Source organism: Oncorhynchus gorbuscha, unplaced genomic scaffold (genome assembly GCF_021184085.1).
Source record: "Oncorhynchus gorbuscha isolate QuinsamMale2020 ecotype Even-year unplaced genomic scaffold, OgorEven_v1.0 Un_scaffold_2816, whole genome shotgun sequence".
Taxonomy (NCBI): Eukaryota; Metazoa; Chordata; class Actinopteri; order Salmoniformes; family Salmonidae; genus Oncorhynchus; species Oncorhynchus gorbuscha.
The window spans coordinates 1-60000 of record NW_025747222.1 but is presented as its reverse complement, the minus strand read 5'-3'; the positions used below and the strand labels follow the sequence as shown (position 1 = coordinate 60000).

Here is a 60000-nt window from a genome sequence, read left to right as displayed (position 1 = left end):
TAACCAGGCAAGTCAGTTAAGAACACATTCTTATTTTCAATGACCCTGGGAACAGTGTTAACTGCCTGTTCAGGGGCAGAACGACAGATCCCTGTAGTGTCCTTGTACCTTGTCAGCTCTCCTGGGGTTTGAACTCACAACCTTCTCCTGGTTACTAGTCCAAACATTCTCTAACCACTAGGCTACGCTGCCGCCCCACAACATTCTGTTATTCTGATACAGACTGTCTCCTGTAGCTGTATACATCTCCTGTAGACAGACTGTCTCTGTATGTCTCTCTACACAGACTGAGCTGTATATCTCTCAACACAGACTCCTGAGCTGTATATCTGTCTCCTGTAGACAGACTGAGCTGTAGTGTCTCTCTACACAGACTGAGCTGTATATCTCTCTGGACAGACTGAGCTGTATATCCTCTCTACAACAGACTCCTGTAGCTGTATATCTCTCTTTTGTCTCCTGTAGCTGTCCTCTCTCTGGACAGACTGTCTCTGTATATCTCTCTCTTTAGACAGACTGAGCTGTATATCTGTCTCTGTAGACAGACTGTCTGTATATCTCTCTCTACTTTAACAGACTGAGCTGTATATGTCCTCTCTACACAGACTGAGCTGTATATCTCTCTCTAGACAGACTGAGCTGTATATCTCTCTAGACAGACTGAGCTGTATATCTCTCTACAACATTCTGTCTCCTGTAGACAGACTGAGCTGTATATCCTCTCTGGACAGACTGAGCTGTATATCTCTCTCTAGACAGACTGAGCTGTATATCCTCTCTGGACAGACTGAGCTGTATATTCTGTCTCTGGACAGACTGAGCTGTATATCTCTCTCTGTCTCCTGACAGAACATGAGTCTCCTGTATGTCCTCTCTATTCTGTCTCCTGGACAGACTGAGCTGTATATCCTCTCTACACAGACTCCTGAGTGTCTGTATATCTCTCTACACAGACTGAGCTGTATATCTCTCCTGTAGACAGACTGAGCTGTATATCTCTCTGGACAGACTGAGCTGTATGTCCTCTCTGGACAACATTCTGTCCTCTCTGGACAGACTGAGCTGTATATCTCTCTCTACACAGACTGAGCTGTATATCCTCTCTGGACAGACTGAGCTGTATATCTCTCTTAGACAGACTGAGCTGTATATCTGTCTCAGACTGAGCTGTATATCTCTTCTCTAGACAGACTGAGCTGTATTCTGTCTCCTGTATATGTCCTCTCTAGACAGACTGAGCTGTATATCTCTCTAGACAGACTGAGCTGTATATCTCTCTCTAGACAGACTGAGCTGTATATCTCTCTAGACAGACTGAGCTGTAGTCTCTCTAGACAGACTGAGCTGTATATCTCTCTGACAGACTGAGCTGTATATCTCTCTGGACAGACTGAGCTGTATATCTCTCTGGACAGACTGAGCTGTATATCTCTCTCTACAGACTGAGCTGTATATCTCTCTCTGGACAGACTGAGCTGTATATCTCTCTGGACAGACTGAGCTGTATATCTCTCTCTGGACAGACTGAGCTGTATATCTCTCTCTCTAGACAGACTGAGCTGTATATCTCTCTCTGGACTGAGACTGACAGACTGTGTATATCTCTCTGAACAGACTGGACAGACTGAGCTGTATATCTCTCTGGACAGACTGAGCTGTATATCTCTCTGGACAGACTGAGCTGTATATCTCTCTGGACAGACTGAGCTGTATATCTCTCTGGACAGACTGAGCTGTATATCTCTCTGGACAGACTGAGCTGTATATCTCTCTGGACAGACTGAGCTGTATATCTCTCTGGACAGACTGTGTATATCTCTCTGGACAGACTGAGCTGTATATCTCTCTGGACAGACTGAGCTGTATATCTCTCTGGACAGACTGAGCTGTATATCTCTCTCTGGACAGACTGAGCTGTATATCTCTCTGGACAGACTGAGCTGTATATCTCTCTGGACAGACTGAGCTGTATATCTCTCTGGACAGACTGAGCTGTATATCTCTCTAGACAGACTGAGCTGTATATCTCTCTCTAGACAGACTGAGCTGTATATCTCTCTGGACAGACTGAGCTGTATATCTCTCTGGACAGACTGAGCTGTATATCTCTCTGGACAGACTGAGCTGTATATCTCTCTGGACAGACTGAGCTGTATATCTCTCTGGACAGACTGAGCTGTATATCTCTCTAGACAGACTGAGCTGTATATCTCTCTGGACAGACTGAGCTGTATATCTCTCTAGACAGACTGAGCTGTATATCTCTCTCTGGACAGACTGAGCTGTATATCTCTCTGGACAGACTGAGCTGTATATCTCTCTCTAGACAGACTGAGCTGTATATCTCTCTGGACAGACTGAGCTGTATATCTCTTTCTGGACAGACTGAGCTGTATATCTCTCTAGACAGACTGAGCTGTATATCTCTCTAGACAGACTGAGCAGTATATATATATATACACATATATATATCTCCCTCAGACTGATTCCTTTTCAATCCTTCAAATACAGGCAATAACATTGTGATTCATTTGGCCCTTTTGTATGAGTCACATGGTAAATCTTACAATAGGTCCACATTGTCACTAGTAATGCTGCATTGTGGGTACACATCTGATGCTTTATTCATTAGGTATTCCTCAGTAGAAAGCAATGAGTATTTAAATCACAGTACAGACAGTAGTTTCACACGCTAACAGAGACTAACAGAGTGTCTGGCAGGTTAGAGGCTGGGTTTAGTGTCAGGGGTTAGAGGTCAGAGGTTAGGGGTCAGAGGTTAGGAGTCAGAGGTTAGGGGTCAGAGGTTAGGAGTCAGAGGTTAGGAGTCAGAGGTTAGGGGTCAGAGGTTAGGGGTCAGAGGTTAGGGTCAGAGACTGAGGTTAGGGGACAGAGGTTAGGGGTCAGAGGTTAGGAGTCAGAGGTTAGGAGTCAGAGGTTAGGAGTCAGAGGTTAGGAGTCAGAGGTTAGGGGTCAGAGGTTAGGGGTCAGAGGTTAGGAGTCAGAGATTAGGGGTCAGAGGTTAGGAGTCAGAGGTTAGGAGTCAGAGGTTAGGAGTCAGAGGTTAGGGGTCAGAGGTTAGGGGTCAGAGGGTAGGAGTCAGAGGTTAGGGGTCAGAGGTTAGGGGTCAGGGTCTGGCAGTAACAGGTGAGAGCAGTCAAGGCCAGTTATGGTGCAGAGCGTTTCAATGAGACTTCTTCATCGCCAGAGGTTAGGTGTCAGAGGTTAGGGGGTGAGAGTCCATCGCCAACCAATCAGGTCCTCGGTCTGTTGCGTCCATCTGCGTGTGGCTCAGGGGAGCCACCAAAGACTGTCCAGTTCAAGGCCGTCTGTCAGACCAAACACCTCAAGGCTTCAGCCTCCATGAAAACCACAGGGATCACAACAGCAATAACAACATCACGTGTTATAACAGATGGTACAATGTGTTATAACAGATGGTACATGTTATAACAGATGGTACATGTTATAACAGATGGTACATGTTATAACAGATGGTACATGTTATAACAGATGGTACAATGTGTTATAACAGATGGTACAAGGTGTTATAACAGATGGTACATGTTATAACAGATGGTACATGTTATAACAGATGGTACATGTTATAACAGATGGTACATGTTATAACAGATGGTACATGTTATAACAGATGGTACATGTTATAACAGATGGTACATGTTATAACAGATGGTACATGTTATAACAGATGGTACATGTTATAACAGATGGTACATGTTATAACAGATGGTACATGTTATAACAGATGGTACATGTTATAACAGATGGTACATGTTATAACAGATGGTACAAGGTGTTATAACAGATGGTACATGTTATAACAGATGGTACATGTTATAACAGATGGTACAATGTGTTATAACAGATGGTACATGTTATAACAGATGGTACATGTTATAACAGATGGTACATGTTATAACAGATGGTACAATGTGTTATAACAGATGGTACGTGTTATAACAGATGGTACATGTTATAACAGATGGTACAATGTGTTATAACAGATGGTACATGTTATAACAGATGGTACATGTTATAACAGATGGTACATGTTATAACAGATGGTACAATGTGACAGACAGACAGGGGATTCAGAACCATAGACATGATAACAGACTGTAGCAGACAGACAGGGGATTCAGAACTATAGACATGTTAACAGACTGTAGCAGACAGACAGGGGATTCAGAACTATAGACATGTTAACAGACTGTAGCAGACAGACAGGGGATTCAGAACTATAGACATGTTAGCAGACAGACAGGGGATTCAGAACTATAGACATGTTAACAGACTGTAGCAGACAGACAGGGGATTCAGAACCATAGACATGTTAGCAGACAGACAGGGGATTCAGAATCAGAGACATGATAACAGACAGACAGGGGATTCAGAACCAGAGACATGTTAACAGACTGTAGCAGACAGACAGGGGATTCAGAACTATAGACATGTTAACAGACTGTAGCAGACAGACAGGGGATTCAGAACTATAGACATGTTAGCAGACAGACAGGGGTTCAGAACTATAGACATGTTAACAGACAGACAGGGGATTCAGAACTATAGACATGTTAACAGACAGACAGATGGATTCAGAACTATAGACATGTTAACAGACTGTAGCAGACAGACAGGGGATTCAGAACTATAGACATGTTAACAGACAGACAGGGGATTCAGAACCATAGACATGATAACAGACTGTAGCAGACAGACAGGGGATTCAGAACTATAGACATGTTAACAGACTGTAGCAGACAGACAGGGGATTCAGAACTATAGACATGTTAACAGACTGTAGCAGACAGACAGGGGATTCAGAACTATAGACATGTTAGCAGACAGACAGGGGATTCAGAACTATAGACATGTTAACAGACTGTAGCAGACAGACAGGGGATTCAGAACCATAGACATGTTAGCAGACAGACAGGGGATTCAGAATCAGAGACATGATAACAGACAGACAGGGGATTCAGAACCAGAGACATGTTAACAGACTGTAGCAGACAGACAGGGGATTCAGAACTATAGACATGTTAACAGACTGTAGCAGACAGACAGGGGATTCAGAACTATAGACATGTTAGCAGACAGACAGGGGATTCAGAACTATAGACATGTTAACAGACAGACAGGGGATTCAGAACTATAGACATGTTAACAGACAGACAGGGGATTCAGAACTATAGACATGTTAACAGACTGTAGCAGACAGACAGGGGATTCAGAACTATAGACATGTTAACAGACAGACAGGGGATTCAGAACCATAGACATGATAACAGACTGTAGCAGACAGACAGGGGATTCAGAACTATAGACATGTTAACAGACTGTAGCAGACAGACAGGGGATTCAGAACTATAGACATGTTAACAGACTGTAGCAGACAGACAGGGGATTCAGAACTATAGACATGTTAGCAGACAGACAGGGGATTCAGAACTATAGACATGTTAACAGACTGTAGCAGACAGACAGGGGATTCAGAACCATAGACATGTTAGCAGACAGACAGGGGATTCAGAATCAGAGACATGATAACAGACAGACAGGGGATTCAGAACCAGAGACATGTTAACAGACTGTAGCAGACAGACAGGGGATTCAGAACTATAGACATGTTAACAGACTGTAGCAGACAGACAGGGGATTCAGAACTATAGACATGTTAGCAGACAGACAGGGGATTCAGAACTATAGACATGTTAACAGACAGACAGGGGATTCAGAACTATAGACATGTTAACAGACAGACAGGGGATTCAGAACTATAGACATGTTAACAGACTGTAGCAGACAGACAGGGGATTCAGAACTATAGACATGTTAACAGACTGTAGCAGACAGACAGGGGATTCAGAACTATAGACATGTTAACAGACAGACAGGGGATTCAGAACTATAGACATGATAACAGACAGGGGATTCAGAACTATAGACATGTTAACAGACAGGGGATTCAGAACTATAGACATGTTAGCAGACTGTAGCAGACAGACGTAGGATCTAGCTGCTGATTCAACACAATGTGAACACCTTCCCTCTCTCTGCAAGTCAGGGCCAGGTCTCATCTGTTCCACTAAAGACAGTGTTTCAGCACCCCGGATACTGTCCTCTACAACAATACACATCATCCTCAGAAATGAAGCATCGATACTTAAACCCTGTCTCCCTCCCCTCTCGTCAGACGAAGGTTGTTGGGAGGGTTGGTTCTGATTGATAGTTAAACCCTGTCTCCCTCCCCTCTCGTCAGACGAAGGTTGTTGGGAGGGTCGGCTCTGATTGATAGTTAAACCCCGTCTCCCTCCCCTCCCGTCAAACGAAGGTGTTGGGAGGGTTGGCTCTGATTGATAGTTAAACCCTGTCTCCCTCCCCTCCCGTCAGACAAAGGTGTTGGGAGGGTTGGCTCTGATTGGCCAGGCCAACTTCTTCTCCTTGGCCTCGCGGTCAAACGTGTCGTAGACGGAATCTTTGGTGAGCGTCGTCTTGGTCGCCACGGGGATATCCACCACGCCCACGTAGTTACTCTTGGCCATGCGGGAGCTGGCGGTGATGGTGTAGGCGTTGCTACGGTAACACTTCATAGAGGACGTGCAGAAGGTCTCCCTCATGCCGCGTCTGAAGTTAGCGTTGTAGACGGAATAGAGCGAGGGTTTCGAGGCGGCGGAGCTGAACGACACCCAGACCACACAGCAGAACACCAGAGCCCCCTGTCTGCTGGGGCCCGGGGCCTCACTAGGGTGCCACACCTGGACCACGTAGAAGGGAGTCCAGGTGAGGAGGAACACCGCGTTCAGCATGAGAAACATCTTGATGGTCTTCACTTTAGTCCTGGGGACGATGTTCATGGTTCTCCTGACCGTGTGTCCGTCGGCGCCGAGCCTCCAGATGTACTGGACCACGCGCTGGTAGAACCACACGATGAGGACAGCCGGGACCAGGAACCCCAGGAGCAGGTGGACGGAACCGTACAGAACGCCGTCCCAGCTTCCCGCCGGCAGGAAGAAGTCACAGTGCCCTCCCCCGTCCGCCGCCGCCGCCGTCGTCTCCGAGCCGTAGAAGAAAAGACAGGGAGAGACAAAAGCGGCGTCCAACATCCAGGAGGCCAGGATCATCCTCTTCGCTTTCTCCCTGGACACCTTGAAGCTCAGTGGGTACACAATGGTGTAGAACCGGTCCACACAGATGGACAGCAGAACATACACCTGGACACCAGGACACAGGTGCTGCAGGTAACGAACAGTCTTACAGGCGGCAGCGCTGAGAGGCCAGCCCCCGCAGGTCACCTGGAGGAGGATGAAGGGGGCACAGCCCAGGGACAGCAACAGGTCGGCACAGGCCATGGACACCACAAAGTAGTTGGTAGTGGACTGACTCCTTCTGCTACGGTGGATCACTACACACACTAGAACATTACCCAGGATGGACACCAACCACAGGAGGCTGAACACCAGCCCCAGAACAGCCACCTCCGCTGGGGTGAGTTCATACCACACCTGGGTGGTGTTCTGGAGGCCGGAGGAGGAAGAGGAGGAGGAGGAGGAAGAGGAGAGGGCGTCGTGGTTCCAGATGGAGGGTGTCGCTGAACTGTTGTTGCCCCAGTCTGAGAGGTTAAAGGTCATGGGGAGGGTAAAGGAGGGGGAGAGGAGGGAGGGCTTGATGCTGTCTGTTGATTGGGCGTAGACCATGCCGCTACCGGATACAGCACCACAGGAGAGCTGAGGAGACAGCACCCACAGGAGAGCTGAGGAGACAGCACCCACAGGAGAGCTGAGGAGACAGCACCCACAGGAGAGCTGAGGAGACAGCACCCACAGGAGAGCTGAGGAGACAGCACCCGCAGAGAGCTGAGGAGACAGCACCCACAGGTGAGCTGAGGAGACAGCACCCACAGGAGAGCTGAGGAGACAGCACCCACAGGAGAGCTGAGGAGACAGCACCCACAGGAGAGCTGAGGAGACAGCACCCACAGGAGAGCTGAGGAGACAGCACCCACAGGAGAGCTGAGGAGACAGCACCCACAGGAGAGCTGAGGAGACAGCACCCACAGGAGAGCTGAGGAGACAGCACCCACAGGAGAGCTGAGGAGACAGCACCCACAGGAGAGCTGAGGAGACAAACACACAAACAAGATGTTGTGAGATGGAGGAGACATACTAAACGGTAGGTAATAAATAATAGCATCTGCATTGTATATGATATATATATATATATATACACCTGTATGGAAGAGGACGGTCATGGAAAGTAGATGCCCTCAGAAAGGAGGGACTTTTTACATTTTGTTGTGAATTAAAAAATGGATTAAAATGGATCAAATCCAGATTTGTGTCACTGGCCTACACACAATACCCCATAATGTCAATGACAAACGAAAAGCTGAGTCAATAAGTATTCAACCTCAGTCAAAATGTGCTCAACAGGGCACACAATAAATTGCATGGACTCACTCTGTGTTCAATGATAGTGTTCAACATGATTTATAAATTATATTATTTAACCAGGCAAGTCCGTTAAGAACACATTCTTATTTTCAATGATGGCCTGGGATATCAGCTGATGTACGAAGGGCTATATAAATACATTTGATTTGATTTGAACAGTGGGTTAACTGCAGGAAGCAGAACGACAACGCTCTAACCACTAGGCTACCTGCTGGTTACTGGTCCAACGCTCTAACCACTAGGCTACCTGCTGGTTACTAGTCCAACGCTCTAACCACTAGGCTACCTGCTGGTTACTAGTCCAACGCTCTAACCACTAGGCTACCTGCTCTAACCACTAGGCTACCTACTGGTCCAACGCTCTAACCACTAGGCTACCTGCTGGTTACTGGTCCAACGCTCTAACCACTAGGCTACCTGCTGGTTACTGGTCCAACGCTCTAACCACTAGGCTACCTGCTGGTTACTGGTCCAACGCTCTAACCACTAGGCTACCTGCTGGTTACTAGTCCAACGCTCTAACCACTAGGCTACCTGCTGGTTACTAGTCCAACGCTCTAACCACTAGGCTACCTGCTCTAACCACTAGGCTACCTGCTGGTTACTGGTCCAACGCTCTAACCACTAGGCTACCTGCTCTAACCACTAGGCTACCTGCTCTAACCACTAGGCTACCTGCTGGTTACTGGTCCAACGCTCTAACCACTAGGCTACCTGCTGGTTACTAGTCCAACGCTCTAACCACTAGGCTACCTGCTGGTTACTAGTCCAACGCTCTAACCACTAGGCTACCTGCTGGTTACTAGTCCAACGCTCTAACCACTAGGCTACATGCTGGTTACTAGTCCAACGCTCTAACCACTAGGCTACCTGCTGGTTACTAGTCCAACGCTCTAACCACTAGGCTACCTGCTGGTTACTAGTCCAACGCTCTAACCACTAGGCTACCTGCTGGTTACTAGTCCAACGCTCTAACCACTAGGCTACCTGCTGGTTACTAGTCCAACGCTCTAACCACTAGGCTGCTCTAACCACTGCTGGTTACTAGTCCAACGCTCTAACCACTAGGCTACCTGCTGGTTACCACTAGTCCAACCTGCTCTAACCACTAGGCTACCTGCTGGTTACTAGTCCAACGCTCTAACCACTAGGCTACCTGCTGGTTACTAGTCCAACGCTCTAACCACTAGGCTACCTGCTGGTTACTGGTCCAACGCTCTAACCACTAGGCTACCTGCTGGTTACTAGTCCAACGCTCTAACCACTAGGCTACCTGCTGGTTACTAGTCCAACACTCTAACCACTAGGCTACCTGCTGGTTACTAGTCCAACGCTCTAACCACTAGGCTACCTGCTGGTTACTAGTCCAACGCTCTAACCACTAGGCTACCTGCTGGTTACTAGTCCAACGCTCTAACCACTAGGCTACCTGCTGGTTACTAGTCCAACGCTCTAACCACTAGGCTACCTGCTGGTTACTAGTCCAACGCTCTTACCACTAGGCTACCTGCTGGTTACTGTCCAACGCTCTAACCACTAGGCTACCTGCTGGTTACTAGTCCAACGCTCTAACCACAGGCTACCTGCTGGTTACTAGTCCAACGCTCAACCACTAGGCTACCAGGCTGGTCTGTCCAACCCTAACCACTAGGCTACCTGCTGGTTACTAGTCCAACGCTCTAACCACTGACTACCTGCTGGTTAAGTCCAACGCTCTAACCACTAGGCTACCTATAAATATTACAAAATATTCTTCCTGTTGCAATAAGGAACTAACCACTAAAACTACCTGTTTGTTGAAGAAATCAAATGTGGAATGAGTCAACTGAATACTTTCTGAAAGCTCTGTAACTCATCTTCTACCTGCTGGTTATTCCAACGCTAACCAGTCCTGAGGCTAGATCAGTCCTGAGGAGAGGTTACAGTCCAACGCTCTAACCACTAGGCTACCTGCTGGGAGAGATCAGTCCAATTCTAACCACTGAGGCTACCTGCTGGTTATTCTAACCTGAAGAGAGATCAACCACTAGGCTAACCTGCTGGTTACTAGTCCAACGCTCTAACCACTAGGAGCTACCTCCTGGGAGACTCAGTCCAACGCTCTAACCACTAGGCTCAGTCCTGGTTACTAGTCCAACGTCTAACCACTAGGCTACCTGCTGGTTACTAGTCCAACGCTCTAACCACTGAGGCTACCTGAGATACAGTCCAACGCTCTAACCACTAGGCTCAGTCCTGCTGAGACTAGTCCAACACTAACCACTAGGCTACCTCTGGTTACTGGTCCAACGCTCTAACCACTAGGCTATTCCAACTGGTTACTAGTCCAACGCTATTCTAACCACTGGCTACCTGCTCTAACCACTGAGGCTACCTGCCTATTCTAACCTGAGGAGAGATCAACGTCCTAACCACTAGGCTACCTGCTGAAGACTAGTCCTACCTGCTCTAACCACTAGGCTACCTGCTGGTTACTAGATCAGTCCTATTCCAACCTGAGGACAGGCTCCTGCTGGTTATCAGTCCAACGCTCTAACCACTAGGCTACCTGCTGGTTCAGTCCAACGAGATCTAACCACTGAGGCTACCTGCTGGTTACTATTCCAACGCTGAACCACAGGCTACCTGCTGGTTACAGTCCAACGCTCTAACCACTGAGGCTACCTGCTGGTTACTAGTCCAACGCTCTAACCACTAGGCTACCTGCTGGTTACTAGTCAGTCCTATTCCACTAGGCTACCTGCTGGTTACTAGTCAGACCTGAGGAGAGATCAGTCCTGAGGACCAGATCAGTCCTGACCTGCTGGTTATTCAAACGCTGAGGAACCACAGGCTACCTGCTGGTTACTAGTCCAACGCTCTAACCAGGAGAGGCTACCTGCTGGAGAGTCAGACCTGAGGAGAGATTACTAGTCCAACGCTCTAACCACTAGGCTACCTGCTGGTTACAGTCCAACGCTCTAACCTGAGGAGAGATCACCTGAGGCTATCAGTCCTGAGGAGAGATCAGTCCTGAGGACGATCAGTCCTATTCTACCTGAGGAGTTATCAGTCCAACGCTCTAACCACTAGGCTACAGTGCTGGTTACTAGTCCAACGCTCTAACCACTAGGCTCACCTGCTGGTTACTCAGTCCTATTCTAACCACTAGAGCTCAGTCCTATTCTAACCTGAGGAGAGACAGTTCTATTCTAACCACTAGGCTACCTGCTGGTTACTCAGTCCTATTCTAACCTGACTAGGCTACCTGTCCTATTCTAACCTGAGGAGGCTCAGTCCTGCTGAGGGATCAGTCTGAGGAAGATCAGTCCTATTCTAACCTGAGGAGTTACTCAGTCCTGAGGACGATCAACCACTATTCTACCTGAGGAGTTATCAGTCCAACGATCAACCACTGATTCTAACCTGAGGAGAGATCAGTCCAATTCTAACCACTAGGCTCAGTCCTGAGGAGAGATCAGTCCAACGCTCTAACCTGAGGATAGATCAGTCCTGAGGAGAGATCAGTCACTATTCTAACCTGGCTAGGACTAGTCCAACGCAATCAGTCCTGAGCTGAGATCAGTCCATTCTAACCACTAGGAGAGATCAGTCCTATTCTAACCTGAGGAGAGATCCCCTGAGGAGAGATCACTCCTATTCTAACCCCCAGGAGAGATCAGTCCTGAGGAGAGATCAGTCCTATTCTAACCAGAGGAATTTATAACACAGATTCTACCCTGACCTGAGGAAGATCAGTCCTATTCTAACCTGAGGAGATCGGTCCTGAGGAGAGATCAGTCCTATTCTAACCTGAGGAGAGATCAGTCCTATTCTACCCTGAGGAGAGATCAGTCCTGAGGAGAGATCAGTCATATTCCAACCTGAGGAGAGATCAGTCCTGAGCAGATATCAGTCCTATTCTAACCTGAGGAGAGATCAGTCCTATTCTAACCTGAGGAGAGATCAGTCCTGAGGAGAGATCAGTCCTATTCTAACCTGAGGAGAGATCAGTCCTGAGGAGAGATCAGTCCTATTATAACCTGAGGAGAGTTCTTCCTGTGGAGAGATCAGTCCTATTCTAACCTGAGGAGATGATCAGTCCTGAGGAGAGATCAGTCCTGAGGAGAGATCAGTCCTGAGGAGAGATCAGTCCTATTCTAACCTGAGGAGAGATCAGACCTGAGGAGAGATCAGTCCTATTCCAACCTGAGGAGAGATCAGTCCTATTCTAACCTGAGGAGAGATCAGTCCTGAGGAGAGATCAGTCCTGAGGAGAGATCAGTCCTATTCTAACCTGAGGAGAGATCAGTCCTGAGGAGAGATCAGTCCTGAGGAGAGATCAGTCCTATTCTACCCTGAGGAGAGATCAGTCCTATTCTAACCTGAGGAGAGATCAGTCCTGAGGAGAGATCAGTCCTGAGGAGAGATCAGTCCTATTCTAACCTGAGGAGAGATCAGTCCTATTCTAACCTGAGGAGAGATCAGTTCTATTCTAACCTGAGGAGAGATCAGTCCTGAGGAGAGATCAGTCCTATTCTAACCTGAGGAGAGATCAGTCCTGAGGAGAGATCAGTCCTATTCTAACCTGAGGAGAGATCAGTCCTGAGGAGAGATCAGTCCTGAGGAGAGATCAGTCCTATTCTAACCTGAGGAGAGATCAGTCCTGAGGAGAGATCAGTCCGATTCTAACCTGAGGAGAGATCAGTCCTGAGGAGAGATCAGTCCTATTCTAACCTGATGAGAGATCAGTCCTGAGGAGAGATCAGTTCTATTCTAACCTGAGGAGAGATCACTCCTATCCCAACCCGAGGAGAGATCAGTCCTGAGGAGAGATCAGTCCTATTCAGTCCTGAGGAGAGATCAGTCCTATTCTACCCTGAGGAGAGATCAGTCCTGAGGAGAGATCAGTCCTATTCTAACCTGAGGAGAGATCAGTCCTGAGGAGAGATCAGTCCTATTCTAACCTGAGGAGAGATCAGTCCTGAGGAGAGATCAGTCCTATTCTAACCTGAGGAGAGATCAGTCCTGAGGAGAGATCAGTCCTATTCTAACCTGAGGAGAGATCAGTCCTGAGGAGAGATCAGTCCTATTCTAACCTGAGGAGAGATCAGTCATATTCCAACCTGAGGAGAGATCAGTCCTGAGCAGATATCAGTCCTATTCTAACCTGAGGAGAGATCAGTCCTATTCTAACCTGAGGAGAGATCAGTCCTGAGGAGAGATCAGTCCTATTCTAACCTGAGGAGAGATCAGTCCTGAGGAGAGATCAGTCCTATTCTAACCTGAGGAGAGATCAGTCCAGTGAGGAGATCAGTCCTATTCTAACCTGAGGAGAGATCAGTCCTGAGGAGAGATCAGTCCTGAGGAGAGATCAGTCCTGAGGAGAGATCAGTCCTATTCTAACCTGAGGAGAGATCAGACCTGAGGAGAGATCAGTCCTATTCCAACCTGAGGAGAGATCAGTCCTATTCTAACCTGAGGAGAGATCAGTTCTATTCTAACCTGAGGAGAGATCAGTCCTGAGGAGAGATCAGTCCTATTCTAACCTGAGGAGAGATCAGTCCTGAGGAGAGATCAGTCCTATTCCAACCTGAGGAGAGATCAGTCCTATTCTAACCTGAGGAGAGATCAGACCTGAGGAGAGATCAGTCCGATTCTAACCTGAGGAGAGATCAGTCCTATTATAACCTGAGGAGAGATCAGTCCTGAGGAGAGATCAGTCCTGAGGAGAGATCAGTCCTATTCTACCCTGAGGAGAGATCAGTCCTATTCTAACCTGAGGAGAGATCAGTCCTGAGGAGAGATCAGTCCTATTCTAACCTGAGGAGAGATCAGTCCTGAGGAGAGATCAGTCCTATTCTAACCTGAGGAGAGATCAGTCCTATTCTAACCTGAGGAGAGATCAGTCCTGAGGAGAGATCAGTCCTATTCTAACCTGAGGAGAGATCAGTCCTGAGGAGAGATCAGTCCTATTCTAACCTGAGGAGAGATCAGTCCTGAGGAGAGATCAGTCCTGAGGAGAGATCAGTCCTATTCTAACCTGAGGAGAGATCAGTCCTGAGGAGAGATCAGTCCTATTCTAACCTGAGGAGAGATCAGTCCTGAGGAGAGATCAGTCCTATTCTAACCTGAGGAGAGATCAGTCCTGAGGAGAGATCAGTCCTATTCTAACCTGAGGAGAGATCAGTCCTGAGGAGAGATCAGTCCTATTCTAACCTGAGGAGAGATCAGTCCTGAGGAGAGATCAGTCCTATTCTAACCTGAGGAGAGATCAGTCCTGAGGAGAGATCAGTCCTATTCTAACCTGAGGAGAGATCAGTCCTATTCTAACCTGAGGAGAGATCAGTCCTATTCTAACCTGAGGAGAGATCAGTCCTATTCTAACCTGAGGAGAGATCAGTCCTGAGGAGAGATCAGTCCTATTCTAACCTGAGGAGAGATCAGTCCTGAGGAGAGATCAGTCCTATTCTAACCTGAGGAGAGATCAGTCCTGAGGAGAGATCAGTCCTATTCTAACCTGAGGAGAGATCAGTCCTGAGGAGAGATCAGTCCTATTCTAACCTGAGGAGAGATCAGTCCTGATGAGAGATCAGTCCTATTCTAACCTGAGGAGAGATCAGTCCTATTCTAACCTTAGGAGAGATCAGTCCTGAGGAGAGATCAGTCCTATTCTAACCTGAGGAGAGATCAGTCCTGAGGAGAGATCAGTCCTATTCTAACCTGAGGAGAGATCAGTCCTGAGGAGAGATCAGTCCTATTCTAACCTGAGGAGAGATCAGTCCTAAAGGGAGATCAGTCCTATTCTAACCTGAGGAGAGATCAGTCCTGAGGAGAGATCCGTCCTGAGGAGAGATCAGTCCTATTCTCACCTGAGGAGAGATCAGTCCTGAGGAGAGATCAGTCCTGAGGAGAGATCAGTCCTATTCTAACCTGAGGAGAGATCAGTCCTGAGGAGAGATCAGTCCTGAGGAGAGATCAGTCCTATTCTAACCTGAGGAGAGATCAGTCCTGAGGAGAGATCAGTCCTATTCTAACCTGAGGAGAGATCAGTCCTATTCTAACCTGAGGTTAGGGGGTGGCTTAATTGATAGACCTGTTTTGAGGGATGGTTAATGGGTGATAGAGGACCTATGTTGAGGAGGTGGCTTAATGGGTGATAGAGGCACTGTGTTGAGGGGTGGCTTAATGGGTGATAGAGGACCTGTTTTGAGATATCAGCTTAATGGGTGACCCTGAGAGAGACCTGTGTTGAGGGGGTGGCAATGGGTGATCCCAGGACCTGTGTTGAGGGGGGGCTTAATGGGTGATCGAGGACCTGTGTTGAGGGGATGGCTTAATGGGTGATAGAGGACCTGTGTTGAGGGGGTGGCTTAATGGGTGATAGAGGCACTGTGTTGAGGGGGTGGCTTAATGGGTGATAGAGGACCTGTGTTGAGGGGATGGCTTAATGGGTGATAGAGGACCTGTGTTGAGGGGGTGGCTTAATGGGTGATAGAGGCACTGTGTTGAGGGGGTGGCTTAATGGGTGATAGAGGACCTGTGTTGAGGGGGTGGCTTAATGGGTGATAGAGGACCTGTGTTGAGGGGTGGCTTAATGGGTGATAGAGGCACCTGTGTTGAGGGGGTGGCTTAATGGGTGATAGAGGACCTGTGTTGAGGGGATGGCTTAATGGGTGAGAGAGGACCTGTGATGAGGGGTGGCTTAATGGGTGATAGAGGCACTGTGTTGAGGGGGTGGCTTAATGGGTGATAGAGGACCTGTGTTGAGGGGGTGGCTTAATGGGTGATAGAGGACCTGTGTTGAGGGGTGGCTTAATGGGTGATAGAGGACCTGTGTTGAGGGGGTGGCTTAATGGGTGATAGAGGACCTGTTTTGAGGGGGTGGCTTAATGGGTGAGAGAGGACCTGTGTTGAGGAGATGTCTTAATGGGTGAGAGAGGACCTGTGTTGAGGAGATGTCTTAATGGGTGATAGAGGCACTGTGTTGAGGGGGTGGCTTAATGGGTGATAGAGGACCTGTGTTGAGGGGATGTCTTAATGGGTGATAGAGGACCTGTGTTGAGGGGGTGGCTTAATGGGTGATAGAGGACCTGTGTTGAGGGGGTGGCTTAATGGGTGATAGATGACCTGTGTTGAGGAGATGTCTTAAACAACCAAAGCCTATTGTTAATGGTTTATATAGTCCCAGTAGAATATCAACAACCTGCCCTGAGGAGCAGTAACTGCTGAAGAGACAAACCTATTCATTAGTCACTCCAAGAGACATAGCTGAGCCAAACCACCCCAGGGGACAGCAGGTTACACAGAGGCAATAAGCAGGAGTCTGTGGTGTCCTGAGTCTCTCTAGGGATAATCATTAAGGTTCTGTGGAGGCTGAGGTACTCTAGTGGGGGGGATTATGTGTGGAGGCTGAGGTACTCTAGGGGAGGGGATTATGTGTTAGGCTGAGGTACTCTAGGGGAGGGGGTTATGTGTGGAGGCTGAGGTACTCTAGGGGGGGATTATGTGTGGAGGCTGAGGTACTCTAGGGGAGGGGATTATGTGTTAGGCTGAGGTACTCTAGGGGAGGGGGTTATGTGTGGAGGCTGAGGTACTCTAGTGGAGGGGATTATGTGTGGAGGCTGAGGTACTCTCGGAGAGGGGATTATGTGTGGTGGCTGAGGTACTCTAGGGGAGGGGATTATGTGGGAGGCTGGACTTATTATGTGTGGAGGCTGAGGTACTCTGAGGTACTCTAGGGGAGGGGATTATGTGTGGAGGCTGATTATTATGTGTTAGGCTGGCTCTAGGGGAGGTTATGTGTGGAGGCTGAGGTACTCTCGGAGGGGATTATGGGGATTATTATGTGTGGAGGGGTTATGTGTGGAGGCTGAGGTACTCTAGGGAGGGTGGAGGCTGAGGTACTCTAGTGGGGGGATTATGTGTGGAGGCTGAGGTACTCTAGGGGGGGATTATGTGTGGAGGGGTTATGTGTGGAGGCTGAGGTACTCTAGGGGAGGGGATTATGTGTGGAGGCTGAGGTACTCTAGTGGGGGGATTATGTGTGGAGGCTGAGGTACTCTAGTGGGGGGATTATGTGTGGAGGCTGAGGTACTCTAGTGGGGGGATTATGTGTGGAGGCTGAGGTACTCTAGTGGAGGGGGATTATGTGTGGAGGTTGAGGTACTCTCGGAGAGGGGATTATGTGTGGTGGCTGAGGTACTCTAGGGGAGGGGATTATGTGTGGAGGGGTTATGTGTGGAGGCTGAGGTACTCTAGGTGAGGGGATTATGTGTGGAGGCTGAGGTACTCTAGTGGGGGGGATTATGTGTGGAGGCTGAGGTACTCTAGTGGGGGGGATTATGTGTGGAGGCTGAGGTACTCTAGTGGGGGGGATTATGTGTGGAGGCGGAGGTACTCTAGTGGGGGGGATTATGTGTGGAGGCTGAGGTACTCTAGGGGAGGTGATTATGTGTGGAGGGAATTATGTGTGGAGACAGGTACTCTAGGTGAGGGGATTATGTGTGGAGGCTGAGGTACTGTAGTGGAGGGGATTATGTGTGGAGGCTGAGGTACTCTAGGGGAGGTGATTATGTGTGGAGGGGATTATGTGTGGAGGGGATTATGTGTGGAGGCTGAGGTAGTCTCGGAGAGGGGATTATGTGTGGAGGCTGAGGTACTCTCGGAGAGGGGATTATGTGTGGAGGCTGAGGTACTCTTGTGGAGGTGATTATGTGTGGAGGGGATTATGTGTGGAGGCTGAGGTACTCTGGTGGAGGGGACCCAGGGGACAGGTTTATGTGTTGAGGTAGGTTATAGCCAGCCCAGACCCAGAGGACAGGTTTGTGTTGAGGTAGGTTATAGCCAGCCCAGACCCAGGGGACAGGTTTGTGTTGAGGTTGAGGTTATAGCCAGCCCAGACCCAGAGGACAGGTTTATGTGTTGAGGTAGGTTATAGCCAGCCCAGACCCAGAGGACAGGTTTGTGTTGAGGTAGGTTATAGCCAGCCCAGACCCAGGGGACAGGTTTATGTGTTGAGGTTGAGGTAGGTTATAGCCAGCCCAGACCCAGGGGACAGGTTTATGTGTTGAGGTAGGTTATAGCCAGCCCAGACCCAGAGGACAGGTTTATGTGTTGAGGTAGGTTATAGCCAGCCCAGACCCAGGGGACAGGTGTATGTGTTGAGGTAGGTTATAGCCAGCCCAGACCCAGAGGACAGGTTTATGTGTTGAGGTTGAGGTAGGTTATAGCTAGCCCAGACCCAGGGGACAGGTTTATGTGTTGAGGTTGGTTATAGCTAGCCCAGACCCAGGGGACAGGTTTATGTGTTGAGGTTGAGGTAGGTTATAGCCAGCCCAGACCCAGGGGACAGGTTTATGTGTTGAGGTTGAGGTAGGTTATAGCTAGCCCAGACCCAGAGGACAGGTTTATGTGTTGAGGTTGAGGTAGGTTATAGCCAGCCCAGACCCAGGGGACAGGTTTATGTGTTGAGGTAGGTTATAGCCAGCCCAGACCCAGAGGACAGGTTTATGTGTTGAGGTAGGTTATAGCCAGCCCAGACCCAGGGGACAGGTTTATGTGTTGAGGTAGGTTATAGCCAGCCCAGACCCAGGGACAGGTTTATGTGTTGAGGTAGGTTATAGCCAGCCCAGACCCAGGGGACAGGTTTATGTGTTGAGGTTGAGGTTGGTTATAGCCAGCCCAGACCCAGGGGACAGGTTTATGTGTTGAGGTTGAGGTAGGTTATAGCCAGCCCAGACCCAGGGGACAGGTTTATGTGTTGAGGTAGGTTATAGCCAGCCCAGACCCAGAGGACAGGTTTATGTGTTGAGGTTGAGGTAGGTTATAGCCAGCCCAGACCCAGGGGACAGGTTTATGTGTTGAGGTTGAGGTAGGTTATAGCCAGCCCAGACCCAGGGGACAGGTTTATGTGTTGAGGTTGAGGTAGGTTATAGCTATCCCAGACCCAGGGGACAGGTTTATGTGTTGAGGTTGAGGTAGGTTATAGCCAGCCCAGACCCAGGGGACAGGTTTATGTGTTGAGGTAGGTTATAGCCAGCCCAGACCCAGGGGACAGGTTTATGTGTTGAGGTAGGTTATAGCCAGCCCAGACCCAGAGGACAGGTTTATGTGTTGAGGTAGGTTATAGCCAGCCCAGACCCAGAGGACAGGTTTATGTGTTGAGGTTGAGGTAGGTTATAGCCAGCCCAGACCCAGGGGACAGGTTTATGTGTTGAGGTTGAGGTAGGTTATAGCCAGCCCAGACCCAGGGGACAGGTTTATGTGTTGAGGTTGGTTATAGCCAGCCCAGACCCAGAGGACAGGTTTATGAGTTGAGGTTGAGGTTGGTTATAGCCAGCCCAGACCCAGAGGACAGGTTTATGTGTTGAGGTTGGTTATAGCCAGCCCAGACCCAGGGGACAGGTGTATGTGTTATAGGTTATAGCCAGCCCAGACCCAGAGGACAGGTTTATGTGTTGAGGTTGAGGTAGGTTATAGCTAGCCCAGACCCAGGGGACAGGTTTATGTGTTGAGGTTGGTTATAGCTAGCCCAGACCCAGGGGACAGGTTTATGTGTTGAGGTTGAGGTAGGTTATAGCCAGCCCAGACCCAGGGGACAGGTTTATGTGTTGAGGTTGAGGTTTATAGCCAGCCCAGACCCAGAGGACAGGTTTATGTGTTGAGGTAGGTTATAGCCAGCCCACCCAGAGGACAGGTTTATGTGTTGAGGTTGAGGTAGGTTATAGCCAGCCCAGACCCAGGGGACAGGTTTATGTGTTGAGGTTGAGGTAGGTTATAGCCAGCCCAGACCCAGGGGACAGGTTTATGTGTTGAGGTTGGTTATAGCCAGCCCAGACCCAGAGGACAGGTTTATGAGTTGAGGTTGAGGTTGGTTATAGCCAGCCCAGACCCAGAGGACAGGTTTATGTGTTGAGGTTGGTTATAGCCAGCCCAGACCCAGGGACAGGTGTATGTGTTGAGGTAGGTTATAGCCAGCCCAGACCCAGAGGACAGGTTTATGTGTTGAGGTTGAGGTAGGTTATAGCCAGCCCAGACCCAGGGGACAGGTTTATGTGTTGAGGTTGGTTATAGCTAGCCCAGACCCAGGGGACAGGTTTATGTGTTGAGGTTGAGGTAGGTTATAGCCAGCCCAGACCCAGGGGACAGGTTTATGTGTTGAGGTTGAGGTTGGTTATAGCCAGCCCAGACCCAGAGGACAGGTTTATGTGTTGAGGTTGAGGTAGGTTATAGCCAGCCCAGACCCAGGGGACAGGTTTATGTGTTGAGGTAGGTTATAGCCAGCCCAGACCCAGGGGACAGGTTTATGTGTTGAGGTAGGTTATAGCCAGCCCAGACCCAGAGGACAGGTTTATGTGTTGAGGTAGGTTATAGCCAGCCCAGACCCAGGGGACAGGTTTATGTGTTGAGGTAGGTTATAGCCAGCCCAGACCCAGAGGACAGGTTTATGTGTTGAGGTAGGTTATAGCCAGCCCAGACCCAGGGGACAGGTTTATGTGTTGAGGTTGAGGTTGGTTATAGCCAGCCCAGACCCAGGGGACAGGTTTATGTGTTGAGGTTGAGGTAGGTTATAGCCAGCCCAGACCCAGGGGACAGGTTTATGTGTTGAGGTAGGTTATAGCCAGCCCAGACCCAGAGGACAGGTTTATGTGTTGAGGTTGAGGTAGGTTATAGCCAGCCCAGACCCAGGGGACAGGTTTATGTGTTGAGGTTGAGGTAGGTTATAGCCAGCCCAGACCCAGGGGACAGGTTTATGTGTTGAGGTAGGTTATAGCCAGCCCAGACCCAGGGACAGGGCTAGCCAGCCCAGACCCAGGGGACAGGTTTATGTGTTGAGGTAGGTTATAGCCAGCCCAGACCCAGAGGACAGGTTTATGTGTTGAGGTAGGTTATAGCCAGCCCAGACCCAGAGGACAGGTTTATGTGTTGAGGTTGAGGTAGGTTATAGCCAGCCCAGACCCAGGGGACAGGTTTATGTGTTGAGGTTGAGGTAGGTTATAGCCAGCCCAGACCCAGGGGACAGGTTTATGTGTTGAGGTTGGTTATAGCCAGCCCAGACCCAGAGGACAGGTTTATGTGTTGAGGTAGGTTATAGCCAGCCCAGACCCAGGGGACAGGTTTATGTGTTGAGGTTGAGGTTGGTTATAGCCAGCCCAGACCCAGGGGACAGGTTTATGTGTTGAGGTTGAGGTAGGTTATAGCCAGCCCAGACCCAGGGGACAGGTTTATGTGTTGAGGTAGGTTATAGCCAGCCCAGACCCAGAGGACAGGTTTATGTGTTGAGGTTGAGGTAGGTTATAGCCAGCCCAGACCCAGGGGACAGGTTTATGTGTTGAGGTTGAGGTAGGTTATAGCCAGCCCAGACCCAGGGGACAGGTTTATGTGTTGAGGTTGAGGTAGGTTATAGCCAGCCCAGACCCAGGGGACAGGTTTATGTGTTGAGGTTGAGGTAGGTTATAGCCAGCCCAGACCCAGGGGACAGGTTTATGTGTTGAGGTAGGTTATAGCCAGCCCAGACCCAGGGGACAGGTTTATGTGTTGAGGTAGGTTATAGCCAGCCCAGACCCAGAGGACAGGTTTATGTGTTGAGGTAGGTTATAGCCAGCCCAGACCCAGAGGACAGGTTTATGTGTTGAGGTTGAGGTAGGTTATAGCCAGCCCAGACCCAGGGGACAGGTTTATGTGTTGAGGTTGAGGTAGGTTATAGCCAGCCCAGACCCAGGGGACAGGTTTATGTGTTGAGGTTGAGGTTGGTTATAGCCAGCCCAGACCCAGGGGACAGGTTTATGTGTTGAGGTTGAGGTAGGTTATAGCCAGCCCAGACCCAGGGGACAGGTTTATGTGTTGAGGTAGGTTATAGCCAGCCCAGACCCAGAGGACAGGTTTATGTGTTGAGGTTGAGGTAGGTTATAGCCAGCCCAGACCCAGGGGACAGGTTTATGTGTTGAGGTTGAGGTAGGTTATAGCCAGCCCAGACCCAGGGGACAGGTTTATGTGTTGAGGTTGAGGTAGGTTATAGCTATCCCAGACCCAGGGGACAGGTTTATGTGTTGAGGTTGAGGTAGGTTATAGCCAGCCCAGACCCAGGGGACAGGTTTATGTGTTGAGGTAGGTTATAGCCAGCCCAGACCCAGGGGACAGGTTTATGTGTTGAGGTAGGTTATAGCCAGCCCAGACCCAGAGGACAGGTTTATGTGTTGAGGTAGGTTATAGCCAGCCCAGACCCAGAGGACAGGTTTATGTGTTGAGGTTGAGGTAGGTTATAGCCAGCCCAGACCCAGGGGACAGGTTTATGTGTTGAGGTTGAGGTAGGTTATAGCCAGCCCAGACCCAGGGGACAGGTTTATGTGTTGAGGTTGGTTATAGCCAGCCCAGACCCAGAGGACAGGTTTATGAGTTGAGGTTGAGGTTGGTTATAGCCAGCCCAGACCCAGAGGACAGGTTTATGTGTTGAGGTTGGTTATAGCCAGCCCAGACCCAGGGGACAGGTGTATGTGTTGAGGTAGGTTATAGCCAGCCCAGACCCAGAGGACAGGTTTATGTGTTGAGGTTGAGGTAGGTTATAGCTAGCCCAGACCCAGGGGACAGGTTTATGTGTTGAGGTTGGTTATAGCTAGCCCAGACCCAGGGGACAGGTTTATGTGTTGAGGTTGAGGTAGGTTATAGCCAGCCCAGACCCAGGGGACAGGTTTATGTGTTGAGGTTGAGGTTGGTTATAGCTAGCCCAGACCCAGAGGACAGGTTTATGTGTTGAGGTTGAGGTAGGTTATAGCCAGCCCAGACCCAGGGGACAGGTTTATGTGTTGAGGTAGGTTATAGCCAGCCCAGACCCAGGGGACAGGTTTATGTGTTGAGGTAGGTTATAGCCAGCCCAGACCCAGAGGACAGGTTTATGTGTTGATGTAGGTTATAGCCAGCCCAGACCCAGGGGACAGGTTTATGTGTTGAGGTTGAGGTAGGTTATAGCCAGCCCAGACCCAGGGGACAGGTTTATGTGTTGAGGTTGAGGTAGGTTATAGCCAGCCCAGACCCAGGGGACAGGTTTATGTGTTGAGGTTGAGGTAGGTTATAGCCAGCCCAGACCCAGAGGACAGGTTTATGTGTTGAGGTTGGTTATAGCCAGCCCAGACCCAGGGGACAGGTTTATGTGTTGAGGTTGAGGTAGGTTATAGCCAGCCCAGACCCAGGGGACAGGTTTATGTGTTGAGGTAGGTTATAGCCAGCCCAGACCCAGAGGACAGGTTTATGTGTTGAGGTTGAGGTAGGTTATAGCCAGCCCAGACCCAGGGACAGGTTTATGTGTTGAGGTAGGTTATAGCCAGCCCAGACCCAGGGGACAGGTTTATGTGTTGAGGTAGGTTATAGCCAGCCCAGACCCAGAGGACAGGTTTATGTGTTGAGGTAGGTTATAGCCAGCCCAGACCCAGGGGACAGGTTTATGTGTTGAGGTTGAGGTTGGTTATAGCCAGCCCAGACCCAGGGGACAGGTTTATGTGTTGAGGTAGGTTATAGCCAGCCCAGACCCAGGGGACAGGTTTATGTGTTGAGGTTGAGGTAGGTTATAGCCAGCCCAGACCCAGGGGACAGGTTTATGTGTTGAGGTTGAGGTAGGTTATAGCCAGCCCAGACCCAGGGACAGGTTTATGTGTTGAGGTTGAGGTAGGTTATAGCCAGCCCAGACCCAGGGGACAGGTTTATGTGTTGAGGTTGAGGTAGGTTATAGCCAGCCCAGACCCAGGGGACAGGTTTATGTGTTGAGGTTGAGGTAGGTTATAGCCAGCCCAGACCCAGGGGACAGGTTTATGTGTTGAGGTTGGTTATAGCCAGCCCAGACCCAGAGGACAGGTTTATGAGTTGAGGTTGAGGTTGGTTATAGCCAGCCCAGACCCAGAGGACAGGTTTATGTGTTGAGGTTGGTTATAGCCAGCCCAGACCCAGGGGACAGGTGTATGTGTTGAGGTAGGTTATAGCCAGCCCAGACCCAGAGGACAGGTTTATGTGTTGAGGTTGAGGTAGGTTATAGCTAGCCCAGACCCAGGGGACAGGTTTATGTGTTGAGGTTGGTTATAGCTAGCCCAGACCCAGGGGACAGGTTTATGTGTTGAGGTTGAGGTAGGTTATAGCCAGCCCAGACCCAGGGGACAGGTTTATGTGTTGAGGTTGAGGTTGGTTATAGCTAGCCCAGACCCAGAGGACAGGTTTATGTGTTGAGGTTGAGGTAGGTTATAGCCAGCCCAGACCCAGGGGACAGGTTTATGTGTTGAGGTAGGTTATAGCCAGCCCAGACCCAGGGGACAGGTTTATGTGTTGAGGTAGGTTATAGCCAGCCCAGACCCAGAGGACAGGTTTATGTGTTGAGGTAGGTTATAGCCAGCCCAGACCCAGGGGACAGGTTTATGTGTTGAGGTAGGTTATAGCCAGCCCAGACCCAGAGGACAGGTTTATGTGTTGAGGTAGGTTATAGCCAGCCCAGACCCAGGGGACAGGTTTATGTGTTGAGGTTGAGGTTGGTTATAGCCAGCCCAGACCCAGGGGACAGGTTTATGTGTTGAGGTTGAGGTAGGTTATAGCCAGCCCAGACCCAGGGGACAGGTTTATGTGTTGAGGTAGGTTATAGCCAGCCCAGACCCAGAGGACAGGTTTATGTGTTGAGGTTGAGGTAGGTTATAGCCAGCCCAGACCCAGGGGACAGGTTTATGTGTTGAGGTTGAGGTAGGTTATAGCCAGCCCAGACCCAGGGGACAGGTTTATGTGTTGAGGTAGGTTATAGCCAGCCCAGACCCAGGGGACAGGTTTATGTGTTGAGGTAGGTTATAGCCAGCCCAGACCCAGAGGACAGGTTTATGTGTTGAGGTAGGTTATAGCCAGCCCAGACCCAGAGGACAGGTTTATGTGTTGAGGTTGAGGTAGGTTATAGCCAGCCCAGACCCAGGGGACAGGTTTATGTGTTGAGGTTGAGGTAGGTTATAGCCAGCCCAGACCCAGGGGACAGGTTTATGTGTTGAGGTTGGTTATAGCCAGCCCAGACCCAGAGGACAGGTTTATGAGTTGAGGTTGAGGTTGGTTATAGCCAGCCGAGACCCAGAGGACAGGTTTATGTGTTGAGGTTGAGGTAGGTTATAGCCAGCCCAGACCCAGGGGACAGGTTTATGTGTTGAGGTAGGTTATAGCCAGCCCAGACCCAGAGGACAGGTTTATGTGTTGAGGTTGAGGTAGGTTATAGCCAGACCAGACCCAGGGGACAGGTTTATGTGTTGAGGTTGAGGTAGGTTATAGCCAGCCCAGACCCAGGGGACAGGTTTATGTGTTGAGGTTGAGGTAGGTTATAGCCAGCCCAGACCCAGAGGACAGGTTTATGTGTTGAGGTAGGTTATAGCCAGCCCAGACCCAGGGGACAGGTTTATGTGTTGATGTAGGTTATAGCCAGCCCAGACCCAGGGGACAGGTTTATGTGTTGAGGTTGAGGTAGGTTATAGCCAGCCCAGACCCAGGGGACAGGTTTATGTGTTGAGGTTGAGGTAGGTTATAGCCAGCCCAGACCCAGGGGACAGGTTTATGTGTTGAGGTTGAGGTAGGTTATAGCCAGCCCAGACCCAGAGGACAGGTTTATGTGTTGAGGTTGGTTATAGCCAGCCCAGACCCAGGGGACAGGTTTATGTGTTGAGGTTGAGGTAGGTTATAGCCAGCCCAGACCCAGGGGACAGGTTTATGTGTTGAGGTAGGTTATAGCCAGCCCAGACCCAGAGGACAGGTTTATGTGTTGAGGTTGAGGTAGGTTATAGCCAGCCCAGACCCAGGGGACAGGTTTATGTGTTGAGGTAGGTTATAGCCAGCCCAGACCCAGGGGACAGGTTTATGTGTTGAGGTAGGTTATAGCCAGCCCAGACCCAGAGGACAGGTTTATGTGTTGAGGTAGGTTATAGCCAGCCCAGACCCAGGGGACAGGTTTATGTGTTGAGGTTGAGGTTGGTTATAGCCAGCCCAGACCCAGGGGACAGGTTTATGTGTTGAGGTTGAGGTAGGTTATAGCCAGCCCAGACCCAGGGGACAGGTTTATGTGTTGAGGTTGAGGTAGGTTATAGCCAGCCCAGACCCAGAGGACAGGTTTATGTGTTGAGGTTGGTTATAGCCAGCCCAGACCCAGGGGACAGGTTTATGTGTTGAGGTTGAGGTAGGTTATAGCCAGCCCAGACCCAGGGGACAGGTTTATGTGTTGAGGTAGGTTATAGCCAGCCCAGACCCAGAGGACAGGTTTATGTGTTGAGGTTGAGGTAGGTTATAGCCAGCCCAGACCCAGGGGACAGGTTTATGTGTTGAGGTAGGTTATAGCCAGCCCAGACCCAGGGGACAGGTTTATGTGTTGAGGTAGGTTATAGCCAGCCCAGACCCAGAGGACAGGTTTATGTGTTGAGGTAGGTTATAGCCAGCCCAGACCCAGGGGACAGGTTTATGTGTTGAGGTTGAGGTTGGTTATAGCCAGCCCAGACCCAGGGACAGGTTTATGTGTTGAGGTTGAGGTAGGTTATAGCCAGCCCAGACCCAGGGGACAGGTTTATGTGTTGAGGTAGGTTATAGCCAGCCCAGACCCAGAGGACAGGTTTATGTGTTGAGGTTGAGGTAGGTTATAGCCAGCCCAGACCCAGGGGACAGGTTTATGTGTTGAGGTTGAGGTAGGTTATAGCCAGCCCAGACCCAGGGGACAGGTTTATGTGTTGATGTAGGTTATAGCCAGCCCAGACCCAGGGGACAGGTTTATGTGTTGAGGTTGAGGTAGGTTATAGCCAGCCCAGACCCAGGGGACAGGTTTATGTGTTGAGGTTGAGGTAGGTTATAGCCAGCCCAGACCCAGGGGACAGGTTTATGTGTTGAGGTTGAGGTAGGTTATAGCCAGCCCAGACCCAGAGGACAGGTTTATGTGTTGAGGTTGGTTATAGCCAGCCCAGACCCAGGGGACAGGTTTATGTGTTGAGGTTGAGGTAGGTTATAGCCAGCCCAGACCCAGGGGACAGGTTTATGTGTTGAGGTAGGTTATAGCCAGCCCAGACCCAGAGGACAGGTTTATGTGTTGAGGTTGAGGTAGGTTATAGCCAGCCCAGACCCAGGGGACAGGTTTATGTGTTGAGGTAGGTTATAGCCAGCCCAGACCCAGGGGACAGGTTTATGTGTTGAGGTAGGTTATAGCCAGCCCAGACCCAGAGGACAGGTTTATGTGTTGAGGTAGGTTATAGCCAGCCCAGACCCAGGGGACAGGTTTATGTGTTGAGGTTGAGGTTGGTTATAGCCAGCCCAGACCCAGGGGACAGGTTTATGTGTTGAGGTAGGTTATAGCCAGCCCAGACCCAGGGGACAGGTTTATGTGTTGAGGTAGGTTATAGCCAGCCCAGACCCAGAGGACAGGTTTATGTGTTGAGGTAGGTTATAGCCAGCCCAGACCCAGGGGACAGGTTTATGTGTTGAGGTTGAGGTTGGTTATAGCCAGCCCAGACCCAGGGGACAGGTTTATGTGTTGAGGTTGAGGTAGGTTATAGCCAGCCCAGACCCAGGGGACAGGTTTATGTGTTGAGGTAGGTTATAGCCAGCCCAGACCCAGAGGACAGGTTTATGTGTTGAGGTTGAGGTAGGTTATAGCCAGCCCAGACCCAGGGGACAGGTTTATGTGTTGAGGTTGAGGTAGGTTATAGCCAGCCCAGACCCAGGGGACAGGTTTATGTGTTGAGGTAGGTTATAGCCAGCCCAGACCCAGGGGACAGGTTTATGTGTTGAGGTAGGTTATAGCCAGCCCAGACCCAGAGGACAGGTTTATGTGTTGAGGTAGGTTATAGCCAGCCCAGACCCAGAGGACAGGTTTATGTGTTGAGGTTGAGGTAGGTTATAGCCAGCCCAGACCCAGGGGACAGGTTTATGTGTTGAGGTTGAGGTAGGTTATAGCCAGCCCAGACCCAGGGGACAGGTTTATGTGTTGAGGTTGGTTATAGCCAGCCCAGACCCAGAGGACAGGTTTATGAGTTGAGGTTGAGGTTGGTTATAGCCAGCCGAGACCCAGAGGACAGGTTTATGTGTTGAGGTTGAGGTAGGTTATAGCCAGCCCAGACCCAGGGGACAGGTTTATGTGTTGAGGTAGGTTATAGCCAGCCCAGACCCAGAGGACAGGTTTATGTGTTGAGGTTGAGGTAGGTTATAGCCAGACCAGACCCAGGGGACAGGTTTATGTGTTGAGGTTGAGGTAGGTTATAGCCAGCCCAGACCCAGGGGACAGGTTTATGTGTTGAGGTTGAGGTAGGTTATAGCCAGCCCAGACCCAGAGGACAGGTTTATGTGTTGAGGTAGGTTATAGCCAGCCCAGACCCAGGGGACAGGTTTATGTGTTGAGGTAGGTTATAGCCAGCCCAGACCCAGGGGACAGGTTTATGTGTTGAGGTTGAGGTAGGTTATAGCCAGCCCAGACCCAGGGGACAGGTTTATGTGTTGAGGTTGAGGTAGGTTATAGCCAGCCCAGACCCAGGGGACAGGTTTATGTGTTGAGGTTGAGGTAGGTTATAGCCAGCCCAGACCCAGAGGACAGGTTTATGTGTTGAGGTTGGTTATAGCCAGCCCAGACCCAGGGGACAGGTTTATGTGTTGAGGTTGAGGTAGGTTATAGCCAGCCCAGACCCAGGGGACAGGTTTATGTGTTGAGGTTGGTTATAGCCAGCCCAGACCCAGAGGACAGGTTTATGTGTTGAGGTTGAGGTTGGTTATAGCCAGCCCAGACCCAGAGGACAGGTTTATGTGTTGAGGTTGAGGTATGTTATAGCCAGCCCAGACCCAGGGGACAGGTTTATGTGTTGAGGTAGGTTATAGCCAGCCCAGACCCAGAGGACAGGTTTATGTGTTGAGGTTGAGGTAGGTTATAGCCAGCCCAGACCCAGGGGACAGGTTTATGTGTTGAGGTAGGTTATAGCCAGCCCAGACCCAGAGGACAGGTTTATGTGTTGAGGTTGAGGTAGGTTATAGCCAGCCCAGACCCAGGGGACAGGTTTATGTGTTGAGGTAGGTTATAGCCAGCCCAGACCCAGGGGACAGGTTTATGTGTTGAGGTAGGTTATAGCCAGCCCAGACCCAGAGGACAGGTTTATGTGTTGAGGTAGGTTATAGCCAGCCCAGACCCAGGGGACAGGTTTATGTGTTGAGGTTGAGGTTGGTTATAGCCAGCCCAGACCCAGGGGACAGGTTTATGTGTTGAGGTAGGTTATAGCCAGCCCAGACCCAGGGGACAGGTTTATGTGTTGAGGTAGGTTATAGCCAGCCCAGACCCAGGGGACAGGTTTATGTGTTGAGGTAGGTTATAGCCAGCCCAGACCCAGGGGACAGGTTTATGTGTTGAGGTTGAGGTTGGTTATAGCCAGCCCAGACCCAGGGGACAGGTTTATGTGTTGAGGTTGAGGTAGGTTATAGCCAGCCCAGACCCAGGGGACAGGTTTATGTGTTGAGGTAGGTTATAGCCAGCCCAGACCCAGAGGACAGGTTTATGTGTTGAGGTTGAGGTAGGTTATAGCCAGCCCAGACCCAGGGGACAGGTTTATGTGTTGAGGTTGAGGTAGGTTATAGCCAGCCCAGACCCAGGGGACAGGTTTATGTGTTGAGGTTGAGGTAGGTTATAGCCAGCCCAGACCCAGGGGACAGGTTTATGTGTTGAGGTTGAGGTAGGTTATAGCCAGCCCAGACCCAGGGGACAGGTTTATGTGTTGAGGTTGAGGTAGGTTATAGCCAGCCCAGACCCAGGGGACAGGTTTATGTGTTGAGGTTGAGGTAGGTTATAGCCAGCCCAGACCCAGAGGACAGGTTTATGTGTTGAGGTTGAGGTAGGTTATAGCCAGCCCAGACCCAGGGGACAGGTTTATGTGTTGAGGTAGGTTATAGCCAGCCCAGACCCAGGGGACAGGTTTATGTGTTGAGGTAGGTTATAGCCAGCCCAGACCCAGAGGACAGGTTTATGTGTTGAGGTAGGTTATAGCCAGCCCAGACCCAGGGGACAGGTTTATGTGTTGAGGTAGGTTATAGCCAGCCCAGACCCAGAGGACAGGTTTATGTGTTGAGGTAGGTTATAGCCAGCCCAGACCCAGGGGACAGGTTTATGTGTTGAGGTTGAGGTTGGTTATAGCCAGCCCAGACCCAGGGGACAGGTTTATGTGTTGAGGTTGAGGTAGGTTATAGCCAGCCCAGACCCAGGGGACAGGTTTATGTGTTGAGGTTGAGGTAGGTTATAGCCAGCCCAGACCCAGGGGACAGGTTTATGTGTTGAGGTTGAGGTAGGTTATAGCCAGCCCAGACCCAGGGGACAGGTTTATGTGTTGAGGTTGAGGTAGGTTATAGCCAGCCCAGACCCAGGGGACAGGTTTATGTGTTGAGGTTGAGGTAGGTTATAGCCAGCCCAGACCCAGGGGACAGGTTTATGTGTTGAGGTTGAGGTAGGTTATAGCCAGCCCAGACCCAGGGGACAGGTTTATGTGTTGAGGTTGAGGTAGGTTATAGCCAGCCCAGACCCAGGGGACAGGTTTATGTGTTGAGGTTGAGGTAGGTTATAGCCAGCCCAGACCCAGAGGACAGGTTTATGTGTTGAGGTTGAGGTAGGTTATAGCCAGCCCAGACCCAGGGGACAGGTTTATGTGTTGAGGTAGGTTATAGCCAGCCCAGACCCAGGGGACAGGTTTATGTGTTGAGGTAGGTTATAGCCAGCCCAGACCCAGAGGACAGGTTTATGTGTTGAGGTAGGTTATAGCCAGCCCAGACCCAGGGGACAGGTTTATGTGTTGAGGTTGAGGTTGGTTATAGCCAGCCCAGACCCAGGGGACAGGTTTATGTGTTGAGGTTGAGGTAGGTTATAGCCAGCCCAGACCCAGGGGACAGGTTTATGTGTTGAGGTAGGTTATAGCCAGCCCAGACCCAGAGGACAGGTTTATGTGTTGAGGTTGAGGTAGGTTATAGCCAGCCCAGACCCAGGGGACAGGTTTATGTGTTGAGGTTGAGGTAGGTTATAGCCAGCCCAGACCCAGGGGACAGGTTTATGTGTTGAGGTTGAGGTAGGTTATAGCTATCCCAGACCCAGGGGACAGGTTTATGTGTTGAGGTTGAGGTAGGTTATAGCCAGCCCAGACCCAGGGGACAGGTTTATGTGTTGAGGTAGGTTATAGCCAGCCCAGACCCAGGGGACAGGTTTATGTGTTGAGGTAGGTTATAGCCAGCCCAGACCCAGAGGACAGGTTTATGTGTTGAGGTAGGTTATAGCCAGCCCAGACCCAGAGGACAGGTTTATGTGTTGAGGTTGAGGTAGGTTATAGCCAGCCCAGACCCAGGGGACAGGTTTATGTGTTGAGGTTGAGGTAGGTTATAGCCAGCCCAGACCCAGGGGACAGGTTTATGTGTTGAGGTTGGTTATAGCCAGCCCAGACCCAGAGGACAGGTTTATGAGTTGAGGTTGAGGTTGGTTATAGCCAGCCCAGACCCAGGGGACAGGTTTATGTGTTGAGGTTGGTTATAGCCAGCCCAGACCCAGAGGACAGGTTTATGTGTTGAGGTAGGTTATAGCCAGCCCAGACCCAGAGGACAGGTTTATGTGTTGAGGTTGAGGTAGGTTATAGCCAGCCCAGACCCAGGGGACAGGTTTATGTGTTGAGGTTGAGGTAGGTTATAGCCAGCCCAGACCCAGGGGACAGGTTTATGTGTTGAGGTTGAGGTAGGTTATAGCCAGCCCAGACCCAGGGGACAGGTTTATGTGTTGAGGTTGAGGTAGGTTATAGCCAGCCCAGACCCAGGGGACAGGTTTATGTGTTGAGGTTGAGGTAGGTTATAGCCAGCCCAGACCCAGGGGACAGGTTTATGTGTTGAGGTTGAGGTAGGTTATAGCCAGCCCAGACCCAGAGGACAGGTTTATGTGTTGAGGTTGAGGTAGGTTATAGCCAGCCCAGACCCAGGGGACAGGTTTATGTGTTGAGGTAGGTTATAGCCAGCCCAGACCCAGGGGACAGGTTTATGTGTTGAGGTAGGTTATAGCCAGCCCAGACCCAGAGGACAGGTTTATGTGTTGAGGTAGGTTATAGCCAGCCCAGACCCAGGGGACAGGTTTATGTGTTGAGGTAGGTTATAGCCAGCCCAGACCCAGAGGACAGGTTTATGTGTTGAGGTAGGTTATAGCCAGCCCAGACCCAGGGGACAGGTTTATGTGTTGAGGTTGAGGTTGGTTATAGCCAGCCCAGACCCAGGGGACAGGTTTATGTGTTGAGGTTGAGGTAGGTTATAGCCAGCCCAGACCCAGGGGACAGGTTTATGTGTTGAGGTTGAGGTAGGTTATAGCCAGCCCAGACCCAGGGGACAGGTTTATGTGTTGAGGTTGAGGTAGGTTATAGCCAGCCCAGACCCAGGGGACAGGTTTATGTGTTGAGGTTGAGGTAGGTTATAGCCAGCCCAGACCCAGGGGACAGGTTTATGTGTTGAGGTTGAGGTAGGTTATAGCCAGCCCAGACCCAGGGGACAGGTTTATGTGTTGAGGTTGAGGTAGGTTATAGCCAGCCCAGACCCAGGGGACAGGTTTATGTGTTGAGGTTGAGGTAGGTTATAGCCAGCCCAGACCCAGGGGACAGGTTTATGTGTTGAGGTTGAGGTAGGTTATAGCCAGCCCAGACCCAGAGGACAGGTTTATGTGTTGAGGTTGAGGTAGGTTATAGCCAGCCCAGACCCAGGGGACAGGTTTATGTGTTGAGGTAGGTTATAGCCAGCCCAGACCCAGGGGACAGGTTTATGTGTTGAGGTAGGTTATAGCCAGCCCAGACCCAGAGGACAGGTTTATGTGTTGAGGTAGGTTATAGCCAGCCCAGACCCAGGGGACAGGTTTATGTGTTGAGGTTGAGGTTGGTTATAGCCAGCCCAGACCCAGGGACAGGTTTATGTGTTGAGGTTGAGGTAGGTTATAGCCAGCCCAGACCCAGGGGACAGGTTTATGTGTTGAGGTAGGTTATAGCCAGCCCAGACCCAGAGGACAGGTTTATGTGTTGAGGTTGAGGTAGGTTATAGCCAGCCCAGACCCAGGGGACAGGTTTATGTGTTGAGGTTGAGGTAGGTTATAGCCAGCCCAGACCCAGGGGACAGGTTTATGTGTTGAGGTTGAGGTAGGTTATAGCTATCCCAGACCCAGGGGACAGGTTTATGTGTTGAGGTTGAGGTAGGTTATAGCCAGCCCAGACCCAGGGGACAGGTTTATGTGTTGAGGTAGGTTATAGCCAGCCCAGACCCAGGGGACAGGTTTATGTGTTGAGGTAGGTTATAGCCAGCCCAGACCCAGAGGACAGGTTTATGTGTTGAGGTAGGTTATAGCCAGCCCAGACCCAGAGGACAGGTTTATGTGTTGAGGTTGAGGTAGGTTATAGCCAGCCCAGACCCAGGGGACAGGTTTATGTGTTGAGGTTGAGGTAGGTTATAGCCAGCCCAGACCCAGGGGACAGGTTTATGTGTTGAGGTTGGTTATAGCCAGCCCAGACCCAGAGGACAGGTTTATGAGTTGAGGTTGAGGTTGGTTATAGCCAGCCCAGACCCAGGGGACAGGTTTATGTGTTGAGGTTGGTTATAGCCAGCCCAGACCCAGAGGACAGGTTTATGAGTTGAGGTTGAGGTTGGTTATAGCCAGTCCAGACCCAGAGGACAGGTTTATGTGTTGAGGTTGAGGTTGGTTATAGCCAGCCCAGACCCAGAGGACAGGTTTATGTGTTGAGGTTGAGGTAGGTTTTAGCCAGCCCAGACCCAGGGGACAGGTTTATGTGTTGAGGTAGGTTATAGCCAGCCCAGACCCAGAGGACAGGTTTATGTGTTGAGGTTGAGGTAGGTTATAGCCAGCCCAGACCCAGGGGACAGGTTTATGTGTTGAGGTAGGTTATAGCCAGCCCAGACCCAGAGGACAGGTTTATGTGTTGAGGTTGAGGTAGGTTATAGCCAGCCCAGACCCAGGGGACAGGTTTATGTGTTGAGGTAGGTTATAGCCAGCCCAGACCCAGGGGACAGGTTTATGTGTTGAGGTAGGTTATAGCCAGCCCAGACCCAGAGGACAGGTTTATGTGTTGAGGTAGGTTATAGCCAGCCCAGACCCAGGGGACAGGTTTATGTGTTGAGGTTGAGGTTGGTTATAGCCAGCCCAGACCCAGGGGACAGGTTTATGTGTTGAGGTTGAGGTAGGTTATAGCCAGCCCAGACCCAGGGGACAGGTTTATGTGTTGAGGTAGGTTATAGCCAGCCCAGACCCAGAGGACAGGTTTATGTGTTGAGGTTGAGGTAGGTTATAGCCAGCCCAGACCCAGGGGACAGGTTTATGTGTTGAGGTTGAGGTTTATAGCCAGCCCAGACCCAGAGGACAGGTTTATGTGTTGAGGTTGAGGTAGGTTATAGCCAGCCCAGACCCAGGGGACAGGTTTATGTGTTGAGGTTGAGGTAGGTTATAGCCAGCCCAGACCCAGGGGACAGGTTTATGTGTTGAGGTTGAGGTAGGTTATAGCCAGCCCAGACCCAGGGGACAGGTTTATGTGTTGAGGTTGAGGTAGGTTATAGCCAGCCCAGACCCAGGGGACAGGTTTATGTGTTGAGGTTGAGGTAGGTTATAGCCAGCCCAGACCCAGGGACAGGTTTATGTGTTGAGGTTGAGGTTATAGCCAGCCCAGACCCAGGGGACAGGTTTATGTGTTGAGGTAGGTTATAGCCAGCCCAGACCCAGAGGACAGGTTTATGTGTTGAGGTAGGTTATAGCCAGCCCAGACCCAGGGGACAGGTTTATGTGTTGAGGTAGGTTATAGCCAGCCCAGACCCAGAGGACAGGTTTATGTGTTGAGGTAGGTTATAGCCAGCCCAGACCCAGGGGACAGGTTTATGTGTTGAGGTTGAGGTTGGTTATAGCCAGCCCAGACCCAGGGGACAGGTTTATGTGTTGAGGTTGAGGTAGGTTATAGCCAGCCCAGACCCAGGGGACAGGTTTATGTGTTGAGGTAGGTTATAGCCAGCCCAGACCCAGAGGACAGGTTTATGTGTTGAGGTTGAGGTAGGTTATAGCCAGCCCAGACCCAGGGGACAGGTTTATGTGTTGAGGTTGAGGTAGGTTATAGCCAGCCCAGACCCAGGGGACAGGTTTATGTGTTGAGGTTGAGGTAGGTTATAGCTATCCCAGACCCAGGGGACAGGTTTATGTGTTGAGGTTGAGGTAGGTTATAGCCAGCCCAGACCCAGGGGACAGGTTTATGTGTTGAGGTGAGGTAGGTTATAGCCAGCCCAGACCCAGAGGACAGGTTTATGTGTTGAGGTAGGTTATAGCCAGCCCAGACCCAGAGGACAGGTTTATGTGTTGAGGTTTATAGAGGTAGGTTATAGCCCCCAGACCCAGGGGACAGGTTTATGTGTTGAGGTTGAGGTAGGTTATAGCCAGCCCAGACCCAGGGGACAGGTTTATGTGTTGAGGTTGAGGTAGTTATAGCCAGCCCAGACCCAGGGGACAGGTTTATGTGTTGAGGTTGAGGTGGTTATAGCCAGCCCAGACCCAGGGGACAGGTTTATGTGTTGAGGTTGAGGTAGGTTATAGCCAGCCCAGACCCAGAGGACAGGTTTATGTGTTGAGGTTGAGGTAGGTTATAGCCAGCCCAGACCCAGGGGACAGGTTTATGTGTTGAGGTTGAGGTTTATAGCCAGCCCAGACCCAGAGGACAGGTTTATGTGTTGAGGTAGGTTATAGCCAGCCCAGACCCAGGGGACAGGTTTATGTGTTGAGGTTGAGGTTATTAGCCAGCCCAGACCCAGGGGACAGGTTTATGTGTTGAGGTTGAGGTTTATAGCCAGCCCAGACCCAGGGGACAGGTTTATGTGTTGAGGTTGAGGTTATAGCCAGCCCAGACCCAGGGGACAGGTTTATGTGTTGAGGTTGAGGTAGGTTATAGCCAGCCCAGACCCAGGGGACAGGTTTATGTGTTGAGGTTGAGGTTATAGCCAGCCCAGACCCAGAGGACAGGTTTATGTGTTGAGGTTGAGGTAGGTTATAGCCAGCCCAGACCCAGGGACAGGTTTATGTGTTGAGGTTGAGGTTATAGCCAGCCCAGACCCAGGGGACAGGTTTATGTGTTGAGGTTGAGGTGGTTATAGCCAGCCCAGACCCAGGGACAGGTTTATGTGTTGAGGTTGAGGTAGGTTATAGCCAGCCCAGACCCAGAGGACAGGTTTATGTGTTGAGGTTGAGGTAGGTTATAGCCAGCCCAGACCCAGGGGACAGGTTTATGTGTTGAGGTTGAGGTAGGTTATAGCCAGCCCAGACCCAGAGGACAGGTTTATGTGTTGAGGTAGGTTATAGCCAGCCCAGACCCAGAGGACAGGTTTATGTGTTGAGGTTGAGGTAGGTTATAGCCAGCCCAGACCCAGGGGACAGGTTTATGTGTTGAGGTAGGTTATAGCCAGCCCAGACCCAGGGGACAGGTTTATGTGTTGAGGTTGAGGTTTATAGCCAGCCCAGACCCAGAGGACAGGTTTATGTGTTGAGGTTGAGGTAGGTTATAGCCAGCCCAGACCCAGGGGACAGGTTTATGTGTTGAGGTTGAGGTAGGTTATAGCCAGCCCAGACCCAGAGGACAGGTTTATGTGTTGAGGTAGGTTATAGCCAGCCCAGACCCAGGGGACAGGTTTATGTGTTGAGGTTGAGGTTTATAGCCAGCCCAGACCCAGGGGACAGGTTTATGTGTTGAGGTTGAGGTAGGTTATAGCCAGCCCAGACCCAGAGGACAGGTTTATGTGTTGAGGTTGAGGTTTATAGCCAGCCCAGACCCAGGGGACAGGTTTATGTGTTGAGGTTGAGGTAGGTTATAGCCAGCCCAGACCCAGGGGACAGGTTTATGTGTTGAGGTTGAGGTAGGTTATAGCCAGCCCAGACCCAGGGGACAGGTTTATGTGTTGAGGTTGAGGTAGGTTATAGCCAGCCCAGACCCAGGGACAGGTTTATGTGTTGAGGTAGGTTATAGCCAGCCCAGACCCAGGGGACAGGTTTATGTGTTGAGGTAGGTTATAGCCAGCCCAGACCCAGGGGACAGGTTTATGTGTTGAGGTTGAGGTAGGTTATAGCCAGCCCAGACCCAGGGGACAGGTTTATGTGTTGAGGTTGAGGTAGGTTATAGCCAGCCCAGACCCAGAGGACAGGTTTATGTGTTGAGGTTGGTTATAGCCAGCCCAGACCCAGGGGACAGGTTTATGTGTTGAGGTTGAGGTAGGTTATAGCCAGCCCAGACCCAGGGGACAGGTTTATGTGTTGAGGTTGGGTTATAGCCAGCCCAGACCCAGAGGACAGGTTTATGTGTTGAGGTTGAGGCCAGCCCAGACCCAGAGGACAGGTTTATGTGTTGAGGTAGGTAGGTTATAGCCAGCCCAGACCCAGGGGACAGGTTTATGTGTTGAGGTAGGTTATAGCCAGCCCAGACCCAGAGGACAGGTTTATGTGTTGAGGTTGAGGTAGGTTATAGCCAGCCCAGACCCAGGGGACAGGTTTATGTGTTGAGGTAGGTTATAGCCAGCCCAGACCCAGAGGACAGGTTTATGTGTTGAGGTTGAGGTTGGTTATAGCCAGCCCAGACCCAGAGGACAGGTTTATGTGTTGAGGTTGAGGTAGGTTATAGCCAGCCCAGACCCAGGGGACAGGTTTATGTGTTGAGGTTGAGGTAGGTTATAGCCAGCCCAGACCCAGGGGACAGGTTTATGTGTTGAGGTTGAGGTAGGTTATAGCCAGCCCAGACCCAGGGGACAGGTTTATGTGTTGAGGTTGAGGTAGGTTATAGCCAGCCCAGACCCAGGGGACAGGTTTATGTGTTGAGGTTGAGGTAGGTTATAGCCAGCCCAGACCCAGGGACAGGTTTATGTGTTGAGGTTGAGGTAGGTTATAGCCAGCCCAGACCCAGGGACAGGTTTATGTGTTGAGGTTGAGGTAGGTTATAGCCAGCCCAGACCCAGGGGACAGGTTTATGTGTTGAGGTTGAGGTAGGTTATAGCCAGCCCAGACCCAGGGGACAGGTTTATGTGTTGAGGTTGAGGTAGGTTATAGCCAGCCCAGACCCAGAGGACAGCAGCAGCTTTGTGCTTATCACACATCTCATGTTTACTGTAGTGACTCTCCTCTCTCTACCTTCATACCCTCTATTTCCTTGGCAACCATCGCCTGAGTCAGCCCTGACATCCACACACACACAGCCTGATGAGAGAGATGCCTGAACCTCAACCAGCCAGCTGCTGCTGCTGAAAGATATACAGTTTACAGTGTTTCTGGGTTGGAGAGAGGACAACACAACACCGTATCAACACAGCACCACGACAGACCAGTGTCAACACCACAACACCATGACAGACCAGTGTCAACACCACAACAGACCAGTGTCACACAACACCACAACACCACAACACCATGACAGACCAGTGTCAACACCACAACACCACGACAGACCAGTGTCAACACCACAACACCACAACAGACCAGTGTCAACACCACAACACCACAACAGACCAGTGTCAACACCACAACACCATGACAGACCAGTGTCAACACCACAACACCACAACAGACCAGTGTCAACACCACAACACCACAACACCATGACAGACCAGTGTCAACACCACAACACCACAACAGACCAGTGTCAACACAACAACACCACAACAGAGCAGTGTCAACACCACAACACCATGACAGACCAGTGTCAACACCACAACACCATGACAGACCAGTGTCAACACCACAACACCACAACAGACCAGTGTCAACACCACAACACCACCACAACACCATGACAGACCAGTGTCAACACCACAACACCACAACACCATGACAGACCAGTGTCAACACCACAACACCATGACAGACCAGTGTCAACACCACAACACCACAACACCATGACAGACCAGTGTCAACACCATGACAGACCAGTGTCAACACCATGACAGACCAGTGTCAACACCATGACAGACCAGTGTCAACACCATGACAGACCAGTGTCAACACCACAACACCACGACAGACCAGTGTCAACACCACAACACCACGACAGACCAGTGTCAACACCACAACACCATGACAGACCAGTGTCAACACCATGACAGACCAGTGTCAACACCACAACACCATGACAGACCAGTGTCAACACCACAACACCACAACACCATGACAGACCAGTGTCAACACCACAACACCATGACAGACCAGTGTCAACACCACAACACCACAACACCATGACAGACCAGTGTCAACACCACAACACCATGACAGACCAGTGTCAACACCATGACAGACCAGTGTCAACACCACAACACCATGACAGACCAGTGTCAACACCACAACACCATGACAGACCAGTGTCAACACCACAACACCATGACAGACCAACAGGTAGATGGACAGAGGATCATGACTGATCTACTCCATACCACCAACAGCAGGTAGATGGACAGAGGATCATGACTGATCTACTCCATACCACCAACAGCACTATTAGCAGCAGGTAGATGGACAGAGGATCATGACTGATCTACTCCATACCACTATTAGCAGCAGGTAGATGGACAGAGTATCATGACTGATCTACTCCATACCACTATTAGCAGCAGGTAGATGGACAGAGGATCATGACTGATCTACTCCATACCACCAACAGCAGCAGGTAGATGGACAGAGTATCATGACTGAGCAGCAGGTAGATGGACAGAGGATCATGACTGATCTACTCCATACCACCAACAGCACTATTAGCAGCAGGTAGATGGACAGAGGATCATGACTGATCTACTCCATACCACCAACAGCAGCAGGTAGATGGACAGAGGATCATGACTGATCTACTCCATACCACTATTAGCAGCAGGTAGATGGACAGAGGATCATGACTGATCTACTCCATACCACCATTAGCAGCAGGTAGATGGACAGAGGATCATGACTGATCTACTCCATACCACCAACAGCACCATTAGCAGCAGGTAGATGGACAGAGGATCATGACTGATCTACTCCATACCACCAACAGCACCATTAGCAGCAGGTAGATGGACAGAGGATCATGACTGATCTACTCCATACCACCAACAGCACCATTAGCAGCAGGTAGATGGACAGAGGATCATGACTGATCTACTCCATACCACCAACAGCACCATTAGCAGCAGGTAGATGGACAGAGGATCATGACTGATCTACTCCATACCACCAACAGCAGCAGGTAGATGGACAGAGGATCATGACTGATCTACTCCATACCACCAACAGCACTATTAGCAGCAGGTAGATGGACAGAGGATCATGACTGATCTACTCCATACCACCAACAGCACTATTAGCAGCAGGTAGATGGACAGAGGATCATGACTGATCTACTCCATACCACCAACAGCACCATCTGGCCTACATGAGTTCTGCTGTTCCCTGGCAGCGCGCGCAGCAGCCGGGACAGGATAACATGTCTCGTGACATTCCGTGTCAGAATAATAGCCTATCAACATACAACCTGACAAAACCATAGACTTCCAGAACAATACACGACAAAAGAAAACGACCATTGCAGCAAGGCCTTTCCAAACAACCAGACAGACACCGGTTTGTTTTGGAGCGCAAACGTTGTGCGAATGTTCTGTGACCGGAGACAAAAGCTACAGCTCATATATTTCACAGATTAATATTATTGATGCCCGTTGAATTTGAATAACATCTATGGCATTGAGATATTCCATCTCACTCGGTCTGGCGGACCGACGGACGCACACTGACTCAACACATCCCATTACTTAAACGTTCATCTTCTGCACTTCCTACCATTCCAGTGTTTTACTTGCTATATTGTATTTACTTCGCCACCATTGCCTTTTTTTTGCCTTTAACTCCCTTATCCTACCTCATTTGCATATAGTTTTTTTCTACTGTGTTATTGACTGTACGCTTGTTTATTCCATGTGTAACTCTGTGTTGTTGTTTTGTGTCGCACTGCTTTGCTTTATCTTGGTCAGGTCGCAGTTGTAAATGAGAACTTGTTCTCAACTAGCCGGGTTAACTTTTCTTTTACCTGGTTAAATAAAGGTGAAAAATAAAATAAAGAATTAGGTGATGGACACATTCATGTAATCAAGGACAACGTTTAGGCAAAATTATAAAGCCATTCTGAATCTTCCTAATTGAACTCGGCCTAATTATTATCAGCTTGGTCTGAAATGCTCATGATGTCGACACGTTCTGCCAGGTCTACCCGGGTAACTGTTAAAATTATCATCAGTCACGTACCTGTCTCACGGTAATAACGGTCGCATTTCACATTCTGTATCTAACTCCTTATTATTCCGTCAATCGAACGGATATTGTGCTGCGGAGGATCGCCCCGGTTCTTCATCTGAATCACGTCCGTTCTGTTCGGTTCGGTTCCAACCGTTAACAATAACAGCCTCTTCCTCTTCGTGACAACTGCGGCATTCCTGGAAAGTGGAAACTGCTTAGGAACGAGACAAAATGTCGCGGGAGAGGAGAGGATGGGAGGGGGGCAATATAATTAAATCAATACCTTTTCTTTCAATGGAGACGGTCACATGGTGTGATGATCACGTGCCCTCTAGAATAATAGAGATAGAAGGTTAGAAACACCAGAATAGACGAGGACTAATCTGTCAACAACAGGATCTGTGTCAAACACCAGAATAGACTAGGACTAATCTGTCAACAACAGGATCTGTGTCAAACACCAGAATAGACTAGGACTAATCTGTCAACAACAGGATCTGTGTCAAACACCAGAATAGACTAGGACTAATCTGTCAACAACAGGATCTGTGTCAAACACCAGAATAGACTAGGACTAATCTGTCAACAACAGGATCTGTGTCAAACACCAGAATAGACTAGGACTAATCTGTCAACAACAGGATCTGTGTCAAACACCAGAATAGACTAGGACTAATCTGTCAACAACAGGATCTGTGTCAAAGACCAGAATAGACTAGGACTAATCTGTGATCAACAGGATCTGTGTCAAACACCAGAATAGACTAGGACTAATCTGTCAACAACAGGATCTGTGTCAAACACCAGAATAGACTAGGACTAATCTGTCAACAACAGGATCTGTGTCAAACACCAGAATAGACTAGGACTAATCTGTCAACAACAGGATCTGTGTCAAACACCAGAATAGACTAGGACTAATCTGTCAACAACAGGATCTGTGTCAAACACCAGAATAGACTAGGACTAATCTGTCAACAACAGGATCTGTGTCAAACACCAGAATAGACTAGGACTAATCTGTCAACAACAGGATCTGTGTCAAACACCAGAATAGACTAGGACTAATCTGTCAACAACAGGATCTGTGTCAAACACCAGAATAGACGAGGACTAATCTGTGATCAACAGGATCTGTGTCAAACACCAGAATAGACTAGGACTAATCTGTGATCAACAGGATCTGTGTCAAACACCAGAATAGACGAGGACTAATCTGTCAACAACAGGATCTGTGTCAAACACCAAAATAGACTAGGACTAATCTGTCAACAACAGGATCTGTGTCAAACACCAGAATAGACTAGGACTAATCTGTCAACAACAGGATCTGTGTCAAACACCAGAATAGACTAGGACTAATCTGTCAACAACAGGATCTGTGTCAAACACCAGAATAGACTAGGACTAATCTGTGAACAACAGGATCTGTGTCAAACACCAGAATAGACTAGGACTAATCTGTCAACAACAGGATCTGTGTCAAACACCAGAATAGACTAGGACTAATCTGTGAACAACACAGGATCTGTGTCAAACACCAGAATAGACTAGGACTAATCTGTCAACAACACCGGATCTGTGTCAAACACCAGGTGATGATAACAACATGCTGTCTCTCCCTCTATCAGGTGATGATAACATGCTGTCTCTCCCTCTATCAGGTGATGATAACAACATGCTGTCTCTCCCTCTATCAGGTGATGATAACAACATGCTGTCTCTCCCTCTATCAGGTGATGATAACATGCTGTCTCTCCCTCTATCAGGTGATGATAACAACATGCTGTCTCTCCCTCTATCAGGTGGTGATAACATGCTGTCTCCCTCTATCAGGTGATGATAACAACATGCTGTCTCTCCCTCTATCAGGTGATGATAACAACATGCTGTCTCTCCCTATCAGGTGATGATAACAACAGGTGATCATAACAACATGCTGTCTCTCCCTCTATCAGGTGATGATAACATGCTGTCTCTCCCTCTATCAGGTGATGATAACATGCTGTCTCTCCCTCTATCAGGTGATGATAACATGCTGTCTCTCCCTCTATCAGGTGATGATAACAACATGCTGTCTCTCCCTCTATCAGGTGATGATAACAACATGCTGTCTCTCCCTCTATCAGGTGATGATAACATGCTGTCTCTCCCTCTATCAGGTGATGATAACATGCTGTCTCTCCCTCTGATGATCAGGTGATGATAACAACATGCTGTCTCTCCTCTATCAGGTGATGATAACAACATGCTGTCTCTCCCTCTATCAGGTGATGATAACAACATGCTGTCTCTCCCTCTATCAGGTGATGATAACAACATGCTGTCTCTCCCTCTATCAGGTGATGACAACAACATGCTGTCTCTCCCTCTATCAGGTGATGATAACAACATGCTGTCTCTCCCTCTATCAGGTGATGATAACATGCTGTCTCTCCCTCTATCAGGTGATGATAACATGCTGTCTCTCCCTCTATCAGGTGATGATAACAACATGCTGTCTCTCCCTCTATCAGGTGGTGATAACATGCTGTCTCTCCCTCTATCAGGTGATGATAACAACATGCTGTCTCTCCCTCTATCAGGTGATGATAACAACATGCTGTCTCTCCCTCTATCAGGTGATGATAACAACATGCTGTCTCTCCCTCTATCAGGTGATGATAACAACATGCTGTCTCTCCCTCTATCAGGTGGTGATAACAACATGCTGTCTCTCCCTCCATCAAGTGATAACAACATGCTGTCTCTCCCTCTATCAGGTGGTGATAACATGCTGTCTCTTCCTCTATCAGGTGATGATAACAACATGCTGTCTCTCCCTCTATCAGGTGATGATAACAACATGCTGTCTCTCCCTCTATCAGGTGATGATAACAACATGCTGTCTCTCCCTCCATCAAGTGATAACAACATGCTGTCTCCCTCTATCAGGTGATGAAAACAACATGCTGTCTCTCCCTCTATCAGGTGATGATAACAACATGCTGTCTCTCGCTCTATCAGGTGATGATAACAACATGCTGTCTCTCCCTCTATCAGGTGATGATAACAACATGCTGTCTCTCCCTCTATCAGGTGATGATAACAACATGCTGTCTCTCCCTCAGGTGATCATCAACATGCTGATCATCAATGAACATGCTGTCTCTCCCTCTATCAGGTGATGATAACATGCTGTCTCTCCCTCTATCAGGTGATGATAACAACATGCTGTCTCTCCCTCTATCAGGTGATGATAACAACATGCTGTCTCTCCCTCTATCAGGTGATGATAACAACATGCTGTCTCTCCCTCTATCAGGTGATGATAACATGCTGTCTCTCCCTCTATCAGGTGATGATAACAACATGCTGTCTCTCCCTCTATCAGGTGATGATAACAACATGCTGTCTCTCCCTCTATCAGGTGATGATAACAACATGCTGTCTCTCCTCTATCAGGTGATGATAACAACATGCTGTCTCTCCCTCTATCAGGTGATGATAACAACATGCTGTCTCTCCCTCTATCAGGTGATGATAACAACATGCTGTCTCTCCCTCTATCAGGTGATGATAACATGCTGTCTCTCCCTCTATCAGGTGATGATAACATGCTGTCTCTCCCTCTATCAGGTGATGATAACATGCTGTCTCTCCCTCTATCAGGTGATGATAACATGCTGTCTCTCCCTCTATCAGGTGATGATAACAACATGCTGTCTCTCCCTCTATCAGGTGATGATAACAACATGCTGTCTCTCCCTCTATCAGGTGATGATAACATGCTGTCTCTCCTCTATCAGGTGATGATAACAACATGCTGTCTCTCCCTCTATCAGGTGATGATAACATGCTGTCTCTCCCTCTATCAGGTGATGATAACATGCTGTCTCTCCCTCTATCAGGTGATGATAACAACATGCTGTCTCTCCCTCTATCAGGTGATGATAACAACATGCTGTCATGCTCTCCCTCTATCAGGTGATGATAACAACATGCTGTCTCTCCCTCTATCAGGTGATGATAACATGCTGTCTCTCCTCTATCAGGTGATGATAACAACATGCTGTCTCTCCTCTATCAGGTGATGATAACAACATGCTGTCTCTCCCTCTATCAGGTGATGATAACAACATGCTGTCTCTCCCTCTATCAGGTGATGATAACAACATGCTGTCTCTCCCTCTATCAGGTGATGATAACAACATGCTGTCTCTCCCTCTATCAGGTGATGATAACAACATGCTGTCTCTCCCTCTATCAGGTGATGATAACAACATGCTGTCTCTCCCTCTATCAGGTGATGATAACAACATGCTGTCTCTCCCTCTATCAGGTGATGATAACAATCATGCTGATAACAACATGCTGTCTCCCTCCCTCTATCAGGTGATGATAACAACATGCTGTCTCTCCCTCTATCAGGTGATGATAACAACATGCTGTCTCTCCCTCTATCAGGTGATGATAACAACATGCTGTCTCTCCCTCTATCAGGTGATGATAACATGCTGTCTCTCCCTCTATCAGGTGATGATAACAACATGCTGTCTCTCCCTCTATCAGGTGATGATAACAACATGCTGTCTCTCCCTCTATCAGGTGATGATAACAACATGCTGTCTCTCCCTCTATCAGGTGATGATAACAACATGCTGTCTCTCCCTCTATCAGGTGATGATAACAACATGCTGTCTCTCCTCTATCAGGTGATGATAACAACATGCTGTCTCTCCCTCTATCAGGTGATGATAACAACATGCTGTCTCTCCTCTATCAGGTGATGATAACAACATGCTGTCTCTCCCTCTATCAGGTGATGATAACATGCTGTCTCTCCTCTATCAGGTGATAACAACATGCTGTCTCTCCTCTATCAGGTGATGATAACAACATGCTGTCTCTCCCTCTATCAGGTGATGATAACAACATGCTGTCTCTCCTCTATCAGGTGATGATAACAACTGTGCTGGTGATGATAACAACATGCTGTCTCTCCTCTATCAGGTGATGATAACAACATGCTGTCTCTCCTCTATCAGGTGATGATAACAACATGCTGTCTCTCCCTCTATCAGGTGATGACATAAGGTGATGATAACATGCTGTCTCTCCCTCTATCAGGTGATGATAACAACATGCTGTCTCTCCTCTATCAGGTGATGATAACAACATGCTGTCTCTCCCTCTATCAGGTGATGATAACATGCTGTCTCTCCTCTATCAGGTGATGAACAACATGCTGTCTCTCCCTCTATCAGGTGATGATAACAACATGCTGTCTCTCCCTCTATCAGGTGATGATAACATGCTGTCTCTCCCTCTATCAGGTGATGATAACATGCTGTCTCTCCCTCTATCAGGTGATGATAACAACATGCTGTCTCTCCCTCTATCAGGTGATGATAACATGCTGTCTCTCGCTCTATCAGGTGATGATAACATGCTGTCTCTCCCTCTATCAGGTGATGATAACAACATGCTGTCTCTCCCTCTATCAGGTGATGATAACAACATGCTGTCTCTCCCTCTATCAGGTGATGATAACAACATGCTGTCTCTCCCTCTATCAGGTGATAACTGCTGTCTCTCCTCTATCAGGTGATGATAACAACATGCTGTCTCTCCTCTATCAGGTGATGATAACAACATGCTGTCTCTCCCTCTATCAGGTGATGATAACAACATGCTGTCTCTCCTCTATCAGGTGATGATAACAACATGCTGTCTCTCCCTCTATCAGGTGATGATAACAACATGCTGTCTCTCCCTCTATCAGGTGATGATAACAACATGCTGTCTCTCCCTCTATCAGGTGATGATAACAATCAGGTGATGATAACAACATGCTGTCTCTCCCTCTATCAGGTGATGATAACAACATGCTGTCTCTCCTCTATCAGGTGATGATAACAACATGCTGTCTCTCCTCTATCAGGTGATGATAACAACATGCTGTCTCTCCTCTATCAGGTGATGATAACATGCATGCTGTCTCTCCCTCTATCAGGTGATGATAACAACATGCTGTCTCTCCCTCTATCAGGTGATGATAACAACATGCTGTCTCTCCCTCTATCAGGTGATGATAACAACATGCTGTCTCTCCCTCTATCAGGTGATGATAACAACATGCTGTCTCTCCTCTATCAGGTGATGATAACAACATGCTGTCTCTCCCAGGTGATGATAACAACTGCTGTCTCTCCCTCTATCAGGTGATGATAACAACATGCTGTCTCTCCCTCTATCAGGTGATGATAACAACATGCTGTCTCTCCCTCTATCAGGTGATGATAACATGCTGTCTCTCCCTCTATCAGGTGATGATAACATGCTGTCTCTCCCTCTATCAGGTGATGATAACAACATGCTGTCTCTCCTCTATCAGGTGATGATAACAACATGCTGTCTCTCCCTCTATCAGGTGATGATAACATGCTGTCTCTCCCTCTATCAGGTGATGATAACATGCTGTCTCTCCTCTATCAGGTGATGATAACATGCTGTCTCTCCTCTATCAGGTGATGATAACATGCTGTCTCTCCCTCTATCAGGTGATGATAACAACATGCTGTCTCTCCCTCTATCAGGTGATGATAACAACATGCTGTCTCTCCCTCTATCAGGTGATGATAACATGCTGTCTCTCCTCTATCAGGTGATGATAACATGCTGTCTCTCCTCTATCAGGTGATAACAACATGCTCTCTCTCCCTCTATCAGGTGATGATAACATGCTGTCTCTCCCTCTCAGGTGATAACAACATGCTGTCTCTCCCTCTATCAGGTGATGATAACAACATGCTGTCTCTCCCTCTATCAGGTGATGATAACATGCTGTCTCTCCCTCTATCAGGTGATGATAACAACATGCTGTCTCCCTCTATCAGGTGATGATAACAACATGCTGTCTCTCCCTCTATCAGGTGATGATAACAACATGCTGTCTCTCCCTCTATCAGGTGATGATAACAACATGCTGTCTCTCCCTCTATCAGGTGATGATAACAACATGCTGTCTCTCCCTCTATCAGGTGATGATAACAACATGCTGTCTCTCCCTCTATCAGGTGATGATAACAACATGCTGTCTCTCCCTCTATCAGGTGATGATAACAACATGCTGTCTCTCCCTCTATCAGGTGATGATAACATGCTGTCTCTCCCTCTATCAGGTGATGATAACATGCTGTCTCTCCCTCTATCAGGTGATGATAACAACATGCTGTCTCTCCCTCTATCAGGTGGTGATAACAACATGCTGTCTCTCCCTCTATCAGGTGATGATAACATGCTGTCTCTCCCTCTATCAGGTGATGATAACATGCTGTCTCCCTCTATCAGGTGATGATAACAACATGCTGTCTCTCCCTCTATCAGGTGATGATAACAACATGCTGTCTCTCCCTCTATCAGGTGATGATAACAACATGCTGTCTCTCCCTCTATCAGGTGATGATAACAACATGCTGTCTCTCCTCTATCAGGTGATGATAACAACATGCTGTCTCTCCTCTATCAGGTGATGATAACAACATGCTGTCTCTCCTCTATCAGGTGATGATAACAACATGCTGTCTCTCCTCTATCAGGTGATGATAACAACATGCTGTCTCTCCTCTATCAGGTGATGATAACAACATGCTGTCTCTCCCTCTATCAGGTGATGATAACATGCTGTCTCTCCCTCTATCAGGTGATGATAACAACATGCTGTCTCTCCCTCTATCAGGTGATGATAACAACATGCTGTCTCTCCCTCTATCAGGTGATGATAACATGCTGTCTCTCCCTCTATCAGGTGATGATAACATGCTGTCTCTCCTCTATCAGGTGATGATAACAACATGCTGTCTCTCCCTCTATCAGGTGATGATAACAACATGCTGTCTCTCCTCTATCAGGTGATGATAACATGCTGTCTCTCCCTCTATCAGGTGATGATAACAATCAGGTGATGATAACATGCTGTCTCTCCCTCTATCAGGTGATGATAACAACATGCTGTCTCTCCCTCTATCATGATAACAACATGTGTCTCTCCCTCTATCAGGTGATGATAACAACATGCTGTCTCTCCTCTATCAGGTGATGATAACAACATGCTGTCTCTCCTCTATCAGGTGATGATAACAACATGCTGTCTCTCCTCTATCAGGTGATGATAACAACATGCTGTCTCTCCTCTATCAGGTGATGATAACAACATGCTGTCTCTCCCTCTATCAGGTGATGATAACAACATGCTGTCTCTCCCTCTATCAGGTGATGATAACAACATGCTGTCTCTCCCTCTATCAGGTGATGATAACAACATGCTGTCTCTCCCTCTATCAGGTGATGATAACAACATGCTGTCTCTCCCTCTATCAGGTGATGATAACAACATGCTGTCTCTCCCTCTATCAGGTGATGATAACAACATGCTATCAGGTGATGATAACAACATGCTGTCTCTCCCTCTATCAGGTGATGATAACAACATGCTGTCTCTCCTCTATCAGGTGATAACATAACAACATGCTGTCTCTCCCTCTATCAGGTGATGATAACAACATGCTGTCTCTCCCTCTATCAGGTGATGATAACAACATGCTGTCTCTCCTCTATCAGGTGATGATAACAACATGCTGTCTCTCCTCTATCAGGTGATGATAACAACATGCTGTCTCTCCCTCTATCAGGTGATGATAACAACATGCTGTCTCTCCTCTATCAGGTGATGATAACATGCTGTCTCTCCCTCTATCAGGTGATGATAACAACATGCTGTCTCTCCTCTATCAGGTGATGATAACAACATGCTGTCTCTCCCTCTATCAGGTGATGATAACAACATGCTGTCTCTCCTCTATCAGGTGATGATAACAACATGCTGTCTCTCCCTCTATCAGGTGATGATAACAACATGCTGTCTCTCCCTCTATCAGGTGATGATAACAACATGCTGTCTCTCCTCTATCAGGTGATGATAACAACATGCTGTCTCTCCTCTATCAGGTGATGATAACAACATGATGATAACAACATGCTGTCTCTCCCTCTATCAGGTGATGATAACAACATGCTGTCTCTCCCTCTATCAGGTGATGATAACAACATGCTGTCTCTCCTCTATCAGGTGATGATAACAACATGCTGTCTCTCCTCTATCAGGTGATGATAACATGCTGTCTCTCCCTCTATCAGGTGATGATAACATGCTGTCTCTCCCTCTATCAGGTGATGATAACATGCTGTCTCTCCCTCTATCAGGTGATGATAACAACATGCTGTCTCTCCCTCTATCAGGTGATGATAACATGCTGTCTCTCCTCTATCAGGTGATGATAACAACATGCTGTCTCTCCCTCTATCAGGTGATGATCAACATGCTGTCTCTCCCTCTATCAGGTGATGATAACATGCTGTCTCTCCCTCTATCAGGTGATGATAACATGCTGTCTCTCCCTCTATCAGGTGATATAACATGCTGTCTCTCCTCTATCAGGTGATGATAACATGCTGTCTCTCCCTCTATCAGGTGATAAAACATGCTGTCTCTCCTCTATCAGGTGATGATAACATGCTGTCTCTCCCTCTATCAGGTGATGATAACATGCTGTCTCTCCCTCTATCAGGTGATGATAACATGCTGTCTCTCCTCTATCAGGTGATGATAACATGCTGTCTCTCCCTCTCAGGTGATAACAACATGCTGTCTCTCCTCTATCAGGTGATGATAACAACATGCTGTCTCTCCCTCTATCAGGTGATGATAACAACATGCTGTCTCTCCTCTATCAGGTGATGATAACAACATGCTGTCTCTCCCTCTATCAGGTGATGATAACAACATGCTGTCTCTCCCTCTATCAGGTGATGATAACAACATGCTGTCTCTCCTCTATCAGGTGATGATAACAACATGTGTCTCTCCTCTATCAGGTGATGATAACAACATGCTGTCTCTCCTCTATCAGGTGATGATAACTGCTCTCTCCCTCTATCAGGTGATGATAACATGCTGTCTCTCCCTCTATCAGGTGATGATAACATGCTGTCTCTCCCTCTATCAGGTGATGATAACAACATGCTGTCTCTCCCTCTATCAGGTGGTGATAACAACATGCTGTCTCTCCCTCTATCAGGTGATGATAACATGCTGTCTCTCCCTCTATCAGGTGATGATAACATGCTGTCTCTCCCTCTCAGGTGATAATAACAACATGCTGTCTCTCCCTCTATCAGGTGGTATAACATGCTGTCTCCCTCTATCAGGTGATGATAACATGCTGTCTCTCCCTCTATCAGGTGATGATAACAACATGCTGTCTCTCCTCTATCAGGTGATGATAACTGCTCCTCCCTCTATCAGGTGATGATAACAACATGCTGTCTCTCCCTCCATCAAGTGATAACAACATGCTGTCTCCCTCTATCAGGTGATGATAACAACATGCTGTCTCTCCTCTATCAGGTGATGATAACAACATGCTGTCTCTCCTCTATCAGGTGAGATCTCTCGCTCTATCAGGTGATGATAACAACATGCTGTCTCTCCCTCTATCAGGTGATGATAACAACATGCTGTCTCTCCTCGATCAGGTGATGATAACAACATGCTGTCTCTCCCTCTATCAGGTGATGATAACATGCTGTCTCTCCCTCTATCAGGTGATCATAACAACATGCTGTCTCTCCCTCTATCAGGTGATGATAACAACATGCTGTCTCTCCTCTATCAGGTGATGATAACATGCTGTCTCTCCTTCTATCAGGTGATAACAACATGCTGTCTCTCCTCTATCAGGTGGTGATAACAACATGCTGTCTCTCCCTCTATCAGGTGATGATAACATGCTGTCTCTCCCTCTATCAGGTTATGATAACATGCTGTCTCTCCCTCTATCATGTGATGATAACAACATGCTGTCTCTCCCTCTATCAGGTTATGATAACATGCTGTCTCTCCCTCTATCAGGTGATGATAACATGCTGTCTCTCCCTCTATCAGGTGATGATAACATGCTGTCTCTCCCTCTATCATGTGATGATAACATGCTGTCTCTCCTCTATCAGGTGATGATGATAACATGCTGTCTCTCCTCTATCAGGTGATCATAACAACATGCTGTCTCTCCCTCTATCAGGTGATGATAACATGCTGTCTCTCCCTCTATCAGGTGATGATAACATGCTGTCTCTCCTCTATCATGTGATGATGACATCATCCTTCTATACAGGGGCTGTTGCCCATCTCATATTACAGGGCTGACCGTGGACGTCTGCTGTCGAAGCAGCACGTCGCCATGGCAACAGACGGAGAGCAATATTCAAGACACTCCATCTCCATGGGAGACCAACAACTTTGTTTAGAGTGGAGAGGAGCTCTGGCAGAGGGAGATAGGGATATATATGGAGAGAGAGGAGGGAGAATAGACAGAAAGACTGGAGAGATGGCAGAAAATTGGGAGAGAGAAAAAGAGAGGGAGAGGAAACTCCTCATTAGTGGTGGTGAGTTACGACAATCAGAACTACTAATCAGACATCCCCAAATGGGCACATTAACAGGCCAATATCTGGTTGCAAGCCAGCTAGCCTACTTCTATATGCGGAATCAGGTGTGTGTCCATACTCAACAGTGACGGGAGCGTTGTCCTTAATCAACAGGTAGACTAGGACTACTTCTACAGGTAATCAGTTCCTGTCCTTACTCAACAGGTAGACTAGGACTACTTCTACAGGTAATCAGTTCCTGTCCTTAATCAACAGGTAGACTAGGACTACTTCTACAGGTAATCAGTTCCTGTCCTTACTCAACAGGTAGACTAGGACTACTTCTACAGGTAATCAGTTCCTGTCCTTAATCAACAGGTAGACTAGGACTACTTCTACAGGTAATCAGTTCCTGTCCTTACTCAACAGGTAGACTAGGACTACTTCTATAGGTAATCAGTTCCTGTCCTTACTCAACAGGTAGACTAGGACTACTTCTACAGGTAATCAGTTCCTGTCCTTACTCAACAGGTAGACTAGGACTACTTCTATAGGTAATCAGTTCCTGTCCTTACTCAACAGGTAGACTAGGACTACTTCTACAGGTAATCAGTTCCTGTCCGTACTCAACAGGTAGACTAGGACTAGGACTACTTCTACAGGTAATCAGTTCCTGTCCTTACTCAACAGGTAGACTAGGACTACTTCTACAGGTAATCAGTTCCTGTCCTTACTCAACAGGTAGACTAGGACTACTTCTACAGGTAATCAGTTCCTGTCCTTACTCAACAGGTAGACTAGGACTACTTCTATAGGTAATCAGTTCCTGTCCTTACTCAACAGCTAGACTAGGACTACTTCTACAGGTAATCAGTTCCTGTCCTTACTCAACAGGTAGACTAGGACTACTTCTATAGGTAATCAGTTCCTGTCCTTACTCAACAGGTAGACTAGGACTACTTCTATAGGTAATCAGTTCCTGTCCTTACTCAACAGGTAGACTAGGACTACTTCCACAGGTAATCAGTTCCTGTCCGTACTCAACAGGTAGACTAGGACTAGGACTACAGGTAATCAGTTCCTGTCCTTACTCAACAGGTAGACTAGGACTACTTCTACAGGTAATCAGTTCCTGTCCTTAATCAACAGGTAGACTAGGACTACTTCTACAGGTAATCAGTTCCTGTCCTTACTCAACAGGTAGACTAGGACTACTTCTACAGGTAATCAGTTCCTGTCCTTACTCAACAGGTAGACTAGGACTACTTCTACAGGTAATCAGTTCCTGTCCTTACTCAACAGGTAGACTAGGACTACTTCTACAGGTAATCAGTTCCTGTCCTTACTCAACAGGTAGACTAGGACTACTTCTACAGGTAATCAGTTCCTGTCCGTACTCAACAGGTAGACTAGGACTAGGACTACAGGTAATCAGTTCCTGTCCTTACTCAACAGGTAGACTAGGACTACTTCTACAGGTAATCAGTTCCTGTCCTTAATCAACAGGTAGACTAGGACTACTTCTACAGGTAATCAGTTCCTGTCCTTACTCAACAGGTAGACTAGGACTACTTCTACAGGTAATCAGTTCCTGTCCTTACTCAACAGGTAGACTAGGACTACTTCTACAGGTAATCAGTTCCTGTCCGTACTCAACAGGTAGACTAGGACTACTTCTACAGGTAATCAGTTCCTGTCCTTACTCAACAGGTAGACTAGGACTACTTCTATAGGTAATCAGTTCCTGTCCTTACTCAACAGGTAGACTAGGACTACTTCTATAGGTAATCAGTTCCTGTCCGTACTCAACAGGTAGACTAGGACTACTTCTACAGGTAATCAGTTCCTGTCCGTACTCAACAGGTAGACTAGGACTACTTCTATAGGTAATCAGTTCCTGTCCGTACTCAACAGTGACTGGAGCGCTCCAGGTAGAATATTACAGAGAGAAACCCATACAGAGAGAGACCCATACAGAGAGAGACCCATACAGAGAGCGACCCATACAGAGAGAGACCCATACAGAGAGAGACCCTTACAGAGAAAGAACCTTACAGAGAGAGATCCTTATAGAGAGAGAGACCCATACAGAGAGAGACCCTTAGAGAGAGAGACCCTTACAGAGAAAGACCCTTACAGAGAGAGATCCTTATAGAGAGAGAGACCCTTAGAGAGAGAGAGACCCATACAGAGAGAGACCGAACAAAAACAGACCCTTAGAGAGAGACCCATACAGAGTCAGACCCTTACAGAGAAAGACCAATACAGAGAAAGACCCTTAGAGAGAGAGACTTACAGAGAGAGACCCGTACAGAGAGAGACCCTTAGAGAGAGAGACCCTTACAGAGACAGACCCATACAGAGAAAGACCCATACAGAGAAAGACCCTTAGAGAGAGAGACTTACAGAGAGAGACCCGTACAGAGAGAGACCCTTAGAGAGAGACCCATACAGAGAGAGGCCCCTACAGAGAGAGACCCATACAGAGAGAGACCCTTACAGAGAGAGACCCCTACAGAGACCCTTACAGAGAGAGACCCATACAGAGACCCTTACAGAGAGAGACCCAGAGAGAGACCCTTACAGAGACCCATACAGAGACCCTTACAGAGAGAGACCCATACAGAGACCCTTACAGAGAGAGACCCATACAGAGAGAGACCCATACAGAGAGAGACCCTTACAGAGACCCATACAGAGACCCTTACAGAGAGAGACCCATACAGAGACCCTTACAGAGAGAGACCCATACAGAGAGAGACCCTTAGAGAGAGACCCATACAGAGAGAGAGGAAGAAAGAGAGAGAGTGAAAGACAGACAGATGGAGAGCGAGAGAAAGATACCAGTGCACCAACTTGTACCTACGGGGAAGGATGACCAGCCACACAGGAGGGTGATTTTCACTATGGAGGAGAAGGAGGCCGTGCTGACAGAGATGCATGCTGGGCATTTCAGAGTGAAGAGCATGACTGCCAAAATCAACCTACGCTTCTTCTGGCTTGGGATTGTCAAGGATGTGGACAGCTGGTCAAGTAAAATAACATTTACAAAAGGTTGTTATATCTGAAATGAGTATGATTTTCATAAATGTCATATGAAGCTAGACAGGTACTGACCTACCAGAAGATTGAGAGGGTGAAGACTGTGGCGCCGGAGTTGAAGCCAATCAAAGTTATCACACCATGTCACCTGATCACATGAAGTTGTTTCACCATGTCACCTGATCACATTAAGTTGATTCACCATGTCACCTGATCACATTAAGTTGTTTCACCATGTCACCTGATCACATTAAGTTGATTCACCATGTCACCTGATCACATTAAGTTGATTCACCATGTCACCTGATCACATTAAGTTGATTCACCATGTCACCTGATCACATTCTGCATTAAGTTGTTTTTTAAATGGTTGCTTTATCTACACCTGCATTGCTTGCTGTTTGGGGTTTTAGGCTGGGTTTCTGTACAGCACTTTGAGATATCAGCTGATGTACGAAGGGCTATATAAATACATTTAATTTGACCACAGCAGAGTTCATTATGATCAAATGTTTATGTCAGTATCCATACAAATATGAAAACTGCAAACTGTATGACCAACAACATTCATCTCTTGACAACATCTGCCTCTCTCCTCTCCTCTAGACAACATTCTGCCTCTCTCCTCTTCCTCTAGACAACATTCTGCCTCTCTCCTCTCCCTCTAGACAACATTCTGCCTCTCTCCTCTCCCTCTAGACAACATTCTGCCTCTCTCCTCTTCCTCTAGACAACATTCTGCCTCTCTCCTCTTCCTCTAGACAACATTCTGCCTCTCTCCTCTCCTCTAGACAACATTCTGCCTCTCAGACAACATTCTCCCTCTCTCCTCTAGACAACATTCTGCCTCTCTCCTCTCCCTCTAGACAACATTCTGCCTCTCTCCTCTCCCTCTAGACAACATTCTGCCTCTCTCCTCTCCCTCTAGACAACATTCTTCCTCTCTCCTCTCCCCCTAGACAACATTCTGCCTCTCTCCTCTTCCTCTAGACAACATTCTGCCTCTCTCTCTCTCCCTCTTCTGCCTCTCTCCTCTCCCTCTAGACAACATTCTGCCTCTCTCCTCTCCCTCTAGACAACATTCTGCCTCTCTTCTTCCTCTCCCTCTAGACAACATTCTGCCTCTCTCCTCTCCCTCTAGACAACATTCTGCCTCTCTCCTCTCCCTCTAGACAACATTCTGCCTCTCTCCTCTCCCTCTAGACAACATTCTGACAACATTCTGCCTCTCTCTCTCCTCTAGACAACATTCTGCCTCTCCTCTCCCTCTAGACAACATTCTGCCTCTCTCTCTCTCCCTCTAGACAACATTCTGCCTCTCTCCTCTCCCTCCTCTAGACAACATTCTGCCTCTCTCTCTCCTCTAGACAACATTCTGCCTCTCTCCTCTCCCTCTAGACAACATTCTGCCTCTCTCTCCCTCTAGACAACATTCTGCCTCTCTCCTCTCCCTCTAGACAACATTCTGCCTCTCTCTCTCCTCTAGACAACATTCTGCCTCTCTCCTCTCCCTCTAGACAACATTCTGCCTCTCCTCTCCTCTAGACAACATTCTGCCTCTCCTCTCCCTCTAGACAACATTCTGCCTCTCTCTCCCTCTAGACAACATTCTGCCTCTCTCTCCCTCTAGACAACATTCTGACCCCTCCTCTCCCTCTAGACAACATTCTGCCTCTCTCTCCTCTCCCTCTAGACAACATTCTGCCTCTCCTCTCCCTCTAGACAACATTCTCCTCTCTCCTCTCCTCTAGACAACATTCTGCCTCTCTCCTCTCCCTCTAGACAACATTCTGCCTCTCTCTCTCCCTCTAGACAACATTCTGCCTCTCCTCTCTCCTCTAGACAACATTCTGCCTCTCTCCTCTCCCTCTAGACAACATTCTGCCTCTCTCTCTCCCTCTAGACAACATTCTGCCTCTCTCTCCCTCTAGACAACATCTGCCCTCTCCTCTCCTCTAGACAACATTCTGCCTCTCTCCCCTCTCCTCTAGACAACATTCTGCCTCTCTCCTCTCCCTCTAGACAACATTCTGCCTCTCTCCTCTCCCTCTAGACAACATTCTGCCTCTCTCCTCTCCCTCTAGACAACATTCTGCCTCTCCTCTCTCTCTCCCTCCTCTAGACAACATTCTGCCTCTCTCCTCTCCCTAGACAACATTCTAGACAACATTCTGCCTCTCTCCTCTTCCCTCTAGACAACATTCTGCCTCTCTCCTCTCCCTCTAGACAACATTCTGACCTCTCTCCTCTCTCCTCTAGACAACATTCTGCCTCTCTCCTCTCCTGCCTCTAGACAACATTCTGCCTCTCTCCTCTCCCTCTACAACATTCTGCCTCTCCTCCTCCCCTCTAGACAACATTCTGCCTCTCCAACATCTCCCTCTAGACAACATTCTGCCTCTCTCCTCTTCCTCTAGACAACATTCTGCCTCTCTCCTCTCCCTCTAGACAACATTCTGCCTCTCCTCTTCTGCCTCTCCTCTCCCCTCTAGACAACATTCTGCCTCTCTCCTCTCTCTCTAGACAACATTCTGCCTCCTCTCTCCTCAACATCCCTCTCTCCTCTCCCTCTAGACAACATTCTGCCTCCTCTCCCTATAGACAACATTCTGCCTCTCCCTCTAGACAACATTCTGCCTCTCTCCTCTCCCTCTAGACAACATTCTGCCTCCTCTCCCTCTGGACAACATTCTCTCCCCTCTCCCTCTAGACAACATTCTGCCTCTCCTCTCCCTCTGGACAACATTCTGCCTCTCTCCTCTCCCTCCTCTAGACAACATTCTGCCTCTCTCCTCTCCCTCTAGACAACATTCTGCCTCTCTCCTCTCCCTCTAGACAACATTATGACCCCCTCCTCTCCCTCTAGACAACATTCTGCCTCTCTCCTCTCCCTCTAGACAACATTCTGCCTCTCTCCTCTCCCTCTAGACAACATTCTGCCTCTCTCCTCTCCCTCTAGACAACATTCTGCCTCTCTCCTCTCCCTCTAGACAACATTCTGCCTCTCTCCTCTCCCTCTAGACAACATTCTGCCTCTCTCCTCTCCCTCTAGACAACATTCTGCCTCTCTCCTCTCCCTCTAGACAACATTATGACCCTCCTCTCCCTCTAGACAACATTCTGCCTCTTTCCTCTCCCTCTAGACAACATTCTGCCTCTCTCCTCTCCCTCTAGACAACATTCTGCCTCCTCTCCTCTAGACAGACATTCTGCCTCTCTCCTCTCCCTCTAGACAACATTCTGCCTCTCTCCCTCTCCCTCTAGACAACATTCTGCCTCTCTCCTCTCCCTCTAGACAACATTCTGCCTCTCTCTCTCTCTCCCTCTAGACAACATTCTGCCTCTCTCCTCTCCCTCTAGACAACATTCTGCCTCTCTCCTTCCCTCTAGACAACATTCTGCCTCTCTCCTCTCCCTCTAGACAACATTCTGCCTCTCTCCTCTTCCTCTAGACAACATTCTGCCTCTCTCCCTCTAGACAACATTCTGCCTCTCTCCTCTCCCTCTAGACAACATTCTGCCTCTCTCCTCTTCCTCTAGACAACATTCTGCCTCTCTCTCTCCCTCTAGACAACATTCTGCCTCTCTCCTCTCCCTCTAGACAACATTCTGCTGACAACATTCTCCTCTCCTCTCCCTCTAGACAACATTCTGCCTCTCTCCTCTCCCTCTAGACAACATTCTAGACAACATTCTGCCTCTCCTCTCCCTCTAGACAACATTCTGCCTCTCCTCTCCCTCTAGACAACATTCTGCCTCTCT

General features: G+C 48.7%; 1 protein-coding gene across 2 annotated transcripts; it reads right to left on the bottom strand.

Moving 5' to 3' along the window:
- Positions 1-4614: 4614 nt before the first annotated feature.
- gpr19 (G protein-coupled receptor 19) lies at positions 4615-42863 on the bottom strand. 2 transcript variants are annotated; one of them, XM_046339513.1, is made up of 3 exons: positions 42014-42863; positions 41740-41927; positions 4615-8134 (listed from the first exon to the last, which is right to left on the bottom strand). In XM_046339513.1, exon 3 carries the CDS (start codon positions 7713-7715, stop codon positions 6408-6410), a length of 1308 nt encoding a protein of 435 aa, XP_046195469.1. In that variant the 5' UTR covers positions 7716-8134; positions 41740-41927; positions 42014-42863; the 3' UTR covers positions 4615-6407. The 2 variants fall into 2 exon arrangements, with proteins under 2 accessions (XP_046195469.1, XP_046195468.1); XM_046339512.1 differs by lacking the exon at positions 42014-42863 and having other exon boundaries at positions 41740-42005.
- Positions 42864-60000: the final 17137 nt, after the last annotated feature.

Bases quoted from the DNA above. Each gene is read 5' to 3' on its own strand.
- gpr19 (XM_046339513.1), bottom strand. From the start codon at position 7,715: ATGGTCTACGCCCAATCAACAGACAGCATCAAGCCCTCCCTCCTCTCC.